This window comes from Taudactylus pleione, unplaced genomic scaffold, assembly GCF_031769625.1.
Source record: "Taudactylus pleione unplaced genomic scaffold, aTauple2 ptg001084l, whole genome shotgun sequence".
NCBI lineage: Eukaryota > Metazoa > Chordata > Amphibia > Anura > Myobatrachidae > Taudactylus > Taudactylus pleione.
In genome coordinates, this window is record NW_028285485.1 from 1,046,422 (window position 1) to 1,118,510 (window position 72,089).

Below are 72,089 nucleotides of genomic sequence, written 5' to 3' on the forward strand. Positions count from 1 at the left end.
CTAGTATCACAGATATCTCCTGCTTACCTTCCTCTCTAGGAATGGCACACTGTCCCCATACAGTAGTATCACAGATATCTCCTGCTTACCTTCCTCTCTCGGAATGGCCCTCTGTCCCCATACACTAGTATCACAGATATCTCCTACTTACCTTCCTCTCTCGGAATGGCCCGCTGTCCCCATACACTAGTATCAGATATATCTCCTGCTTACCTTCCTCTCACGGAATGGCCCGCTGTACCCATACAAAAGTATCACAGATATCTCCTGCTTACCTTCTTCTGGCGGAACGGCCCTCTGTCCCCAAACACTAGTATCACAGATATCTCCTGCTTACCTTCCTCTGGCGGAATGGCCCTCTGACCCCATACATTAGTATCACAGATATCTCCTGCTTACCTTTCTCTGGCGGAATGGCCTTCTGTCCTTATACACTAGTATCACAGATATCTCCTACTTATCTTCATCTGGCGGAATGGCCCTCTGTCCCCATACACTAGTATCACAGATATCTCCTGCTTAACCTCCTCTCTCGGAATGGTACGATGTCCCCATACACTAGTATCACAGATATCTCCTGCTTACCTTCCTCTCTCGGAATGGCCCACTGTCCCCATACACTAGTATCACAGATATCTCCTGCTTACCTTCCTCTCTCCTGGAATGGCCCGCTGTCCCCATACACAAGTATCACAGATATCTCCTGCTTACCTTCTTCTCCAAGAATGGCCCACTGTCCCCATACACTAGTATCACAGATATCTCCTACTTACCTTCATCTGGCGGAATGGACCTCTGTCCCCATTCACTAGTATTACAGATATCTCCTGCTTACCTTCCTCTCACGGAATGGCCCTCTGTCCCCATACACTAGTATAACAGATATCTCCTGCTTACCTTCCTCTGGCGGAATGGCCCTCTGTCCCCATACACTAGTATCACAGATATCTCCTGCTTACCTTCCTCTCTCGGAATGGCCCGCTGTCCCCATACACTAGTATCACAGATATCTCCAGCTTACCTTCCTCTCCCAGAATGGCCCACTGTCCCCATACACTAGTATCACAGATATCTCCTGCTTACCTTCCTCTAACGGAATGGCCGCTGTCCCCATACACTAGTATCACAGATATCTACTACTTACCTTCATCTGGCGGAAGGGCGCTCTGCCCCCATACACTAGTATTACAGATATCTCCTGCTTACCTTCCTCTCTCGGAATGGTCCGCTGTCCTCATACACTAGTATCACAGATATCTCCTGCTTACCTTTCTCTGGCGGAATGGCCCCCTGTCCCTATACACTAGTATAACAGATATCTCCTACTTACCTTCATCTGGCGGAATGGCCCTCTGTCCCCATACACTAGTATCACAGATATCTCCTGCTTACCTTCCTTTCTCGGAATGGTCCGCTGTCCCCATACACTAGTATCACAGATATCTCCTGCTTACCTACCTCTCTCGGAATGGCCCGCTGTCCCCATACACTAGTATCACAGATATCTCCTACTTACCTTCCTCTCTCGGAATGGCCCGCTGTCCCCATACACTAGTATCAGATATATCTCCTGCTTACCTTCCTGTCTCGGAATGGCCCGCTGTCCCCATACACTAGTATCACAGATATCTCCTGCTTACCTTCCTCTGGCGGAATGGCCCTCTGTCCTCATACACTAGTATCACAGATATCTCCTGCTTACCTTCCTCTCTCGGAATGGCCCGCTGTCCCCATACACTAGTATCACAGATATCTCCTGCTTACCTTCCTCTGGCGGAATGGCCCTCTGACCCCATACACTAGTATCACAGATATCTCCTGCTTACCTTTCTCTGGCGGAATGGCCCTCTGTCCCTATACACTAGTATCAGATATATCTCCTGCTTTCCTTCCTCTCTCCTGGAATGGCCCGCTGTCCCCATACACAAGTATCACAGATATGTCCTGCTTACCTTCTTCTCCCAGAATGGCCCACTGTCCCCATACACTAGTATCACAGATATCTCATGCTTACCTTCCTCTCTCGGAATGGCCTGCTGTCCCCATACACTAGTATCACAGATATCTCCTACTTACCTTCCTCTCTCGGAATGGCCCGCTGTCCCCATACACTAGTATCACAGATATCTCCTGCTTACCTTCCTCTCTCGGAATGGTCCGCTGTCCTCATACACTAGTATCACAGATATCTCCTGCTTACCTTCCTCTCTCCTGGAATGTCCCGCTGTCCCCATACTCAAGTATCACAGATATCTCCTACTTACCGTCCTCTCCCAGAATGGCCCACTGTCCCCATACACTAGTATCACAGATATCACCTGCTTACCTTCCTCTCTCGGAATAGCACACTGTCCCCATACACTAGTATCACAGATATCTCCTGCTTACCTTCCTCTTTCGGAATGGCCCTCTATCCCCATACACTAGTATCACAGATATCTCCTGCTTACCTTCCTTTGGCGGAATGGCCCCCTGTCCCTATACACTAGTATAACAGATATCTCCTACTTACCTTCATCTGGCGGAATGGCCCTCTGTCCCCATAAACTAGTATCACAGATATCTCCTGCTTACCTTCCTCTCTCGGAATGGTCCGCTGTCCTCATACACTAGTATCACAGATATCTCCTGCTTACCTTCCTCTCTCCTGGAATGTCCCGCTGTCCCCATACTCAAGTATCACAGATATCTCCTACTTACCATCCTCTCCCAGAATGGCCCACTGTCCCCATACACTAGTATCACAGATATCACCTGCTTACCTTCCTCTCTCAGTATAGCACACTGTCCCCATACACTTGTATCACAGATATCTCCTGCTTACCTTCCTCTTTCGGAAAGGCCCTCTATCCCCATACTCTAGTATAACAGATATCTCCTGCTTACCTTCCTTTGGCGGAATGGCCCCCTGTCCCTATACACTAGTATAACAGATATCTCCTACTTACCTTCATCTGGCGGAATGGCCCTCTGTCCCTATACACTAGTATCACAGATATCTCCTGCTTACCTTCCTCTCTCGGAATGGTCCGCTGTCCCCATACACTAGTATCACAGATATCTCCTGCTTACCTTCCTCTCTCCTGGAATGTCCCGCTGTCCCCATACACAAGTATCACAGATATCTCCTACTTACCGTCCTCTCCTATAATGGCCCACTGTCCCCATACACTAGTATCACAGATATCTCCTGCTTACCTTCCTCTCTCGGAATGGCACACTGTCCCCATACACTATTATCACAGATATCTCCTGCTTACCTTCCTCTCTCAGAATGGCCCTCTGTCCCCATACACTAGTATCACAGATATCTCCTACTTACCTTCCTCTCTCGGAATGGCACGCTGTCCTCATACACTAGTATCACAGATATCTCCTGCTTACCTTCCTCTCTCCTGGAATGGCCCTCTGTCCCCATACACTAGTATCACAGATATCTCCTACTTACCTTCCTCTCCCAGAATGGCACACTGTCCCCATACACTAGTATCACAGATATCTCCTGCTTACCTTCCTCTCTTGGAATGGACCGCTCTCCCCATACACTACTATCACAGATATCTCCTGCTTACCTACCTCTCTCGGAATGGCCCGCTGTCCCCATACACTAGTATCACAGATATCTCCTATATACCTTCATCTGGCGGAATGGCCCTCTATCCCCATACACTAGTATCACAGATATCTCCTACTTATCTTCCTCTCCCAGAATGGCCAACCGTCCCCATACACTAGTATCACAGATATCTCCTGCTTTCCTTCCTCTCTGGGAATGGACCACAGTCCCCATACACTAGTATCACAGATATCTCCTGCTTACCTTCTTCTGGCGGAATGGCCCTCTGACCCCATACACTAGTATCACAGATATCTCCTGCTTACCTTTCTCTGGCGGAATGGCCCCCTGTCCCTATACACTAGTATAATGGATATCTCCTACTTACCTTCATCTGGCGGAATGGCCCTCTGTCCCCATAAACTAGTATCACAGATATCTCCTGCTTACCTTCCTCTCTCGGAATGGTCCCCTGTCCTCATACACTAGTATCACAGATATCTCCTGCTTACCTTCCTCTCTCCTGGAATGTCCCGCTGTCACCATACTCAAGTATCACAGGTATCTCCTACTTACCGTCCTCTCCCAGAATGGCCCACTGTCCCCATACATTAGTATCACAGATATCACCTGCTTACCTTCCTCTCTCGGAATAGCACACTGTCCCCATACACTAGTATCACAGATATCTCCTGCTTACCTTCCTCTTTCGGAATGGCCCTCTATCCCCATACACTAGTATCACAGATATCTCCTGCTTACCTTCCTTTGGCGGAATGGCCCCCTGTCCCTATACACTAGTATAACAGATATCTCCTACTTACCTTCATCTGGCGGAATGGCCCTCTGTCCCCATAAACTAGTATCACAGATATCTCCTGCTTACCTTCCTCTCTCGGAATGGTCCGCTGTCCTCATACACTAGTATCACAGATATCTCCTGCTTACCTTCCTCTCTCCTGGAATGTCCCGCTGTCCCCATACTCAAGTATCACAGATATCTCCAACTTACCATCCTCTCCCAGAATGGCCCACTGTCCCCATACACTAGTATCACTGATATCACCTGCTTACCTTCCTCACTCGGAATGGCCTGCTGTCCCCATACACTAGTATCAGATATATTTCCTGCTTACCTTCCTGTCTCGGAATGGCCCGCTGTCCCCATACACTAGTATCACAGATATCTCCTACTTACCTTCCTCTCTCGGAATGGCACGCTGTCCCCATACACTAGTATCAGATATATCTCCTGCTTACCTTCCTGTCTCGGAATGGCCCGCTGTCCCCATACACTAGTATCACAGATATCTCCTGCTTACCTTCCTCTGGCGGAATGGCCCTCTGTCCTCATACACTAGTATCACAGATATCTCCTGCTTACCTTCCTCTCTCGGAATGGCCCGCTGTCCCCATACACTAGTATCACAGATATCTCCTGCTTACCTTCCTCTGGCGGAATGGCCCTCTGTCCCTATACACTAGTATCAGATATATCTCCTGCTTACCTTCCTCTCTCCTGGAATGGCCCGCTGTCACCATACACAAGTATCACAGATATGTCCTGCTTACCTTCTTCTCCCAGAATGGCCCACTGTCCCCATACACTAGTATCACAGATATCTCCTGCTTACCTTCCTCTCTCGGAATGGCCTGCTGTCCCCATACACTAGTATCACAGATATCTCCTACTTACCTTCCTCTCTCGGAATGGCCCGCTGTCCCCATACACTAGTATCACAGATATCTCCTACTTACCTTCCTCTCTCGGAATGGCCCGCTGTCCTCATACACTAGTATCACAGATATCTCCTGCTTACCTGCCTCTCTCTTGGAATGGCCCTCTGTCCCCATACACTAGTATCACAGATATCTCCTACTTACCTTCCTCTCTTGGAATGGACCGCTGTCCCCATACACTAGTATCACAGATATCTCCTGCTTACCTTTCTCTGGCGGAATGGCCCCCTGTCCCTATACACTAGTATAACAGATATCTCCTACTTACCTTCATCTGGCGGAATGGCCCTCTGTCCCCATACACTAGTATCACAGACATCTGCTGCTTACCTTCCTCTCTCCTGGAATGTCCCGCTGTCCCTAAACACAAGTATCACAGATATCTCCTACTTACCGTCCTCTCCCAGAATGGCCCACTGTCCCCATACACTAGTATCACAGATATCTCCTGCTTACCTTCCTCTCTCGGAATGGCCTGCTGTCCCCATACACTAGTATCAGATATATCTCCTGCTTACCTTCCTGTCTCGGAATGGCCCGCTGTCCCCTTACACTAGTATCACAGATATCTCCTACTTACCTTCCTCTCTCGGAATGGCCCACTGTCCCCATACACTAGTATCAGATATATCTCCTGCTTACCTTCCTGTCTCGGAATGGCCCGCTGTCCCCATACACTAGTATCACAGATATCTCCTGCTTACCTTCCTCTGGCGGAATGGCCCTCTGTCCTCATACACTAGTATCACAGATATCTCCTGCTTACCTTCCTCTCTCGGAATGGCCCGCTGTCCCCATACACTAGTATCACAGATATCTCCTGCTTACCTTCCTCTGGCGGAATGGCCCTCTGACCCCATACACTAGTATCACAGATATCTCCTGCTTACCTTTCTCTGGCGGAATGGCCCTCTGTCCCTATACACTAGTATCAGATATATCTCCTGCTTACCTTCCTCTCTCCTGGAATGGCCCGCTGTCCCCATACACAAGTATCACAGATATGTCCTGCTTACCTTCTTCTCCCAGAATGGCCCACTGTCTCCATACACTAGTATCACAGATATCTCCTGCTTACCTTCCTCTCTCGGAATGGCCTGCTGTCCCCATACAGTAGTATCACAGATATCTCCTACTTACCTTCCTCTCTCGGAATGGCCCGCTGTCCCCATACACTAGTATCACAGATATCTCCTACTTACCTTCCTCTCTCGGAATGGCACGCTGTCCTCATACACTAGTATCACAGATATCTCCTGCTTACCTTGCTCTCTCCTGGAATGGCCCTCTGTCCCCATACACTAGTATCACAGATATCTCCTGCTTACCTTCCTCTCTTGGAATGGACCGCTCTCCCCATACACTACTATCACAGATATCTCCTGCTTACCTACCTCTCTCGGAATGGCCCGCTGTCCCCATACACTAGTATCACAGATATCTCCTATATACCTTCATGTGGCGGAATGGCCCTCTATCCCCATACACTAGTATCACAGATATCTCCTACTTATCTTCCTCTCCCAGAATGGCCAACCGTCCCCATACACTAGTATCACAGATATCTCCTGCTTGCCTTCCTCTCTGGGAATGGACCACAGTCCCCATACACTAGTATCACAGATATCTCCTGCTTACCTTCTTCTGGCGGAATGGCCCTCTGACCCCATACACTAGTATCACAGATATCTCCTGCTTACCTTTCTCTGGCGGAATGGCCCCCTGTCCCTATACACTAGTATAACGGATATCTCCTACTTACCTTCATCTGGCGGAATGGCCCTCTGTCCCCATAAACTAGTATCACAGATATCTCCTGCTTACCTTCCTCTCTCGGAATGGTCCGCTGTCCTCATACATTAGTATCACAGATATCTCCTGCTTACCTTCCTCTCTCCTGGAATGTCCCGCTGTCCCCATACTCAAGTATCACAGATATCTCCTACTTACCGTCCTCTCCCAGAATGGCCCACTGTCGCCATACACTAGTATCACAGATATCACCTGCTTACCTTCCTCTCTCGGAATAGCACACTGTCCCCATACACTAGTATCACAGATATCTCCTGCTTACCTTCCTCTAAAGGAATGGCCGCTGTCCCCATACACTAGTATCACAGATATCTCCTACTTACCTTCATCTGGCGGAAGGGCGCTCTGCCCCCATACACTAGTATTACAGATATCTCCTGCTTACCTTCCTCTCTCGGAATGGTCCGCTGTCCCCATACACTAGTATCACAGATATCTCCTGCTTACCTTTCTCTGGCGGAATGGCCCCCTGTCCCTATACACTAGTATAACAGATATCTCCTACTTACCTTCATCTGGCGGAATGGCCCTCTGTCCCCATACACTAGTATCACAGATATCTCCTGCTTACCTTCCTTTCTCGGAATGGTCCGCTGTCCCCATACACTAGTATCACAGATATCTCCTGCTTACCTACCTCTCTCGGAAAGGCCCGCTGTCCCCATACACTAGTATCACAGACATCTGCTGCTTACCTTCCTCTCTCCTGGAATGTCCCGCTGTCCCTAAACACAAGTATCACAGATATCTCCTACTTACCGTCCTCTCCCAGAATGGCCCACTGTCCCCATACACTAGTATCACAGATATCTCCTGCTTACCTTCCTCTCTTGGAATGGCCTGCTGTCCCCATACACTAGTATCAGATATATCTCCTGCTTACCTTCCTGTCTCGGAATGGCCCGCTGTCCCCTTACACTAGTATCACAGATATCTCCTACTTAACTTCCTCTCTCGGAATGGCCCACTGTCCCCATACACTAGTATCAGATATATCTCCTGCTTACCTTCCTGTCTCGGAATGGCCCGCTGTCCCCATACACTAGTATCACAGATATCTCCTGCTTACCTTCCTCTGGCGGAATGGCCCTCTGTCCTCATACACTAGTATCACAGATATCTCCTGCTTACCTTCCTCTCTCGGAATGGCCCGCTGTCCCCATACACTAGTATCACAGATATCTCCTGCTTACCTTCCTCTGGCGGAATGGCCCTCTGACCCCATACACTAGTATCACAGATATCTCCTGCTTACCTTTCTCTGGCGGAATGGCCCTCTGTCCCTATACACTAGTATCAGATATATCTCCTGCTTACCTTCCTCTCTCCTGGAATGGCCCGCTGTCCCCATACACAAGTATCACAGATATGTCCTGCTTACCTTCTTCTCCCAGAATGGCCCTCTGTCTCCATACACTAGTATCACAGATATCTCCTGCTTACCTTCCTCTCTCGGAATGGCCTGCTGTCCCCATACACTAGTATCACAGATATCTCCTACTTACCTTCCTCTCTCGGAATGGCCCGCTGTCCCCATATACTAGTATCACAGATATCTCCTACTTACCTTCCTCTCTCGGAATGGCACGCTGTCCTCATACACTAGTATCACAGATATCTCCTGCTTACCTTCCTCTCTCCTGGAATGGCCCTCTGTCCCCATACACTAGTATCACAGATATCTCCTGCTTACCTTCCTCTCTTGGAATGGACCGCTCTCCCCATACACTACTATCACAGATATCTCCTGCTTACCTACCTCTCTCGGAATGGCCCGCTGTCCCCATACACTAGTATCACAGATATCTCCTATATACCTTCATGTGGCGGAATGGCCCTCTATCCCCATACACTAGTATCACAGATATCTCCTACTTATCTTCCTCTCCCAGAATGGCCAACCGTCCCCATACACTAGTATCACAGATATCTCCTGCTTGCCTTCCTCTCTGGGAATGGACCACAGTCCCCATACACTAGTATCACAGATATCTCCTGCTTACCTTCTTCTGGCGGAATGGCCCTCTGACCCCATACACTAGTATCACAGATATCTCCTGCTTACCTTTCTCTGGCGGAATGGCCCCCTGTCCCTATACACTAGTATAACGGATATCTCCTACTTACCTTCATCTGGCGGAATGGCCCTCTGTCCCCATAAACTAGTATCACAGATATCTCCTGCTTACCTTCCTCTCTCGGAATGGTCCGCTGTCCTCATACACTAGTATCACAGATATCTCCTGCTTACCTTCCTCTCTCCTGGAATGTCCCGCTGTCCCCATACTCAAGTATCACAGATATCTCCTACTTACCGTCCTCTCCCAGAATGGCCCACTGTCCCCATACACTAGTATCACAGATATCACCTGCTTACCTTCCTCTCTCGGAATAGCACACTGTCCCCATACACTAGTATCACAGATATCTCCTGCTTACCTTCCTCTTTCGGAATGGCCCTCTATCCCCATACACTAGTATCACAGATATCTCCTGCTTACCTTCCTTTGGCGGAATGGCCCCCTGTCCCTATACACTAGTATAACAGATATCTCCTACTTACCTTCATCTGGCGGAATGGCCCTCTGTCCCCATAAACTAGTATCACAGATATCTCCTGCTTACCTTCCTCTCTCGGAATGGTCCGCTGTCCTCATACACTAGTATCACAGATATCTCCTGCTTACCTTCCTCTCTCCTGGAATGTCCCGCTGTCCCCATACTCAAGTATCACAGATATCTCCTACTTACCATCCTCTCCCAGAATGGCCCACTGTCCCCATACACTAGTATCACAGATATCACCTGTTTACCTTCCTCTCTCAGAATAGCACACTGTCCCCATACACTTGTATCACAGATATCTCCTGCTTACCTTCCTCTTTCGGAATGGCCCTCTATCCCCATACTCTAGTATCACAGATATCTCCTGCTTACCTTCCTTTGGCGGAATGGCCCCCTGTCCCTATACACTAGTATAACAGATATCTCCTACTTACCTTCATCTGGCGGAATGGCCCTCTGTCCCCATACACTAGTATTACAGATATCTCCTGCTTACCTTCCTCTCTCGGAATGGTCCGCTGTCCCCATACACTAGTATCACAGATATCTCCTGCTTACCTTCATCTCTCCTGGAATGTCCCGCTGTCCCCATACACAAGTATCACAGATATCTCCTACTTACCGTCCTCTCCTAGAATGGCCCACTGTCCCCATACACTAGTATCACAGATATCTCCTGCTTACCTTCCTCTCTCGGAATGGACCACAGTCCCCATACACTAGTATCACAGATATCTCCTGCTTACCTTCTTCTGGCGGAATGGCCCTCTGACCCCATACACTAGTATCACAGATATCTCCTGCTTACCTTTCTCTGGCGGAATGGCCCCCTGTCCCTATACACTAGTATAACGGATATCTCCTACTTACCTTCATCTGGCGGAATGGCCCTCTGTCCCCATAAACTAGTATCACAGATATCTCCTGCTTACCTTCCTCTCTCGGAATGGTCCGCTGTCCTCATACATTAGTATCACAGATATCTCCTGCTTACCTTCCTCTCTCCTGGAATGTCCCGCTGTCCCCATACTCAAGTATCACAGATATCTCCTACTTACCGTCCTCTCCCAGAATGGCCCACTGTCCCCATACACTAGTATCACAGATATCACCTGCTTACCTTCCTCTCTCGGAATAGCACACTGTCCCCATACACTAGTATCACAGATATCTCCTGCTTACCTTCCTCTAAAGGAATGGCCGCTGTCCCCATACACTAGTATCACAGATATCTCCTACTTACCTTCATCTGGCGGAAGGGCGCTCTGCCCCCATACACTAGTATTACAGATATCTCCTGCTTACCTTCCTCTCTCGGAATGGTCCGCTGTCCCCATACACTAGTATCACAGATATCTCCTGCTTACCTTTCTCTGGCGGAATGGCCCCCTGTCCCTATACACTAGTATAACAGATATCTCCTACTTACCTTCATCTGGCGGAATGGCCCTCTGTCCCCATACACTAGTATCACAGATATCTCCTGCTTACCTTCCTTTCTCGGAATGGTCCGCTGTCCCCATACACTAGTATCACAGATATCTCCTGCTTACCTACCTCTCTCGGAAAGGCCCACTGTCCCCATACACTAGTATCAGATATATCTCCTGCTTACCTTCCTGTCTCGGAATGGCCCGCTGTCCCCATACACTAGTATCACAGATATCTCCTGCTTACCTTCCTCTGGCGGAATGGCCCTCTGTCCTCATACACTAGTATCACAGATATCTCCTGCTTACCTTCCTCTCTCGGAATGGCCCGCTGTCCCCATACACTAGTATCACAGATATCTCCTGCTTACCTTCCTCTGGCGGAATGGCCCTCTGACCCCATACACTAGTATCACAGATATCTCCTGCTTACCTTTCTCTGGCGGAATGGCCCTCTGTCCCTATACACTAGTATCAGATATATCTCCTGCTTACCTTCCTCTCTCCTGGAATGGCCCGCTGTCCCCATACACAAGTATCACAGATATGTCCTGCTTACCTTCTTCTCCCAGAATGGCCCTCTGTCTCCATACACTAGTATCACAGATATCTCCTGCTTACCTTCCTCTCTCGGAATGGCCTGCTGTCCCCATACACTAGTATCACAGATATCTCCTACTTACCTTCCTCTCTCGGAATGGCCCGCTGTCCCCATATACTAGTATCACAGATATCTCCTACTTACCTTCCTCTCTCGGAATGGCACGCTGTCCTCATACACTAGTATCACAGATATCTCCTGCTTACCTTCCTCTCTCCTGGAATGGCCCTCTGTCCCCATACACTAGTATCACAGATATCTCCTGCTTACCTTCCTCTCTTGGAATGGACCGCTCTCCCCATACACTACTATCACAGATATCTCCTGCTTACCTACCTCTCTCGGAATGGCCCGCTGTCCCCATACACTAGTATCACAGATATCTCCTATATACCTTCATGTGGCGGAATGGCCCTCTATCCCCATACACTAGTATCACAGATATCTCCTACTTATCTTCCTCTCCCAGAATGGCCAACCGTCCCCATACACTAGTATCACAGATATCTCCTGCTTGCCTTCCTCTCTGGGAATGGACCACAGTCCCCATACACTAGTATCACAGATATCTCCTGCTTACCTTCTTCTGGCGGAATGGCCCTCTGACCCCATACACTAGTATCACAGATATCTCCTGCTTACCTTTCTCTGGCGGAATGGCCCCCTGTCCCTATACACTAGTATAACGGATATCTCCTACTTACCTTCATCTGGCGGAATGGCCCTCTGTCCCCATAAACTAGTATCACAGATATCTCCTGCTTACCTTCCTCTCTCGGAATGGTCCGCTGTCCTCATACACTAGTATCACAGATATCTCCTGCTTACCTTCCTCTCTCCTGGAATGTCCCGCTGTCCCCATACTCAAGTATCACAGATATCTCCTACTTACCGTCCTCTCCCAGAATGGCCCACTGTCCCCATACACTAGTATCACAGATATCACCTGCTTACCTTCCTCTCTCGGAATAGCACACTGTCCCCATACACTAGTATCACAGATATCTCCTGCTTACCTTCCTCTTTCGGAATGGCCCTCTATCCCCATACACTAGTATCACAGATATCTCCTGCTTACCTTCCTTTGGCGGAATGGCCCCCTGTCCCTATACACTAGTATAACAGATATCTCCTACTTACCTTCATCTGGCGGAATGGCCCTCTGTCCCCATAAACTAGTATCACAGATATCTCCTGCTTACCTTCCTCTCTCGGAATGGTCCGCTGTCCTCATACACTAGTATCACAGATATCTCCTGCTTACCTTCCTCTCTCCTGGAATGTCCCGCTGTCCCCATACTCAAGTATCACAGATATCTCCTACTTACCATCCTCTCCCAGAATGGCCCACTGTCCCCATACACTAGTATCACAGATATCACCTGTTTACCTTCCTCTCTCAGAATAGCACACTGTCCCCATACACTTGTATCACAGATATCTCCTGCTTACCTTCCTCTTTCGGAATGGCCCTCTATCCCCATACTCTAGTATCACAGATATCTCCTGCTTACCTTCCTTTGGCGGAATGGCCCCCTGTCCCTATACACTAGTATAACAGATATCTCCTACTTACCTTCATCTGGCGGAATGGCCCTCTGTCCCCATACACTAGTATTACAGATATCTCCTGCTTACCTTCCTCTCTCGGAATGGTCCGCTGTCCCCATACACTAGTATCACAGATATCTCCTGCTTACCTTCATCTCTCCTGGAATGTCCCGCTGTCCCCATACACAAGTATCACAGATATCTCCTACTTACCGTCCTCTCCTAGAATGGCCCACTGTCCCCATACACTAGTATCACAGATATCTCCTGCTTACCTTCCTCTCTCGGAATGGACCACAGTCCCCATACACTAGTATCACAGATATCTCCTGCTTACCTTCTTCTGGCGGAATGGCCCTCTGACCCCATACACTAGTATCACAGATATCTCCTGCTTACCTTTCTCTGGCGGAATGGCCCCCTGTCCCTATACACTAGTATAACGGATATCTCCTACTTACCTTCATCTGGCGGAATGGCCCTCTGTCCCCATAAACTAGTATCACAGATATCTCCTGCTTACCTTCCTCTCTCGGAATGGTCCGCTGTCCTCATACATTAGTATCACAGATATCTCCTGCTTACCTTCCTCTCTCCTGGAATGTCCCGCTGTCCCCATACTCAAGTATCACAGATATCTCCTACTTACCGTCCTCTCCCAGAATGGCCCACTGTCCCCATACACTAGTATCACAGATATCACCTGCTTACCTTCCTCTCTCGGAATAGCACACTGTCCCCATACACTAGTATCACAGATATCTCCTGCTTACCTTCCTCTAAAGGAATGGCCGCTGTCCCCATACACTAGTATCACAGATATCTCCTACTTACCTTCATCTGGCGGAAGGGCGCTCTGCCCCCATACACTAGTATTACAGATATCTCCTGCTTACCTTCCTCTCTCGGAATGGTCCGCTGTCCCCATACACTAGTATCACAGATATCTCCTGCTTACCTTTCTCTGGCGGAATGGCCCCCTGTCCCTATACACTAGTATAACAGATATCTCCTACTTACCTTCATCTGGCGGAATGGCCCTCTGTCCCCATACACTAGTATCACAGATATCTCCTGCTTACCTTCCTTTCTCGGAATGGTCCGCTGTCCCCATACACTAGTATCACAGATATCTCCTGCTTACCTACCTCTCTCGGAAAGGCCCGCTGTCCCCATACACTAGTATCACAGACATCTGCTGCTTACCTTCCTCTCTCCTGGAATGTCCCGCTGTCCCTAAACACAAGTATCACAGATATCTCCTACTTACCGTCCTCTCCCAGAATGGCCCACTGTCCCCATACACTAGTATCACAGATATCTCCTGCTTACCTTCCTCTCTTGGAATGGCCTGCTGTCCCCATACACTAGTATCAGATATATCTCCTGCTTACCTTCCTGTCTCGGAATGGCCCGCTGTCCCCTTACACTAGTATCACAGATATCTCCTACTTACCTTCCTCTCTCGGAATGGCCCACTGTCCCCATACACTAGTATCAGATATATCTCCTGCTTACCTTCCTGTCTCGGAATGGCCCGCTGTCCCCATACACTAGTATCACAGATATCTCCTGCTTACCTTCCTCTGGCGGAATGGCCCTCTGTCCTCATACACTAGTATCACAGATATCTCCTGCTTACCTTCCTCTCTCGGAATGGCCCGCTGTCCCCATACACTAGTATCACAGATATCTCCTGCTTACCTTCCTCTGGCGGAATGGCCCTCTGACCCCATACACTAGTATCACAGATATCTCCTGCTTACCTTTCTCTGGCGGAATGGCCCTCTGTCCCTATACACTAGTATCAGATATATCTCCTGCTTACCTTCCTCTCTCCTGGAATGGCCCGCTGTCCCCATACACAAGTATCACAGATATGTCCTGCTTACCTTCTTCTCCCAGAATGGCCCTCTGTCTCCATACACTAGTATCACAGATATCTCCTGCTTACCTTCCTCTCTCGGAATGGCCTGCTGTCCCCATACACTAGTATCACAGATATCTCCTACTTACCTTCCTCTCTCGGAATGGCCCGCTGTCCCCATATACTAGTATCACAGATATCTCCTACTTACCTTCCTCTCTCGGAATGGCACGCTGTCCTCATACACTAGTATCACAGATATCTCCTGCTTACCTTCCTCTCTCCTGGAATGGCCCTCTGTCCCCATACACTAGTATCACAGATATCTCCTGCTTACCTTCCTCTCTTGGAATGGACCGCTCTCCCCATACACTACTATCACAGATATCTCCTGCTTACCTACCTCTCTCGGAATGGCCCGCTGTCCCCATACACTAGTATCACAGATATCTCCTATATACCTTCATGTGGCGGAATGGCCCTCTATCCCCATACACTAGTATCACAGATATCTCCTACTTATCTTCCTCTCCCAGAATGGCCAACCGTCCCCATACACTAGTATCACAGATATCTCCTGCTTGCCTTCCTCTCTGGGAATGGACCACAGTCCCCATACACTAGTATCACAGATATCTCCTGCTTACCTTCTTCTGGCGGAATGGCCCTCTGACCCCATACACTAGTATCACAGATATCTCCTGCTTACCTTTCTCTGGCGGAATGGCCCCCTGTCCCTATACACTAGTATAACGGATATCTCCTACTTACCTTCATCTGGCGGAATGGCCCTCTGTCCCCATAAACTAGTATCACAGATATCTCCTGCTTACCTTCCTCTCTCGGAATGGTCCGCTGTCCTCATACACTAGTATCACAGATATCTCCTGCTTACCTTCCTCTCTCCTGGAATGTCCCGCTGTCCCCATACTCAAGTATCACAGATATCTCCTACTTACCGTCCTCTCCCAGAATGGCCCACTGTCCCCATACACTAGTATCACAGATATCACCTGCTTACCTTCCTCTCTCGGAATAGCACACTGTCCCCATACACTAGTATCACAGATATCTCCTGCTTACCTTCCTCTTTCGGAATGGCCCTCTATCCCCATACACTAGTATCACAGATATCTCCTGCTTACCTTCCTTTGGCGGAATGGCCCCCTGTCCCTATACACTAGTATAACAGATATCTCCTACTTACCTTCATCTGGCGGAATGGCCCTCTGTCCCCATAAACTAGTATCACAGATATCTCCTGCTTACCTTCCTCTCTCGGAATGGTCCGCTGTCCTCATACACTAGTATCACAGATATCTCCTGCTTACCTTCCTCTCTCCTGGAATGTCCCGCTGTCCCCATACTCAAGTATCACAGATATCTCCTACTTACCATCCTCTCCCAGAATGGCCCACTGTCCCCATACACTAGTATCACAGATATCACCTGTTTACCTTCCTCTCTCAGAATAGCACACTGTCCCCATACACTTGTATCACAGATATCTCCTGCTTACCTTCCTCTTTCGGAATGGCCCTCTATCCCCATACTCTAGTATCACAGATATCTCCTGCTTACCTTCCTTTGGCGGAATGGCCCCCTGTCCCTATACACTAGTATAACAGATATCTCCTACTTACCTTCATCTGGCGGAATGGCCCTCTGTCCCCATACACTAGTATTACAGATATCTCCTGCTTACCTTCCTCTCTCGGAATGGTCCGCTGTCCCCATACACTAGTATCACAGATATCTCCTGCTTACCTTCATCTCTCCTGGAATGTCCCGCTGTCCCCATACACAAGTATCACAGATATCTCCTACTTACCGTCCTCTCCTAGAATGGCCCACTGTCCCCATACACTAGTATCACAGATATCTCCTGCTTACCTTCCTCTCTCGGAATGGCACACTGTCCCCATACACTAGTATCACAGATATCTCCTGCTTACCTTCCTCTCTCGGAATGGCCCTCTGTCCCCATACACTAGTATCACAGATATCTCCTACTTACCTTCCTCTCTCGGAATGGCACGCTGTCCTCATGCACTAGTATCACAGATATCTCCTGCTTACCTTCCTCTCTCCTGGAATGGCCCTCTGTCCCCATACACTAGTATCACAGATATCTCCTACTTACCTTCCTCTCCCAGAATGGCACACTGTCCCCATACACTAGTATCACAGATATCTCCTGCTTACCTTCCTCTCTTGGAATGGACCGCTCTCCCCATACACTACTATCACAGATATCTCCTGCTTACCTACCTCTCTCGGAATGGCCCGCTGTCCCCATACACTAGTATCACAGATATCTCCTATATACCTTCATCTGGCGGAATGGCCCTCTATCCCCATACACTAGTATCACAGATATCTCCTACTTATCTTCCTCTCCCAGAATGGCCAACCGTCCCCATACACTAGTATCACAGATATCTCCTGCTTGCCTTCCTCTCTGGGAATGGACCACAGTCCCCATACACTAGTATCACAGATATCTCCTGCTTACCTTCTTCTGGCGGAATGGCCCTCTGACTCCATACACTAGTATCACAGATATCTCCTGCTTACCTTTCTCTGGCGGAATGGCCCCCTGTCCCTATACACTAGTATAACGGATATCTCCTACTTACCTTCATCTGGCGGAATGGCCCTCTGTCCCCATAAACTAGTATCACAGATATCTCCTGCTTACCTTCCTCTCTCGGAATGGTCCGCTGTCCTCATACACTAGTATCACAGATATCTCCTGCTTACCTTCCTCTCTCCTGGAATGTCCCGCTGTCACCATACTCAAGTATCACAGGTATCTCCTACTTACCGTCCTCTCCCAGAATGGCCCACTGTCCCCATACACTAGTATCACAGATATCACCTGCTTACCTTCCTCTCTCGGAATAGCACACTGTCCCCATACACTAGTATCACAGATATCTCCTGCTTACCTTCCTCTTTCGGAATGGCCCTCAATCCCCATACACTAGTATCACAGATATCTCCTGCTTACCTTCCTTTGGCGGAATGGCCCCCTGTCCCTATACACTAGTATAACAGATATCTCCTACTTATCTTCATCTGGCGGAATGGCCCTCTGTCCCCATAAACTAGTATCACAGATATCTCCTGCTTACCTTCCTCTCTCGGAATGGTCCGCTGTCCTCATACACTAGTATCACAGATATCTCCTGCTTACCTTCCTCTCTCCTGGAATGTCCCGCTGTCCCCATACTCAAGTATCACAGATATCTCCTACTTACCATCCTCTCCCAGAATGGCCCACTGTCCCCATACACTAGTATCACTGATATCACCTGCTTACCTTCCTCTCTCAGAATAGCACACTGTCCCCATACACTTGTATCACAGATATCTCCTGCTTACCTTCCTCTTTCGGAATGGCCCTCTATCCCCATACTCTAGTATCACAGATATCTCCTGCTTACCTTCCTTTGGCGGAATGGCCCCCTGTCCCTATACACTAGTATAACAGATATCTCCTACTTACCTTCATCTGGCGGAATGGCCCTCTGTCCCCATACACTAGTATCACAGATATCTCCTGCTTACCTTCCTCTCTCGGAATAGTCCGCTGTCCCCATACACTAGTATCACAGATATCTCCTGCTTACCTTCCTCTCTCCTGGAATGTCCCGCTGTCCCCATACTCAAGTATCACAGATATCTCCTACTTACCGTCCTCTCCCAGAATGGCCCACTGTCCCCATACACTAGTATCACAGATATCACCTGCTTACCTTCCTCTCTCGGAATAGCACACTGTCCCCATACACTAGTATCACAGATATCTCCTGCTTACCTTCCTCTTTGGGAATGGCCCTCTATCCCCATACACTAGTATCACAGATATCTCCTGCTTACCTTCCTTTGGCGGAATGGCCCCCTGTGCCTATACACTAGTATAACAGATATCTCCTACTTACCTTCATCTGGCGGAATGGCCCTCTGTCCCCATAAACTAGTATCACAGATATCTCCTGCTTACCTTCCTCTCTCGGAATGGTCCGCTGTCCTCATACACTAGTATCACAGATATCTCCTGCTTACCTTCCTCTCTCCTGGAATGTCCCGCTGTCCCCATACTCAAGTATCACAGATATCTCCTACTTACCATCCTCTCCCAGAATGGCCCACTGTCCCCATACACTAGTATCACAGATATCACCTGCTTACCTTCCTCTCTCAGAATAGCACACTATCCCCATACACTTGTATCACAGATATCTCCTGCTTACCTTCCTCTTTCGGAATGGCCCTCTATCCCCATACTCTAGTATCACAGATATCTCCTGCTTACCTTCCTTTGGCGGAATGGCCCCCTGTCCCTATACACTAGTATAACAGATATCTCCTACTTACCTTCATCTGGCGGAATGGCCCTCTGTCCCCATACACTAGTATCACAGATATCTCCTGCTTACCTTCCTCTCTCGGAATGGTCTGCTGTCCCCATACACTAGTATCACAGATATCTCCTGCTTACCTTCCTCTCTCCTGGAATGTCCCGCTGTCCCCATACACAAGTATCACAGATATCTCCTACTTACCGTCCTCTCCTAGAATGGCTCACTGTCCCCATACACTAGTATCACAGATATCTCCTGCTTACCTTCCTCTCTCGGAATGGCACACTGTCCCCATACAGTAGTATCACAGATATCTCCTGCTTACCTTCCTCTCTCGGAATGGCCCTCTGTCCCCATACACTAGTATCACAGATATCTCCTACTTACCTTCCTCTCTCGGAATGGCCCGCTGTCCCCATACACTAGTATCAGATATATCTCCTGCTTACCTTCCTCTCACGGAATGGCCCGCTGTACCCATACAAAAGTATCACAGATATCTCCTGCTTACCTTCTTCTGGCGGAATGGCCCTCTGTCCCCAAACACTAGTATCACAGATATCTCCTGCTTACCTTCCTCTGGCGGAATGGCCCTCTGACCCCATACATTAGTATCACAGATATCTCCTGCTTACCTTTCTCTGGCGGAATGGCCTTCTGTCCTTATACACTAGTATCACAGATATCTCCTACTTATCTTCATCTGGCGGAATGGCCCTCTGTCCCCATACACTAGTATCACAGATATCTCCTGCTTAACCTCCTCTCTCGGAATGGTACGATGTCCCCATACACTAGTATCACAGATATCTCCTGCTTACCTTCCTCTCTCGGAATGGCCCACTGTCCCCATACACTAGTATCACAGATATCTCCTGCTTACCTTCCTCTCTCCTGGAATGGCCCGCTGTCCCCATACACAAGTATCACAGATATCTCCTGCTTACCTTCTTCTCCAAGAATGGCCCACTGTCCCCATACACTAGTATCACAGATATCTCCTACTTACCTTCATCTGGCGGAATGGACCTCTGTCCCCATTCACTAGTATTACAGATATCTCCTGCTTACCTTCCTCTCACGGAATGGCCCTCTGTCCCCATACACTAGTATAACAGATATCTCCTGCTTACCTTCCTCTGGCGGAATGGCCCTCTGTCCCCATACACTAGTATCACAGATATCTCCTGCTTACCTTCCTCTCTCGGAATGGCCCGCTGTCCCCATACACTAGTATCACAGATATCTCCAGCTTACCTTCCTCTCCCAGAATGGCCCACTGTACCCATACACTAGTATCACAGATATCTCCTGCTTACCTTCCTCTAACGGAATGGCCGCTGTCCCCATACACTAGTATCACAGATATCTCCTACTTACCTTCATCTGGCGGAAGGGCGCTCTGCCCCCATACACTAGTATTACAGATATCTCCTGCTTACCTTCCTCTCTCGGAATGGTCCGCTGTCCCCATACACTAGTATCACAGATATCTCCTGCTTACCTTTCTCTGGCGGAATGGCCCCCTGTCCCTATACACTAGTATAACAGATATCTCCTACTTACCTTCATCTGGCGGAATGGCCCTCTGTCCCCATACACTAGTATCACAGATATCTCCTGCTTACCTTCCTTTCTCGTAATGGTCCGCTGTCCCCATACACTAGTATCACAGATATCTCCTGCTTACCTACCTCTCTCGGAATGGCCCGCTGTCCCCATACACTAGTATCACAGATATCTCCTGCTTACCTTCCTCTCTCCTGGAATGTCCCGCTGTCCCTAAACACAAGTATCACAGATATCTCCTACTTACCGTCCTCTCCCAGAATGGCCCACTGTCCCCATACACTAGTATCACAGATATCTCCTGCTTACCTTCCTCTCTCGGAATGGCCTGCTGTCCCCATACACTAGTATCAGATATATCTCCTGCTTACCTTCCTGTCTCGGAATGGCCCGCTGTCCCCTTACACTAGTATCACAGATATCTCCTACTTACCTTCCTCTCTCGGAATGGCCCGCTGTCCCCATACACTAGTATCAGATATATCTCCTGCTTACCTTCCTGTCTCGGAATGGCCCGCTGTCCCCATACACTAGTATCACAGATATCTCCTGCTTACCTTCCTCTGGCGGAATGGCCCTCTGTCCTCATACACTAGTATCACAGATATCTCCTGCTTACCTTCCTCTCTCGGAATGGCCCGCTGTCCCCATACACTAGTATCACAGATATCTCCGGCTTACCTTCCTCTGGCGGAATGGCCCTCTGACCCCATACACTAGTATCACAGATATCTCCTGCTTACCTTTCTCTGGCGGAATGGCCCTCTGTCCCTATACACTAGTATCAGATATATCTCCTGCTTACCTTCCTCTCTCCTGGAATGGCCCGCTGTCCCCATACACAAGTATCACAGATATGTCCTGCTTACCTTCTTCTCCCAGAATGGCCCACTGTCCCCATACACTAGTATCACAGATATCTCATGCTTACCTTCCTCTCTCGGAATGGCCTGCTGTCCCCATACACTAGTATCACAGATATCTCCTACTTACCTTCCTCTCTCGGAATGGCCCCGCTGTCCCCATACTCAAGTATTACAGATATCTCCTACTTACCGTCCTCTCCCAGAATGGCCCACTGTCCCCATACACTAGTATCACAGATATCACCTGCTTACCTTCCTCTCTCGGAATAGCACACTGTCCCCATACACTAGTATCACAGATATCTCCTGCTTACCTTCCTCTTTCGGAATGGCCCTCTATCCCCATACACTAGTATCACAGATATCTCCTGCTTACCTTCCTTTGGCGGAATGGCCCCCTGTCCCTATACACTAGTATAACAGATATCTCCTACTTACCTTCATCTGGCGGAATGGCCCTCTGTCCCCATAAACTAGTATCACAGATATCTCCTGCTTACCTTCCTCTCTCGGAATGGTCCGCTGTCCTCATACACTAGTATCACAGATATCTCCTGCTTACCTTCCTCTCTCCTGGAATGTCCCGCTGTCCCCATACTCAAGTATCACAGATATCTCCTACTTACCATCCTCTCCCAGAATGGCCCACTGTCCCCATACACTAGTATCACAGATATCACCTGCTTACCTTCCTCTCTCAGAATAGCACACTGTCCCCATACACTTGTATCACAGATATCTCCTGCTTACCTTCCTCTTTCGGAATGGCCCTCTATCCCCATACTCTAGTATCACAGATATCTCCTGCTTACCTTCCTTTGGCGGAATGGCCCCCTGTCCCTATACACTAGTATAACAGATATCTCCTACTTACCTTCATCTGGCGGAATGGCCCTCTGTCCCCATACACTAGTATTACAGATATCTCCTGCTTACCTTCCTCTCTCGGAATGGTCCGCTGTCCCCATACACTAGTATCACAGATATCTCCTGCTTACCTTCATCTCTCCTGGAATGTCCCGCTGTCCCCATACACAAGTATCACAGATATCTCCTACTTACCGTCCTCTCCTAGAATGGCCCACTGTCCCCATACACTAGTATCACAGATATCTCCTGCTTACCTTCCTCTCTCGGAATGGCACACTGTCCCCATACACTAGTATCACAGATATCTCCTGCTTACCTTCCTCTCTCGGAATGGCCCTCTGTCCCCATACACTAGTATCACAGATATCTCCTACTTACCTTCCTCTCTCGGAATGGCACGCTGTCCTCATGCACTAGTATCACAGATATCTCCTGCTTACCTTCCTCTCTCCTGGAATGGCCCTCTGTCCCCATACACTAGTATCACAGATATCTCCTACTTACCTTCCTCTCCCAGAATGGCACACTGTCCCCATACACTAGTATCACAGATATCTCCTGCTTACCTTCCTCTCTTGGAATGGACCGCTCTCCCCATACACTACTATCACAGATATCTCCTGCTTACCTACCTCTCTCGGAATGGCCCGCTGTCCCCATACACTAGTATCACAGATATCTCCTATATACCTTCATCTGGCGGAATGGCCCTCTATCCCCATACACTAGTATCACAGATATCTCCTACTTATCTTCCTCTCCCAGAATGGCCAACCGTCCCCATACACTAGTATCACAGATATCTCCTGCTTGCCTTCCTCTCTGGGAATGGACCACAGTCCCCATACACTAGTATCACAGATATCTCCTGCTTACCTTTCTCTGGCGGAATGGCCCCCTGTCCCTATACACTAGTATAACGGATATCTCCTACTTACCTTCATCTGGCGGAATGGCCCTCTGTCCCCATAAACTAGTATCACAGATATCTCCTGCTTACCTTCCTCTCTCGGAATGGTCCGCTGTCCTCATACACTAGTATCACAGATATCTCCTGCTTACCTTCCTCTCTCCTGGAATGTCCCGCTGTCACCATACTCAAGTATCACAGGTATCTCCTACTTACCGTCCTCTCCCAGAATGGCCCACTGTCCCCATACACTAGTATCACAGATATCACCTGCTTACCTTCCTCTCTCGGAATAGCACACTGTCCCCATACACTAGTATCACAGATATCTCCTGCTTACCTTCCTCTTTCGGAATGGCCCTCTATCCCCATACACTAGTATCACAGATATCTCCTGCTTACCTTCCTTTGGCGGAATGGCCCCCTGTCCCTATACACTAGTATAACAGATATCTCCTACTTACCTTCATCTGGCGGAATGGCCCTCTGTCCCCATAAACTAGTATCACAGATATCTCCTGCTTACCTTCCTCTCTCGGAATGGTCCGCTGTCCTCATACACTAGTATCACAGATATCTCCTGCTTACCTTCCTCTCTCCTGGAATGTCCCGCTGTCCCCATACTCAAGTATCACAGATATCTCCTACTTACCATCCTCTCCCAGAATGGCCCACTGTCCCCATACACTAGTATCACTGATATCACCTGCTTACCTTCCTCTCTCAGAATAGCACACTGTCCCCATACACTTGTATCACAGATATCTCCTGCTTACCTTCCTCTTTCGGAATGGCCCTCTATCCCCATACTCTAGTATCACAGATATCTCCTGCTTACCTTCCTTTGGCGGAATGGCCCCCTGTCCCTATACACTAGTATAACAGATATCTCCTACTTACCTTCATCTGGCGGAATGGCCCTCTGTCCCCATACACTAGTATCACAGATATCTCCTGCTTACCTTCCTCTCTCGGAATAGTCCGCTGTCCCCATACACTAGTATCACAGATATCTCCTGCTTACCTTCCTCTCTCCTGGAATGTCCCGCTGTCCCCATACTCAAGTATCACAGATATCTCCTACTTACCGTCCTCTCCCAGAATGGCCCACTGTCCCCATACACTAGTATCACAGATATCACCTGCTTACCTTCCTCTCTCGGAATAGCACACTGTCCCCATACACTAGTATCACAGATATCTCCTGCTTACCTTCCTCTTTGGGAATGGCCCTCTATTCCCATACACTAGTATCACAGATATCTCCTGCTTACCTTCCTTTGGCGGAATGGCCCCCTGTGCCTATACACTAGTATAACAGATATCTCCTACTTACCTTCATCTGGCGGAATGGCCCTCTGTCCCCATAAACTAGTATCACAGATATCTCCTGCTTACCTTCCTCTCTCGGAATGGTCCGCTGTCCTCATACACTAGTATCACAGATATTTCCTGCTTACCTTCCTCTCTCCTGGAATGTTCCGCTGTCCCCATACTCAAGTATCACAGATATCTCCTACTTACCATCCTCTCCCAGAATGGCCCACTGTCCCCATACACTAGTATCACAGATATCACCTGCTTACCTTCCTCTCTCAGAATAGCACACTATCCCCATACACTTGTATCACAGATATCTCCTGCTTACCTTCCTCTTTCGGAATGGCCCTCTATCCCCATACTCTAGTATCACAGATATCTCCTGCTTACCTTCCTTTGGCGGAATGGCCCCCTGTCCCTATACACTAGTATAACAGATATCTCCTACTTACCTTCATCTGGCGGAATGACCCTCTGTCCCCATACACTAGTATCACAGATATCTCCTGCTTACCTTCCTCTCTCGGAATGGTCTGCTGTCCCCATACACTAGTATCACAGATATCTCCTGCTTACCTTCCTCTCTCCTGGAATGTCCCGCTGTCCCCATACACAAGTATCACAGATATCTCCTACTTACCGTCCTCTCCTAGAATGGCCCACTGTCCCCATACACTAGTATCACAGATATCTCCTGCTTACCTTCCTCTCTCGGAATGGCACACTGTCCCCATACAGTAGTATCACAGATATCTCCTGCTTACCTTCCTCTCTCGGAATGGCCCTCTGTCCCCATACACTAGTATCACAGATATCTCCTACTTACCTTCCTCTCTCGGAATGGCCCGCTGTCCCCATACACTAGTATCAGATATATCTCCTGCTTACCTTCCTCTCACGGAATGGCCCGCTGTACCCATACAAAAGTATCACAGATATCTCCTGCTTACCTTCTTCTGGCGGAACGGCCCTCTGTCCCCAAACACTAGTATCACAGATATCTCCTGCTTACCTTCCTCTGGCGGAATGGCCCTCTGACCCCATACATTAGTATCACAGATATCTCCTGCTTACCTTTCTCTGGCGGAATGGCCTTCTGTCCTTATACACTAGTATCACAGATATCTCCTACTTATCTTCATCTGGCGGAATGGCCCTCTGTCCCCATACACTAGTATCACAGATATCTCCTGCTTAACCTCCTCTCTCGGAATGGTACGATGTCCCCATACACTAGTATCACAGATATCTCCTGCTTACCTTCCTTTCTCGGAATGGCCCACTGTCCCCATACACTAGTATCACAGATATCTCCTGCTTACCTTCCTTTCCCCTGGAATGGCCCGCTGTCCCCATACACAAGTATCACAGATATCTCCTGCTTACCTTCTTCTCCAAGAATGGCCCACTGTCCCCATACACTAATATCACAGATATCTCCTACTTACCTTCATCTGGCGGAATGGACCTCTGTCCCCATTCACTAGTATTACAGATATCTCCTGCTTACCTTCCTCTCACGGAATGGCCCTCTGTCCCCATACACTAGTATAACAGATATCTCCTGCTTACCTTCCTCTGGCGGAATGGCCCTCTGTCCCCATACACTAGTATCACAGATATCTCCTGCTTACCTTCCTCTCTCGGAATGGCCCGCTGTCCCCATACACTAGTATCACAGATATCTCCTGCTTACCTTCCTCTAACGGAATGGCCGCTGTCCCCATACACTAGTATCACAGATATCTCCTACTTACCTTCATCTGGCGGAAGGGCGCTCTGCCCCCATACACTAGTATTACAGATATCTCCTGCTTACCTTCCTCTCTCGGAATGGTCCGCTGTCCCCATACACTAGTATCACAGATATCTCCTGCTTACCTTTCTCTGGCGGAATGGCCCCCTGTCCCTATACACTAGTATAACAGATATCTCCTACTTACCTTCATCTGGCGGAATGGCCCTCTGTCCCCATACACTAGTATCACAGATATCTCCTGCTTACCTTCCTTTCTCGGAATGGTCCGCTGTCCCCATACACTAGTATCACAGATATCTCCTGCTTACCTACCTCTCTCGGAATGGCCCGCTGTCCCCATACACTAGTATCACAGATATCTCCTGCTTACCTTCCTCTCTCCTGGAATGTCCCGCTGTCCCTAAACACAAGTATCACAGATATCTCCTACTTACCGTCCTCTCCCAGAATGGCCCACTGTCCCCATACACTAGTATCACAGATATCTCCTGCTTACCTTCCTCTCTCGGAATGGCCTGCTGTCCCCATACACTAGTATCAGATATATCTCCTGCTTACCTTCCTGTCTCGGAATGGCCCGCTGTCCCCTTACACTAGTATCACAGATATCTCCTACTTACCTTCCTCTCTCGGAATGGCCCGCTGTCCCCATACACTAGTATCAGATATATCTCCTGCTTACCTTCCTGTCTCGGAATGGCCCGCTGTCCCCATACACTAGTATCACAGATATCTCCTGCTTACCTTCCTCTGGCGGAATGGCCCTCTGTCCTCATACACTAGTATCACAGATATCTCCTGCTTACCTTCCTCTCTCGGAATGGCCCGCTGTCCCCATACACTAGTATCACAGATATCTCCTGCTTACCTTCCTCTGGCGGAATGGCCCTCTGACCCCATACACTAGTATCACAGATATCTCCTGCTTACCTTTCTCTGGCGGAATGGCCCTCTGTCCCTATACACTAGTATCAGATATATCTCCTGCTTTCCTTCCTCTCTCCTGGAATGGCCCGCTGTCCCCATACACAAGTATCACAGATATGTCCTGCTTACCTTCTTCTCCCAGAATGGCCCACTGTCCCCATACACTAGTATCACAGATATCTCATGCTTACCTTCCTCTCTCGGAATGGCCTGCTGTCCCCATACACTAGTATCACAGATATCTCCTACTTACCTTCCTCTCTCGGAATGGCCCGCTGTCCCCATACACTAGTATCACAGATATCTCCTGCTTACCTTCCTCTCTCGGAATGGTCCGCTGTCCTCATACACTAGTATCACAGATATCTCCTGCTTACCTTCCTCTCTCCTGGAATGTCCCGCTGTCCCCATACTCAAGTATCACAGATATCTCCTACTTACCGTCCTCTCCCAGAATGGCCCACTGTCCCCATACACTAGTATCACAGATATCACCTGCTTACCTTCCTCTCTCGGAATAGCACACTGTCCCCATACACTAGTATCACAGATATCTCCTGCTTACCTTCCTCTTTCGGAATGGCCCTCTATCCCCATACACTAGTATCACAGATATCTCCTGCTTACCTTCCTTTGGCGGAATGGCCCCCTGTCCCTATACACTAGTATAACAGATATCTCCTACTTACCTTCATCTGGCGGAATGGCCCTCTGTCCCCATAAACTAGTATCACAGATATCTCCTGCTTACCTTCCTCTCTCGGAATGGTCCGCTGTCCTCATACACTAGTATCACAGATATCTCCTGCTTACCTTCCTCTCTCCTGGAATGTCCCGCTGTCCCCATACTCAAGTATCACAAATATCTCCTACTTACCATCCTCTCCCAGAATGGCCCACTGTCCCCATACACTAGTATCACAGATATCACCTGCTTACCTTCCTCTCTCAGAATAGCACACTGTCCCCATACACTTGTATCACAGATATCTCCTGCTTACCTTCCTCTTTCGGAAAGGCCCTCTATCCCCATACTCTAGTATCACAGATATCTCCTGCTTACCTTCCTTTGGCGGAATGGCCCCCTGTCCCTATACACTAGTATAACAGATATCTCCTACTTACCTTCATCTGGCGGAATGGCCCTCTGTCCCTATACACTAGTATCACAGATATCTCCTGCTTACCTTCCTCTCTCGGAATGGTCCGCTGTCCCCATACACTAGTATCACAGATATCTCCTGCTTACCTTCCTCTCTCCTGGAATGTCCCGCTGTCCCCATACACAAGTATCACAGATATCTCCTACTTACCGTCCTCTCCTATAATGGCCCACTGTCCCCATACACTAGTATCACAGATATCTCCTGCTTACCTTCCTCTCTCGGAATGGCACACTGTCCCCATACACTATTATCACAGATATCTCCTGCTTACCTTCCTCTCTCAGAATGGCCCTCTGTCCCCATACACTAGTATCACAGATATCTCCCACTTACCTTCCTCTCTCGGAATGGCACGCTGTCCTCATACACTAGTATCACAGATATCTCCTGCTTACCTTCCTCTCTCCTGGAATGGCCCTCTGTCCCCATACACTAGTATCACAGATATCTCCTACTTACCTTCCTCTCCCAGAATGGCACACTGTCCCCATACACTAGTATCACAGATATCTCCTGCTTACCTTCCTCTCTTGGAATGGACCGCTCTCCCCATACACTACTATCACAGATATCTCCTGCTTACCTACCTCTCTCGGAATGGCCCGCTGTCCCCATACACTAGTATCACAGATATCTCCTATATACCTTCATCTGGCGGAATGGCCCTCTATCCCCATACACTAGTATCACAGATATCTCCTACTTATCTTCCTCTCCCAGAATGGCCAACCGTCCCCATACACTAGTATCACAGATATCTCCTGCTTTCCTTCCTCTCTGGGAATGGACCACAGTCCCCATACACTAGTATCACAGATATCTCCTGCTTACCTTCTTCTGGCGGAATGGCCCTCTGACCCCATACACTAGTATCACAGATATCTCCTGCTTACCTTTCTCTGGCGGAATGGCCCCCTGTCCCTATACACTAGTATAATGGATATCTCCTACTTACCTTCATCTGGCGGAATGGCCCTCTGTCCCCATAAACTAGTATCACAGATATCTCCTGCTTACCTTCCTCTCTCGGAATGGTCCGCTGTCCTCATACACTAGTATCACAGATATCTCCTGCTTACCTTCCTCTCTCCTGGAATGTCCCGCTGTCACCATACTCAAGTATCACAGGTATCTCCTACTTACCGTCCTCTCCCAGAATGGCCCACTGTCCCCATACATTAGTATCACAGATATCACCTGCTTACCTTCCTCTCTCGGAATAGCACACTGTCCCCATACACTAGTATCACAGATATCTCCTGCTTACATTCCTCTTTCGGAATGGCCCTCTATCCCCATACACTAGTATCACAGATATCTCCTGCTTACCTTCCTTTGGCGGAATGGCCCCCTGTCCCTATACACTAGTATAACAGATATCTCCTACTTACCTTCATCTGGCGGAATGGCCCTCTGTCCCCATAAACTAGTATCACAGATATCTCCTGCTTACCTTCCTCTCTCGGAATGGTCCGCTGTCCTCATACACTAGTATCACAGATATCTCCTGCTTACCTTCCTCTCTCCTGGAATGTCCCGCTGTCCCCATACTCAAGTATCACAGATATCTCCTACTTACCATCCTCTCCCAGAATGGCCCACTGTCCCCATACACTAGTATCACTGATATCACCTGCTTACCTTCCTCACTCGGAATGGCCTGCTGTCCCCATACACTAGTATCAGATATATCTCCTGCTTACCTTCCTGTCTCGGAATGGCCCGCTGTCCCCATACACTAGTATCACAGATATCTCCTACTTACCTTCCTCTCTCGGAATGGCACGCTGTCCCCATACACTAGTATCAGATATATCTCCTGCTTACCTTCCTGTCTCGGAATGGCCCGCTGTCCCCATACACTAGTATCACAGATATCTCCTGCTTACCTTCCTCTGGCGGAATGGCCCTCTGTCCTCATACACTAGTATCACAGATATCTCCTGCTTACCTTCCTCTCTCGGAATGGCCCGCTGTCCCCATACACTAGTATCACAGATATCTCCTGCTTACCTTCCTCTGGCGGAATGGCCCTCTGTCCCTATACACTAGTATCAGATATATCTCCTGCTTACCTTCCTCTCTCCTGGAATGGCCCGCTGTCACCATACACAAGTATCACAGATATGTCCTGCTTACCTTCTCCCAGAATGGCCCACTGTCCCCATACACTAGTATCACAGATATCTCCTGCTTACCTTCCTCTCTCGGAATGGCCTGCTGTCCCCATACACTAGTATCACAGATATCTCCTACTTACCTTCCTCTCTCGGAATGGCCCGCTGTCCCCATACACTAGTATCACAGATATCTCCTACTTACCTTCCTCTCTCGGAATGGCCCGCTGTCCTCATACACTAGTATCACAGATATCTCCTGCTTACCTTCCTCTCTCTTGGAATGGCCCTCTGTCCCCATACACTAGTATCACAGATATCTCCTACTTACCTTCCTCTCTTGGAATGGACCGCTGTCCCCATACACTAGTATCACAGATATCTCCTATATACCTTCATCTGGCGGAATGGCCCTCTATCCCCATACACTAGTATCACAGATATCTCCTACTTACCTTCCTCTCCCAGAATGGCCAACCGTCCCCATACACTAGTATCACAGATATCTCCTGCTTGCCTTCCTCTCTGGGAACGGCCCACTGTCCCCATACACTAGTATCACAGATATCTCCTGCTTACCTTCTTCTGGCGGAATGGCCCTTTGACCCCATACACTAGTATCACAGATATCTCCTGCTTACCTTTCTCTGGCGGAATGGCCCCCTGTCCCTATACACTAGTATAACGGATATCTCCTACTTACCTTCATCTGGCGGAATGGCCCTCTGTCCCCATAAACTAGTATCACAGATATCTCCTGCTTACCTTCCTCTCTCGGAATGGTCCACTGTCCTCATACACTAGTATCACAGGTATCTCCTGCTTACCTTCCTCTCTCCTGGAATGTCCCGCTGTCCCCATACTCAAGTATCACAGATATCTCCTACTTACCTTCCTCTCTCGGAATAGCACACTGTCCCCATACACTAGTATCACAGATATCTCCTGCTTACCTTCCTCTTTCGGAATGGCCCTCTATCCCCATACACTAGTATCACAGATATCTCCTGCTTACCTTCCTTTGGCGGAATGGCCCCCTGTCCCTATACACTAGTATAACAGATATCTCCTACTTACCTTTATCTGGCGGAATGGCCCTCTGTCCCCATACACTAGTATCACAGATATCTCCTGCTTACCTTCCTCTCTCGGAATGGTCCGCTGTCCCCATACACTAGTATCACAGATATCTCCTGCTTACCTTCCTCTCTCCTGGAATGTCCCTCTGTCCCCATACACAAGTATCACAGATATCTCCTACTTACCGTCCTCTCCTAGAATGGCCCACTGTCCCCATACACTAGTATCACAGATATCTCCTGCTTACCTTCCTCTCTCGGAATGGCACACTGTCCCCATACACTAGTATCACAGATATCTCCTGCTTACCTTCCTCTCTCGGAATGGCCCTCTGTCCCCATACACTAGTATCACAGATATCTCCTACTTACCTTCCTCTCTTGGAATGGCCCGCTGTCCCCATACACTAGTATCAGATATATCTCCTGCTTACCTTCCTCTCACGGAATGGCCCGCTGTACCCATACAAAAGTATCACAGATATCACCTGCTTACCTTCCTCTCTCGGAATAGCACACTGTCCCCATACACTAGTATCACAGATATCTCCTGCTTACCTTCCTCTTTCGGAATGGCCCTCTATCCCCATACACTAGTATCACAGATATCTCCTGCTTACCTTCCTCTCTCGGAATGGTCCGCTGTCCTCATACACTAGTATCACAGATATCTCCTGCTTACCTTCCTCTCTCCTGGAATGTCCCGCTGTCCCCATACTCAAGTATCACAGATATCTCCTACTTACCGTCCTCTCCCAGAATGGCCCACTGTCCCCATACACTAATATCACAGATATCACCTGCTTACCTTCCTCTCTCGGAATAGCACACTGTCCCCATACACTAGTATCACAGATATCTCCTGCTTACCTTCCTCTTTCGGAATGGCCCTCTATCCCCATACACTAGTATCACAGATATCTCATGCTTACCTTCCTTTGGCGGAATGGCCCCCTGTCCCTATACACTAGTATAACAGATATCTCCTACTTACCTTCATCTGGCGGAATGGCCCTCTGTCCCCATAAACTAGTATCACAGATATCTCCTATATACCTTCATCTGGCGGAATGGCCCTCTATCCCCATACACTAGTATCACAGATATCTCCTACTTACCTTCCTCTCCCAGAATGGCCAACCGTCCCCATACACTAGTATCACAGATATCTCCTGCTTGCCTTCCTCTCTTGGAACGGCCCACTGTCCCCATACACTAGTATCACAGATATCTCCTGCTTACCTTCTTCTGGCGGAATGGCCCTTTGACCCCATACACTAGTATCACAGATATCTCCTGCTTACCTTTCTCTGGCGGAATGGCCCCCTGTCCCTATACACTAGTATAATGGATATCTCCTACTTACCTTCATCTGGCGGAATGGCCCTCTGTCCCCATAAACTAGTATCACAGATATCTCCTGCTTACCTTCCTCTCTCGGAATGGTCCGCTGTCCTCATACACTAGTATCACAGGTATCTCCTGCTTACCTTCCTCTCTCCTGGAATGTCCCGCTGTCCCCATACTCAAGTATCACAGATATCTCCTACTTACCGTCCTCTCCCACAATGGCCCACTGTCCCCATACACTAGTATCACAGATATCACCTGCTTACCTTCCTCTCTCGGAATAGCACACTGTCCCCATACACTAGTATCACAGATATCTCCTGCTTACCTTCCTCTTTCGGAATGGCCCTCTATCCCCATACACTAGTATCACAGATATCTCCTGCTTACCTTCCTTTGGCGGAATGGCCCCCTGTCCCTATACACTAGTATAACAGATATCTCCTACTTACCTTTATCTGGCGGAATGGCCCTCTGTCCCCATACACTAGTATCACAGATATCTCCTGCTTACCTTCCTCTCTCGGAATGGTCCGCTGTCCCCATACACTAGTATCACAGATATCTCCTGCTTACCTTCCTCTCTCCTGGAATGTCCCGCTGTCCCCATACACAAGTATCACAGATATCTCCTACTTACCGTCCTCTCCTAGAATGGCCCCTGTCCCCATACACTAGTATCACAGATATCTCCTGCTTACCTTCCTCTCTCGGAATGGCACACTGTCCCCATACACTAGTATCACAGATATCTCCTGCTTACCTTCCTCTCTCGGAATGGCCCTCTGTCCCCATACACTAGTATCACAGATATCTCCTACTTACCTTCCTCTCTTGGAATGGCCCGCTGTCCCCATACACTAGTATCAGATATATCTCCTGCTTACCTTCCTCTCACGGAATGGCCCGCTGTACCCATACAAAAGTATCACAGATATCACCTGCTTACCTTCCTCTCTCGGAATAGCACACTGTCCCCATACACTAGTATCACAGATATCTCCTGCTTACCTTCCTCTTTCGGAATGGCCCTCTATCCCCATACACTAGTATCACAGATATCTCCTGCTTACCTTCCTCTCTCGGAATGGTCCGCTGTCCTCATACACTAGTATCACAGATATCTCCTGCTTACCTTCCTCTCTCCTGGAATGTCCAGCTGTCCCCATACTCAAGTATCACAGATATCTCCTACTTACCGTCCTCTCCCAGAATGGCCCACTGTCCCCATACACTAATATCACAGATATCACCTGCTTACCTTCCTCTCTCGGAATAGCACACTGTCCCCATACACTAGTATCACAGATATCTCCTGCTTACCTTCCTCTTTCGGAATGGCCCTCTATCCCCATACACTAGTATCACAGATATCTCATGCTTACCTTCCTTTGGCGGAATGGCCCCCTGTCCCTATACACTAGTATAACAGATATCTCCTACTTACCTTCATCTGGCGGAATGGCCCTCTGTCCCCATAAACTAGTATCACAGATATCTCCTGCTTACCTTCCTCTCTCGGAATGGTCCGCTGTCCTCATACACTAGTATCACAGATATCTCCTGCTTACCTTCCTCTCTCCTGGAATGTCCCGCTGTCCCCATACTCAAGTATCACAGATATCTCCTACTTACCATCCTCTCCCAGAATGGCCCACTGTCCCCATACACTAGTATCACAGATATCACCTGCTTACCTTCCTCTCTCAGAATAGCACACTGTCCCCATACACTTGTATCACAGATATCTCCTGCTTACCTTCCTCTTTCGGAATGGCCCTCTATCCCCATACTCTAGTATCACAGATATCTCCTGCTTACCTTCCTTTGGCGGAATGGCCCCCTGTCCCTATACACTAGTATAACAGATATCTCCTACTTACCTTCATCTGGCGGAATGGCCCTCTGTCCCCATACACTAGTATCACAGATATCTCCAGCTTACCTTCCTCTCTCGGAATGGTCCGCTGTCCCCATACACTAGTATCACAGATATCTCCTGCTTACCTTCCTCTCTCCTGGAATGTCCCGCTGTCCCCATACACAAGTATCACAGATATCTCCTACTTACCGTCCTCTCCTAGAATGGCCCACTGTCCCCATACACTAGTATCACAGATATCTCCTGCTTACCTTCCTCTCTCGGAATGGCACACTGTCCCCATACACTAGTATCACAGATATCTCCTGCTTACCTTCCTCTCTCGGAATGGCCCTCTGTACCCATACACTAGTATCACAGATATCTCCTACTTACCTTCCTCTCTCGGAATGGCCCGCTGTCCCCATACACTAGTATCAGATATATCTCCTGCTTACATTCCTCTCACGGAATGGCCCGCTGTACCCATACAAAAGTATCACAGATATCTCCTGCTTACCTTCCTCTGGCGGAATGGCCCTCTGTCCCCAAACACTAGTATCACAGATATCTCCTGCTTACCTTCCTCTGGCGGAATGGCCCTCTGACCCCATACATTAGTATCACAGATATCTCCTGCTTACCTTTCTCTGGCGGAATGGCCTTCTGTCCTTATACACTAGTATCACAGATATCTCCTACTTATCTTCATCTGGCGGAATGGCCCTCTGACCCCATACACTAGTATCACAGATATCTCCTGCTTAAACTCCTCTCTCGGAATGGTACGATGTCCCCATACACTAGTATCACAGATATCTCCTGCTTACCTTCCTCTCTCGGAATGGCCCACTGTCCCCATACACTAGTATCACAGATATCTCCTGCTTACCTTCCTCTCTCCTGGAATGGCCCGCTGTCCCCATACACAAGTATCACAGATATCTCCTGCTTACCTTCTTCTCCAAGAATGGCCCACTGTCCCCATACACTAGTATCACAGATATCTCCAACTTACCGTCCTCTCCCAGAATGGACCGCTCTCCCCATACACTAGTATCACAGATATCTCCTGCTTACCTACCTCTCTCGGAATGGCCCGCTGTCCCCATACACTAGTATCACAGATATCTCCTATATACCTTCATCTGGCGGAATGGCCCTCTATCCCCATACACTAGTATCACAGATATCTCCTACTTACCTTCCTCTCCCAGAATGGCCAACCGTCCCCATACACTAGTATCACAGATATCTCCTGCTTGCCTTCCTCTCTGGGAATGGCCCACTGTCCCCATACACTAGTATCACAGATATCTCCTGCTTACCTTCTTCTGGCGGAATGGCCCTCTGACCCCATACACTAGTATCACAGACATCTCCTGCTTACCTTTCTCTGGCGGAATGGCCCCCTGTCCCTATACACTAGTATAACAGATATCTCCTACTTACCTTCCTCTCCCAGAATGGCCCACTGTCCCCCTACACTAGTATCACAAATATCTCCTGCTTACCTTCCTCTCTCGGAATGGCACACTGTCCCCATACACTAGTATCACAGATATCTCCTACTTACCTTCCTCTCTCGGAATGGCCCGCTGTCCCCATACACTAGTATCAGATATATCTCCTGCTTACCTTCCTCTCACGGAATGGCCCGCTGTACCCATACAAAAGTATCACAGATATCTCCTGCTTACCTTCCTCTGGCGGAATGGCCCTCTGTCCCCATACACTAGTATCACAGATATCTCCTGCTTACCTTCCTCTGGCTGAATGGCCCTCTGACCCCATACATTAGTATCACAGATATCTCCTCCTTACCTTTCTCTGGCGGAATGGCCTTCTGTCCCTATACACTAGTATCACAGATATCTCCTACTTATCTTCATCTGGCGGAATGGCCCTCTGTCCCCATACACTAGTATCACAGATATATCCTGCTTAACTTCCTCTCTCGGAATGGCCCGCTGTCCCCATACACTAGTATCACAGATATATCCTGCTTACCTTCCTCTCTCGGAATGGCCCGCTGTCCCCATACACTAGTATCACAGATATCTCCTGCTGACCTTCCTCTCTCGGAATGGCCCGCTGTCCCCATACACTAGTATCACAGATATCTCCTGCTTACCTTCCTCTCTCGGAATGGCCCGCTATCCCCATACACTAGTATCTCAGATATCTCCTGCTTACCTTCCTCTCTCGGAATGCCCTGCTGTCCCCATACACTAGTATCACAGAAATCTCCTGCTTACCTTCCTCTCGGAATGGCCCTCTGTCCCCATACACTACTATCACAGATATCTCCAGCTTACCTTCCTCTCCCGGAATGGCCGCTGTCCCCATACACTAGTATCACAGATATCTCCTGCTTACCTTCCTCTGGCGGAATGGCCCTCTGACCCCATACATTAGTATCACAGATATCTCCTGCTTACCTTTCTCTGGCGGAATGGCCTTCTGTCCTTATACACTAGTATCACAGATATCTCCTACTTATCTTCATCTGGCGGAATGGCCCTCTGTCCCCATACACTAGTATCACAGATATCTCCTGCTTAACCTCCTCTCTCGGAATGGTACGATGTCCCCATACACTAGTATCACAGATATATCCTGCTTACCTTCCTCTCTCGGAATGGCCCACTGTCCCCATACACTAGTATCACAGATATCTCCTGCTTACCTTCCTCTCTCCTGGAATGGCCCGCTGTCCCCATACACAAGTATCACAGATATCTCCTGCTTACCTTCTTCTCCAAGAATGGCCCACTGTCCCCATACACTAGTATCACAGATATCTCCAACTTACCGTCCTCTCCCAGAATGGACCGCTCTCCCCATACACTAGTATCACAGATATCTCCTGCTTACCTACCTCTCTCGGAATGGCCCGCTGTCCCCATACACTAGTATCACAGATATCTCCTATATACCTTCATCTGCCGGAATGGCCCTCTATCCCCATACACTAGTATCACAGATATCTCCTACTTACCTTCCTCTCCCAGAATGGCCAACCGTCCCCATACACTAGTATCACAGATATCTCCTGCTTGCCTTCCTCTCTGGGAATGGCCCACTGTCCCCATACACTAGTATCACAGATATCTCCTGCTTACCTTCTTCTGGCAGAATGGCCCTCTGACCCCATACACTAGTATCACAGACATCTCCTGCTTACCTTTCTCTGGCGGAATGGCCCCCTGTCCCTATACACTAGTATAACAGATATCTCCTACTTACCTTCCTCTCCCAGAATGCCCCACTGTCCCCCTACACTAGTATCACAAATATCTCCTGCTTACCTTCCTCTCTCGGAATGGCACACTGTCCCCATACACTAGTATCACAGATATCTCCAGCTTACCTTCCTCTCCCAGAATGGCCCACTGTCCCCATACACTAGTATCACCGATATCTCCTGCTTACCTTCCTGTAACGGAATGGCCGCTGTCCCCATACACTAGTATCACAGATATCTCCTACTTACCTTCATCTGGCGGAATGGCGCTCTGTCCCCATACACTAGTATTACAGATATCTCCTGCTTACCTTCCTCTCTCGGAATGGTCCGCTGTCCCCATATACTAGTATCACAGATATCTCCTGCTTACCTTTCTCTGGCGGAATGGCCCCCTGTCCCTATACACTAGTATAACAGATATCTCCTACTTACCTTCATCTGGCGGAATAGCCCTCTGTCCCCATACACTAGTATCACAGATATCTCCTGCTTACCTTCCTCTCCCAGAATGCCCCACTGTCCCCCTACACTAGTATCACAAATATCTCCTGCTTACCTGCCTCTCTCGGAATGGCACACTGTCCCCATACACTAGTATCACAGATATCTCCAGCTTACCTTCCTCTCCCAGAATGGCCCACTGTCCCCATACACTAGTATCACAGATATCTCCTGCTTACCTTCCTGTAACGGAATGGCCGCTGTCCCCATACACTAGTATCACAGATATCTCCTACTTACCTTCATCTGGCGGAATGGCGCTCTGTCCCCATACACTAGTATTACAGATATCTCCTGCTTACCTTCCTCTCTCGGAATGGTCCGCTGTCCCCATATACTAGTATCACAGATATCTCCTGCTTACCTTTCTCTGGCGGAATGGCCCCCTGTCCCTATACACTAGTATAACAGATATCTCCTACTTACCTTCATCTGGCGGAATAGCCCTCTGTCCCCATACACTAGTATCACAGATATCTCCTGCTTACCTTCCTTTCTCGGAATGGTCCGCTGTCCCCATACACTAGTATCACAGATATCTCCTGCTTACCTACCTCTCTCGGAATGGCCTGCTGTCCCCATACACTAGTATCACAGACATCTGCTGCTTACCTTCCTCTCTCCTGGAATGTAACGCTGTCCCCATACACAAGTATCACAGATATCTCCTACTTACCGTCCTCTCCCAGAATGGCCTGCTGTCCCCATACACTAGTATCACAGATATCTCCTGCTTACCTTCCTCACTCGGAATGGCCTGCTGTCCCCATACACTAGTATCAGATATATCTCCTGCTTACCTTCCTGTCTCGGAATGGCCCGCTGTCCCCATACACTAGTATCACAGATATCTCCTACTTACCTTCCTCTCTCGGAATGGCACGCTGTCCCCATACACTAGTATCAGATATATCTCCTGCTTACCTTCCTGTCTCGGAATGGCCCGCTGTCCCCATACACTAGTATCACAGATATCTCCTGCTTACCTTCCTCTGGCGGAATGGCCCTCTGTCCTCATACACTAGTATCACAGATATCTCCTGCTTACCTTCCTCTCTCGGAATGGCCCGCTGTCCCCATACACTAGTATCACAGATATCTCCTGCTTACCTTCCTCTGGCGGAATGGCCCTCTGTCCCTATACACTAGTATCAGATATATCTCCTGCTTACCTTCCTCTCTCGGAATGGCCCGCTGTCCCCATACACTAGTATCACAGATATCTCCTACTTACCTTCCTCTCTCGGAATGGCCCGCTGTCCTCATACACTAGTATCACAGATATCTCCTGCTTACCTTCCTCTCTCCTGGAATGGCCCTCTGTCCCCATACACTAGTATCACAGATATCTCCTACTTACTTCCTCTCCCAGAATGGCACACTGTCCTCATACACTAGTATCACAGATATCTCCTGCTTACCTTCCTCTCTTGGAATGGACCGCTGTCCCCATACACTAGTATCACAGATATCTCCTATATACCTTCATCTGGCGGAATTGCCCTCTATCCCCATACACTAGTATCACAGATATCTCCTACTTACCTTCCTCTCCCAGAATGGCCAACCGTCCCCATACACTAGTATCACAGATATCTCCTGCTTGCCTTTCTCTCTGGGAATGGCCCACTGTCCCCATACACTAGTATCACAGATATCTCCTGCTTACCTTCTTCTGGCGGAATGGCCCTCTGACCCAAAACACTAGTATCACAGATATCTCCTGCTTATCTTTCTCTGGCGGAATGGCCCCCTGTCCCTATACACTAGTATAACGGATATCTCCTACTTACCTTCATCTGGCGGAATGGCCCTCTGTCCCCATAAACTAGTATCACAGATATCTCCTGCTTACCTTCCTCTCTCGGAATGGTCCGCTGTCCTCATACACTAGTATCACAGGTATCTCCTGCTTACCTTCCTCTCTCCTGGAATGTCCCGCTGTCCCCATACTCAAGTATCACAGATATCTCCTACTTACCGTCCTCTCCCACAATGGCCCACTGTCCCCATACACTAGTATCACAGATATCACCTGCTTACCTTCCTCTCTCGGAATAGCACACTGTCCCCATACACTAGTATCACAGATATCTCCTGCTTACCTTCCTCTTTCGGAATGGCCCTCTATCCCCATACACTAGTATCACAGATATCTCCTGCTTACCTTCCTTTGGCGGAATGGCCCCCTGTCCCTATACACTAGTATAACAGATATCTCCTACTTACCTTTATCTGGCGGAATGGCCCTCTGTCCCCATACACTAGTATCACAGATATCTCCTGCTTACCTTCCTCTCTCGGAATGGTCCGCTGTCCCCATACACTAGTATCACAGATATCTCCTGCTTACCTTCCTCTCTCCTGGAATGTCCCGCTGTCCCCATACACAAGTATCACAGATATCTCCTACTTACCATCCTCTCCTAGAATGGCCCACTGTCCCCATACACTAGTATCACAGATATCTCCTGCTTACCTTCCTCTCTCGGAATGGCACACTGTCCCCATACACTAGTATCACAGATATCTCCTGCTTACCTTCCTCTCTCGGAATGGCCCTCTGTCCCCATACACTAGTATCACAGATACCTCCTACTTACCTTCCTCTCTCGGAATGGCCCGCTGTCCCCATACACTAGTATCAGATATATCTCCTGCTTACCTTCCTCTCACGGAATGGCCCGCTGTACCCATACAAAAGTATCACAGATATCACCTGCTTACCTTCCTCTCTCGGAATAGCATACTGTCCACATACACTAGTATCACAGATATCTCCTGCTTACCTTAGTCTTTCGGAATGGCCCTCTATCCCCATACACTAGTATCACAGATATCTCCTGCTTACCTTCCTCTCTCGGAATGGTCCGCTGTCCTCATACACTAGTATCACAGATATCTCCTGCTTACCTTCCTCTCTCCTGGAATGTCCCGCTGTCCCCATACTCAAGTATCACAGATATCTCCTACTTACCATCCTCTCCCAGAATGGCCCACTGTCCCCATACACTAGTATCACAGATATCACCTGCTTACCTTCCTCTCTCAGAATAGCACACTGTCCCCATACACTTGTATCACAGATATCTCCTGCTTACCTTCCTCTTTCGGAATGGCCCTCTATCCCCATACTCTAGTATCACAGATATCTCCTGCTTACCTACCTTTGGCGGAATGGCCCCCTGTCCCTATACACTAGTATAACAGATATCTCCTACTTACCTTCATCTGGCGGAATGGCCCTCTGTCCCCATACACTAGTATCACAGATATCTCCTGCTTACCTTCCTCTATCGGAATGGTCCGCTGTCCCCATACACTAGTATCACAGATATCTCCTGCTTACCTTCCTCTCTCCTGGAATGTCCCGCTGTCCCCATACTCAAGTATCACAGATATCTCCTACTTACCGTCCTCTCCCAGAATGGCCCACTGTCCCCATACACTAATATCACAGATATCACCTGCTTACCTTCCTCTCTCGGAATAGCACACTGTCCCCATACACTAGTATCACAGATATCTCCTGCTTACCTTCCTCTTTCGGAATGGCCCTCTATCCCCATACACTAGTATCACAGATATCTCCTGCTTACCTTCCTTTGGCGGAATGGCCCCCTGTCCCTATACACTAGTATAACAGATATCTCCTACTTACCTTCATCTGGCGGAATGGCCCTCTGTCCCCATAAACTAGTATCACAGATATCTCCTGCTTACCTTCCTCTCTCGGAATGGTCCGCTGTCCTCATACACTAGTATCACAGATATCTCCTGCTTACCATCCTCTCTCCTGGAATGTCCCGCTGTCCCCATACTCAAGTATCACAGATATCTCCTACTTACCATCCTCTCCCAGAATGGCCCACTGTCCCCATACACTAGTATCACAGATATCACCTGCTTACCTTCCTCTCTCAGAATAGCACACTGTCCCCATACACTTGTATCACAGATATCTCCTGCTTACCTTCCTCTTTCGGAATGGCCCTCTATCCCCATACTCTAGTATCACAGATATCTCCTGCTTACCTTTCTTTGGCGGAATGGCCCCCTGTCCCTATACACTAGTATAACAGATATCTCCTACTTACCTTCATCTGGCGGAATGGCCCTCTGTCCCCATACACTAGTATCACAGATATCTCCTGCTTACCTTCCTCTCTCGGAATGGTCCGCTGTCCCCATACACTAGTATCACAGATATCTCCTGCTTACCTTCCTCTCTCCTGGAATGTCCCGCTGTCCCCATACACAAGTATCACAGATATCTCCTACTTACCGTCCTCTCCTAGAATGGCCCACTGTCCCCATACACTAGTATCACAGATATCTCCTGCTTACCTTCCTCTCTCGGAATGGCACACTGTCCCCACACACTAGTATCACAGATATCTCCTGCTTACCTTCCTCTCTCGGAATGGCCCTCTGTCCCCATACACTAGTATCACAGATATCTCCTACTTACCTTCCTCTCTCGGAATGGCCCGCTGTCCCCATACACTAGTATCAGATATATCTCCTGCTTACCTTCCTCTCACGGAATGGCCCGCTGTACCCATACAAAAGTATCACAGATATCTCCTGCTTACCTTCCTCTGGCGGAATGGCCCTCTGTCCCCAAACACTAGTATCACAGATATCTCCTGCTTACCTTCCTCTGGCGGAATGGCCCTCTGACCCCATACATTAGTATCACAGATATCTCCTGCTTACCTTTCTCTGGCGGAATGGACTTCTGTCCTTATACACTAGTATCACAGATATCTCCTACTTATCTTCATCTGGCGGAATGGCCCTCTGACCCCATACACTAATATCACAGATATCTCCTGCTTAACCTCCTCTCTCGGAATGGTACGATGTCCCCATACACTAGTATCACAGATATCTCCTGCTTACCTTCCTCTCTCGGAATGGCCCACTGTCCCCATACACTAGTATCACAGATATCTCCTGCTTACCTTCCTCTCTCCTGGAATGGCCCGCTGTCCCCATACACAAGTATCACAGATATCTCCTGCTTACCTTCTTCTCCAAGAATGGCCCACTGTCCCCATACACTAGTATCACAGATATCTCCAACTTACCGTCCTCTCCCAGAATGGACCGCTCTCCCCATACACTAGTATCACAGATATCTCCTGCTTACCTACCTCTCTCGGAATGGCCCGCTGTCCTCATACACTAGTATCACAGATATCTCCTATATACCTTCATCTGGCGGAATGGCCCTCTATCCCCATACACTAGTATCACAGATATCTCCTACTTACCTTCCTCTCCCAGAATGGCCAACTGTCCCCATACACTAGTATCACAGATATCTCCTGCTTGCCTTCCTCTCTGGGAATGGCCCACTGTCCCCATACACTAGTATCACAGATATCTCCTGCTTACCTTCTTCTGGCTGAATGGCCCTCTGACCCCATACACTAGTATCACAGACATCTCCTGCTTACCTTTCTCTGGCGGAATGGCCCCCTGTCCCTATACACTAGTATAACAGATATCTCCTACTTACCTTCCTCTCCCAGAATGGCCCACTGTCCCCCTACACTAGTATCACAAATATCTCCTGCTTACCTTCCTCTCTCGGAATGGCACACTGTCCCCATACACTAGTATCACAGATATCTCCTACTTACCTTCCTCTCTCGGAATGGCCCGCTGTCCCCATACACTAGTATCAGATATATCTCCTGCTTACCTATCTCTCACGGAATGGCCCGCTGTACCCATACAAAAGTATCACAGATATCTCCTGCTTACCTTCTTCTGGCGGAATGGCCCTCTGACCCAAAACACTAGTATCACAGATATCTCCTGCTTATCTTTCTCTGGCGGAATGGCCCCCTGTCCCTATACACTAGTATAACGGATATCTCCTACTTACCTTCATCTGGCGGAATGGCCCTCTGTCCCCATAAACTAGTATCACAGATATCTCCTGCTTACCTTCCTCTCTCGGAATGGTCCGCTGTCCTCATACACTAGTATCACAGGTATCTCCTGCTTACCTTCCTCTCTCCTGGAATGTCCCGCTGTCCCCATACTCAAGTATCACAGATATCTCCTACTTACCGTCCTCTCCCACAATGGCCCACTGTCCCCATACACTAGTATCACAGATATCACCTGCTTACCTTCCTCTCTCGGAATAGCACACTGTCCCCATACACTAGTATCACAGATATCTCCTGCTTACCTTCCTCTTTCGGAATGGCCCTCTATCCCCATACACTAGTATCACAGATATCTCCTGCTTACCTTCCTTTGGCGGAATGGCCCCCTGTCCCTATACACTAGTATAACAGATATCTCCTACTTACCTTTATCTGGCGGAATGGCCCTCTGTCCCCATACACTAGTATCACAGATATCTCCTGCTTACCTTCCTCTCTCGGAATGGTCCGCTGTCCCCATACACTAGTATCACAGATATCTCCTGCTTACCTTCCTCTCTCCTGGAATGTCCCGCTGTCCCCATACACAAGTATCACAGATATCTCCTACTTACCATCCTCTCCTAGAATGGCCCACTGTCCCCATACACTAGTATCACAGATATCTCCTGCTTACCTTCCTCTCTCGGAATGGCACACTGTCCCCATACACTAGTATCACAGATATCTCCTGCTTACCTTCCTCTCTCGGAATGGCCCTCTGTCCCCATACACTAGTATCACAGATACCTCCTACTTACCTTCCTCTCTCGGAATGGCCCGCTGTCCCCATACACTAGTATCAGATATATCTCCTGCTTACCTTCCTCTCACGGAATGGCCCGCTGTACCCATACAAAAGTATCACAGATATCACCTGCTTACCTTCCTCTCTCGGAATAGCATACTGTCCACATACACTAGTATCACAGATATCTCCTGCTTACCTTAGTCTTTCGGAATGGCCCTCTATCCCCATACACTAGTATCACAGATATCTCCTGCTTACCTTCCTCTCTCGGAATGGTCCGCTGTCCTCATACACTAGTATCACAGATATCTCCTGCTTACCTTCCTCTCTCCTGGAATGTCCCGCTGTCCCCATACTCAAGTATCACAGATATCTCCTACTTACCATCCTCTCCCAGAATGGCCCACTGTCCCCATACACTAGTATCACAGATATCACCTGCTTACCTTCCTCTCTCAGAATAGCACACTGTCCCCATACACTTGTATCACAGATATCTCCTGCTTACCTTCCTCTTTCGGAATGGCCCTCTATCCCCATACTCTAGTATCACAGATATCTCCTGCTTACCTACCTTTGGCGGAATGGCCCCCTGTCCCTATACACTAGTATAACAGATATCTCCTACTTACCTTCATCTGGCGGAATGGCCCTCTGTCCCCATACACTAGTATCACAGATATCTCCTGCTTACCTTCCTCTATCGGAATGGTCCGCTGTCCCCATACACTAGTATCACAGATATCTCCTGCTTACCTTCCTCTCTCCTGGAATGTCCCGCTGTCCCCATACTCAAGTATCACAGATATCTCCTACTTACCGTCCTCTCCCAGAATGGCCCACTGTCCCCATACACTAATATCACAGATATCACCTGCTTACCTTCCTCTCTCGGAATAGCACACTGTCCCCATACACTAGTATCACAGATATCTCCTGCTTACCTTCCTCTTTCGGAATGGCCCTCTATCCCCATACACTAGTATCACAGATATCTCCTGCTTACCTTCCTTTGGCGGAATGGCCCCCTGTCCCTATACACTAGTATAACAGATATCTCCTACTTACCTTCATCTGGCGGAATGGCCCTCTGTCCCCATAAACTAGTATCACAGATATCTCCTGCTTACCTTCCTCTCTCGGAATGGTCCGCTGTCCTCATACACTAGTATCACAGATATCTCCTGCTTACCATCCTCTCTCCTGGAATGTCCCGCTGTCCCCATACTCAAGTATCACAGATATCTCCTACTTACCATCCTCTCCCAGAATGGCCCACTGTCCCCATACACTAGTATCACAGATATCACCTGCTTACCTTCCTCTCTCAGAATAGCACACTGTCCCCATACACTTGTATCACAGATATCTCCTGCTTACCTTCCTCTTTCGGAATGGCCCTCTATCCCCATACTCTAGTATCACAGATATCTCCTGCTTACCTTTCTTTGGCGGAATGGCCCCCTGTCCCTATACACTAGTATAACAGATATCTCCTACTTACCTTCATCTGGCGGAATGGCCCTCTGTCCCCATACACTAGTATCACAGATATCTCCTGCTTACCTTCCTCTCTCGGAATGGTCCGCTGTCCCCATACACTAGTATCACAGATATCTCCTGCTTACCTTCCTCTCTCCTGGAATGTCCCGCTGTCCCCATACACAAGTATCACAGATATCTCCTACTTACCGTCCTCTCCTAGAATGGCCCACTGTCCCCATACACTAGTATCACAGATATCTCCTGCTTACCTTCCTCTCTCGGAATGGCACACTGTCCCCACACACTAGTATCACAGATATCTCCTGCTTACCTTCCTCTCTCGGAATGGCCCTCTGTCCCCATACACTAGTATCACAGATATCTCCTACTTACCTTCCTCTCTCGGAATGGCCCGCTGTCCCCATACACTAGTATCAGATATATCTCCTGCTTACCTTCCTCTCACGGAATGGCCCGCTGTACCCATACAAAAGTATCACAGATATCTCCTGCTTACCTTCCTCTGGCGGAATGGCCCTCTGTCCCCAAACACTAGTATCACAGATATCTCCTGCTTACCTTCCTCTGGCGGAATGGCCCTCTGACCCCATACATTAGTATCACAGATATCTCCTGCTTACCTTTCTCTGGCGGAATGGACTTCTGTCCTTATACACTAGTATCACAGATATCTCCTACTTATCTTCATCTGGCGGAATGGCCCTCTGACCCCATACACTAATATCACAGATATCTCCTGCTTAACCTCCTCTCTCGGAATGGTACGATGTCCCCATACACTAGTATCACAGATATCTCCTGCTTACCTTCCTCTCTCGGAATGGCCCACTGTCCCCATACACTAGTATCACAGATATCTCCTGCTTACCTTCCTCTCTCCTGGAATGGCCCGCTGTCCCCATACACAAGTATCACAGATATCTCCTGCTTACCTTCTTCTCCAAGAATGGCCCACTGTCCCCATACACTAGTATCACAGATATCTCCAACTTACCGTCCTCTCCCAGAATGGACCGCTCTCCCCATACACTAGTATCACAGATATCTCCTGCTTACCTACCTCTCTCGGAATGGCCCGCTGTCCTCATACACTAGTATCACAGATATCTCCTATATACCTTCATCTGGCGGAATGGCCCTCTATCCCCATACACTAGTATCACAGATATCTCCTACTTACCTTCCTCTCCCAGAATGGCCAACTGTCCCCATACACTAGTATCACAGATATCTCCTGCTTGCCTTCCTCTCTGGGAATGGCCCACTGTCCCCATACACTAGTATCACAGATATCTCCTGCTTACCTTCTTCTGGCTGAATGGCCCTCTGACCCCATACACTAGTATCACAGACATCTCCTGCTTACCTTTCTCTGGCGGAATGGCCCCCTGTCCCTATACACTAGTATAACAGATATCTCCTACTTACCTTCCTCTCCCAGAATGGCCCACTGTCCCCCTACACTAGTATCACAAATATCTCCTGCTTACCTTCCTCTCTCGGAATGGCACACTGTCCCCATACACTAGTATCACAGATATCTCCTACTTACCTTCCTCTCTCGGAATGGCCCGCTGTCCCCATACACTAGTATCAGATATATCTCCTGCTTACCTATCTCTCACGGAATGGCCCGCTGTACCCATACAAAAGTATCACAGATATCTCCTGCTTACCTTCCTCTGGCGGAATGGCCCTCTGTCCCCATACACTAGTATCACAGATATCTCCTGCTTACCTTCCTCTGGCTGAATGGCCCTCTGACCCCATACATTAGTATCACAGATATCTCCTCCTTACCTTTCTCTGGCGGAATGGCCTTCTGTCCCTATACACTAGTATCACAGATATCTCCTACTTATCTTCATCTGGCGGAATGGCCCTCTGTCCCCATACACTAGTATCACAGATATATCCTGCTTACCTTCCTCTCTCGGAATGGCCCGCTGTCCCCATACACTAGTATCACAGATATATCCTGCTTACCTTCCTCTCTCGGAATGGCCCGCTGTCCCCATACACTAGTATCACAGATATCTCCTGCTGACCTTCCTCTCTCGGAATGGCCCGCTGTCCCCATACACTAGTATCACAGATATCTCCTACTTACCTTCCTCTCTCGGAATGGCCCGCTATCCCCATACACTAGTATCTCAGATATCTCCTGCTTACCTTCCTCTCTCGGAATGCCCTGCTGTCCCCATACACTAGTATCACAGATATCTCCTGCTTACCTTCCTCTCGGAATGGCCCTCTGTCCCCATACACTACTATCACAGATATCTCCAGCTTACCTTCCTGTCCCGGAATGGCCCACTGTCCCCATACACTAGTATCACAGATATCTCCTGCTTACCTACCTCTCTCGGAATGGCCCGCTGTCCCCATACACTAGTATCACAGATATCTCCTATATACCTTCATCTGGCGGAATGGCCCTCTATCCCCATACACTAGTATCACAGATATCTCCTACTTACCTTCCTCTCCCAGAATGGCCAACTGTCCCCATACACTAGTATCACAGATATCTCCTGCTTGCCTTCCTCTCTGGGAATGGCCCACTGTCCCCATACACTAGTATCACAGATATCTCCTGCTTACCTTCTTCTGGCGGAATGGCGCTCAGTCCCCATACACTAGTATTACAGATATCTCCTGCTTACCTTCCTCTCTCGGAATGGTCCGCTGTCCCCATATACTAGTATCACAGATATCTCCTGCTTACCTTTCTCTGGCGGAATGGCCCCCTGTCCCTATACACTAGTATAACAGATATCTCCTACTTACCTTCATCTGGCGGAATAGCCCTCTGTCCCCATACACTAGTATCACAGATATCTCCTGCTTACTTTCCTCTCTCGGAATGGCCCGCTGTCCCCATACACTAGTATCACAGATATCTCCTATTTACCTTCCTCTCTCGGAATGGCCCGCTGTCCTCATACACTAGTATCACAGATATCTCCTGCTTACCTTCCTCTCTCCTGGAATGGCCCTCTGTCCCCATACACTAGTATCACAGATATCTCCTACTTACCTTCCTCTCCCAGAATGGCACACTGTCCCCATACACTAGTATCACAGATATCTCCTGCTTACCTTCCTCTCTTGGAATGGACCGCTGTCCCCATACACTAGTATCACAGATATCTCCTATATACCTTCATCTGGCGGAATGGCCCTCTATCCCCATACACTAGTATCACAGATATCTCCTACTTACCTTCCTCTCCCAGAATGGCCAACCGTCCCCATACACTAGTATCACAGATATCTCCTGCTTGCCTTCCTCTCTGGGAATGGCCCACTGTCCCCATACACTAGTATCACAGATATCTCCTGCTTACCTTCTTCTGGCGGAATGGCCCTCTGACCCCATACACTAGTATCACAGATATCTCCTGCTTACCTTTCTCTGGCGGAATGGCCCCCTGTCCCTATACACTAGTATAACGGATATCTCCTACTTAGCTTCATCTGGCGGAATGGCCCTCTGTCCCCATAAACTAGTATCACAGATATCTCCTGCTTACCTTCCTCTCTCGGAATGGTCCGCTGTCCTCATACACTAGTATCACAGGTATCTCCTGCTTACCTTCCTCTCTCCTGGAATGTCCTGCTGTCCCCATACTCAAGTATCACAGATATCTCCTACTTACCGTCCTCTCCCACAATGGCCCACTGTCCCCATACACTAGTATCACAGATATCACCTGCTTACCTTCCTCTCTCGGAATAGCACACTGTCCCCATACACTGGTATCACAGATATCTCCTGCTTACCTTCCTCTTTCGGAATGGCCCTCTATCCCCATACACTAGTATCACAGATATCTCCTGCTTACCTTCCTTTAACGGAATGGCCCCCTGTCCCTATACACTAGTATAACAGATATCTCCTACTTACCTTTATCTGGCGGAATGGCCTTCTGTCCCCATACACTAGTATCACAGATATCTCCTGCTTACCTTCCTCTCTCGGAATGGTCCGCTGTCCCCATACACTAGTATCACAGATATCTCCTGCTTACCTTCCTCTCTACTGGAATGTCCCGCTGTCCCCATACACAAGTATCACAGATATCTCCTACTTACCGTCCTCTCCTAGAATGGCCCACTGTCCCCATACACTAGTATCACAGATATCTCCTGCTTACCTTCCTCTCTCGGAATGGCACACTGTCCCCATACACTAGTATCACAGATATCTCCTGCTTACCTTCCTCTCTCGGAATGGCCCTCTGTCCCCATACACTAGTATCACAGATATCTCCTACTTACCTTCCTCTCTCGGAATGGCCCGCTGTCCCCATACACTAGTATCAGATATATCTCCTGCTTACCTTAATCTCACGGAATGGCCCGCTGTACCCATACAAAAGTATCACAGATATCTCCTGCTTACCTTCCTCTGGCAGAATGGCCCTCTGTCCCCATACACTAGTATCACAGATATTTCCTGCTTACCTTCCTCTGGCGGAATGGCCCTCTGACCCCATACATTAGTATCACAGATATCTCCTGCTTACCTTTCTCTGGCTGAATGGCCTTCTGTCCTTATACACTAGTATCACAGATATCTCCTACTTATCTTCATCTGGCGGAATGGCCCTCTGTCCCCATACACTAGTATCACAGATATCTCCTGCTTAACTTCCTCTCTCGGAATGGTACGATGTCCCCATACACTAGTATCACAGATATCTCCTGCTTACCTTCCTCTCTCGGAATGGCCCACTGTCCCCATACACTAGTATCACAGATATCTCCTGCTTACTTTCCTCTCTCCTGGAATGGCCCGCTGTCCCCATACACAAGTATCACAGATATCTCCTGCTTACCTTCTTCTCCAAGAATAGCCCACTGTCCCCATACACTAGTATCACAGATATATCCTGCTTACCTTCCTCTCTCGGAATGGCCCGCTGTCCCCATACACTAGTATCACAGATAGCTCCTGCTGACCTTCCTCTCTCGGAATGGCCCGCTGTCCCCATACACTAGTATCACAGATATCTCCTACTTACCTTCCTCTCTCGGAATGGCTCACTATCCCCATACACTAGTATCACAGATATCTCCTGCTTACCTTCCTCTCTCGGAATGGCCCGCTGTCCCCATACACTAGTATCACAGATATCTCCTCCTTATCTTCCTCTCCCAGAATGGCCCACTGTCCCCATACACTAGTATCACAGATATCTCCTGCTTACCTTCCTCTCTCGGAATGGCCCGCTGTCCCCACACACTAGTATCTCAGATATCTCCTGCTTACCTTCCTCTCTCGGAATGCCCTGCTGTCCCCATACACTAGTATCACAGATATCTCCTGCTTACCTTCCTCTCGGAATGGCCCTCTGTCCCCATACACTACTATCATAGATATCTCCAGCTTACCTTCCTCTCCCGGAATGGCCGCTGTCCCCATACACTAATATCACAGATATCTCCTACTTACCTTCATCTGGCGGAATGGCCCTCTGTCCCCATACACTAGTAATACAGATATCTCCTGCTTACCTACCTCTCACGGAATGGCCCTCTTTCCCCATACACTAGTATCACAGATATCTCCTGCTTACCTTCCTCTCACGGAATGGCCGCTGTCCCCATACACTAGGATCACAGATATCTCCTGCTCACCTTCCTCTGGCGGAATGGCCCTCTGTCCCCATACACTAGTATCACAGATATCTCCTGCTTACCTTCCTCTCTCGGAATGGCCCGCTATCCCCATACACTAGGATCACAGATATCTCCTGCTCACCTTCCTCTGGCGGAATGGCCCTCTGTCCCCATACACTAGTATTACAGATATCTCCTGCTTACCTTCCTCTCTCGGAATGGTCCGCTGTCCCCATATACTAGTATCACAGATATTTCCTGCTTACCTTTCTCTGGCGGAATGGCCCCCTGTCCCTATACACTAGTATAACAGATATCTCCTACTTACCTTCATCTGGTGGAATGGCCCTCTGTCCCCATACACTAGTATCATAGATATCTCCTGCTTACCTTCCTTTCTCGGAATGGTCCGCTGTCCCCATACACTAGTATCACAGATATCTCCTGCTTACCTACCTCTCTCGGAATGGCCCGCTGTCCCCATACACTAGTATCACAGACATCTGCTGCTTACCTTCCTCTCTCCTGGAATGTAACGCTGTCCCCATACACAAGTATCACAGATATCTCCTACTTACCGTCCTCTCCCAGAATGGCCTGCTGTCCCAATACACTAGTATCACAGATATCTCCTGCTTACCTTCCTCACTCGGAATGGCCTGCTGTCCCCATACACTAGTATCAGATATATCTCCTGCTTACCTTCCTGTCTCGGAATGGCCCGCTGTCCCCATACACTAGTATCACAGATATCTCCTACTTACCTTCCTCTCTCGGAATGGCACGCTGTCCCCATACACTAGTATCAGATATATCTCCTGCTTACCTTCCTGTCTCGGAATGGCCCGCTGTCCCCATACACTAGTATCACAGATATCTCCTACTTACCTTCCTCTGGTGGAATGGCCCTCTGTCCTCATACACTAGTATCACAGATATCTCCTGCTTACCTTCCTCTCTCGGAGTGGCCCGCTGTCCCCATACACTAGTATCACAGATATCTCCTGCTTACCTTCCTCTGGCGGAATGGCCCTCTGACCCCATACACTAGTATCACAGATATCTCCTGCTTACCTTCCTCTCTCCTGGAATGGCCCGCTGTCCCCATACACAAGTATCACAGATATGTCCTGCTTACCTTCTTCTCCCAGAATGGCCCACTGTCCCCATACACTAGTATCACAGATATCTCCTGCTTACCTTCCTCTCTCGGAATGGCCTGCTGTCCCCATACAATAGTATCACAGATATCTCCTTCTTACCTTCCTCTCTCGGAATGGCCCGCTGTCCCCATACACTAGTATCACAGATATCTCCTACTTACCTTCCTCTCTCGGAATGGCCCGCTGTCCTCATACACTAGTATCACAGATATCTCCTGCTTACCTTCCTCTCTCCTGGAATGGCCCTCTGTCCCCATACACTAGTATCACAGATATCTCCTACTTACCTTCCTCTCCCAGAATGGCACACTGTCCCCATACACTAGTATCACAGATATCTCCTGCTTACCTTCCTCTCTTGGAATGGACCGCTCTCCCCATACACTAGTATCACAGATATCTCCTGCTTACCTACCTCTCTCGGAATGGCCCGCTGTCCCCATACACTAGTATCACAGATATCTCCTATATACCTTCATCTTGCGGAATGGCCCTCTATCCCCATACACTAGTATCACAGATATCTCCTACTTACCTTCCTCTCCCATAATGGCCAACCGTCCCCATACACTAGTATCACAGATATCTCCTGCTTGCCTTCCTCTCTGGGAATGGCCCACTGTCCCCAAACACTATTATCACAGATATCTCCTGCTTACCTTCTTCTGGCGGAATGGCCCTCTGACCCCATACACTAGTATCACAGATACCTCCTGCTTACCTTTCTCTGGCGGAATGGCCCCCTGTCCCTATACACTAGTATAACGGATATCTCCTACTTACCTTCATCTGGCGGAATGGCCCTCTGTCCCCATAAACTAGTATCACAGATATCTCCTGCTTACCTTCCTCTCTCGGAATGGTCCGCTGTCCTCATACACTAGTATCACAGGTATCTCCTGCTTACCTTCCTCTCTCCTGGAATGTCCCGCTGTCCCCATACTCAAGTATCACAGATATCTCCTACTTACCGTCCTCTCCCACAATGGCCCACTGTCCCCATACACTAGTATCACAGATATCACCTGCTTACTTTCCTCTCTCGGAATAGCACACTGTCCCCATACACTAGTATCACAGATATCTCCTGCTTACCTTCCTCTTTTGGAATGGCCCTCTATCCCCATACACTAGTATCACAGATATCTCCTGCTTAACTTCCTTTGGCGGAATGGCCCCCTGTCCCTATACACTAGTATAACAGATATCTCCTACTTACCTTTATCTGGCGGAATGGCCCTCTGTCCCCATACACTAGTATCACGGATATCTCCTGCTTACCTTCCTCTCTCGGAATGGTCCGCTGTCCCCATACACTAGTATCACAGATATCTCCTGCTTACCTTCCTCTCTCCTGGAATGTCCCGCTGTCCCCATACACAAGTATCACAGATTTCTCGTACTTACCGTCCTCTCCTAGAATGGCCCACTGTCCCTATACACTAGTATCACAGATATCTCCTGCTTACCTTCCTCTCTCGGAATGGCACACTGTCCCCATACACTAGTATCACAGATATCCCCTGCTTACCTTCCTCTCTCGGAATGGGCCTCTGTCCCCATACACTAGTATCACAGATATCTCCTACTTACCTTCCTCTCTCGGAATGGCCCGCTGTCCCCATACACTAGTATCAGATATATCTCCTGCTTACCTTCCTCTCACGGAATGGCCCGCTGTACCCATACAAAAGTATCACAGATATCTCATGCTTACCTTCCTCTGGCAGAATGGCCCTCTGTCCCCATACACTAGTATCACAGATATTTCCTGCTTACCTTCCTCTGGCGGAATGGCCCTCTGACCCCATACATTAGTATCACAGATATCTCCTGCTTACCTTTCTCTGGCGGAATGGCCTTCTGTCCTTATACACTAGTATCACAGATATCTCCTACTTATCTTCATCTGGCGGAATGGCCCTCTGTCCCCATACACTAGTATCACAGTTATCTCCTGCTTAACTTCCTCTCTCGGAATGGTACGATGTCCCCATACACTAGTATCACAGATATCTCCTGCTTACCTTCCTCTCTCGGAATGGCCCACTGTCCCCATACACTAGTATCACAGATATCTCCTGCTTACCTAACTCTCTCCTGGAATGGCCCGCTGTCCCCATACACAAGTATCACAGATATCTCCTGCTTACCTTCTTCTCCAAGAATGGCCCACTGTCCCCATACACTAGTATCACAGATATATCCTGCTTACCTTCCTCTCTCGGAATGGCCCGCTGTCCCCATACACTAGTATCACAGATATCTCCTGCTGACCTTCCTCTCTCGGAATGGCCCGCTGTCCCCATACACTAGTATCACAGATATCTCCTACTTACCTTCCTCTCTCGGAATGGCTCACTATCCCCATACACTAGTATCACAGATATCTCCTGCTTACCTTCCTCTCTCGGAATGGCCCGCTGTCCCCATACACTAGTATCACAGATATCTCCTCCTTATCTTCCTCTCCCAGAATGGCCCACTGTCCCCATACACTAGTATCACAGATATCTCCTGCTTACCTTCCTCTCTCGGAATGGCCCGCTGTCCCCATACACTAGTATCTCAGATATCTCCTGCTTACCTTCCTCTCTCGGAATGCCCTGCTGTCCCCATACACTAGTATCACAGATATCTCCTGCTTACCTTCCTCTCGGAATGGCCCTCTGTCCCCATACACTACTATCATAGATATCTCCAGCTTACCTTCCTCTCCCGGAATGGCCGCTGTCCCCATACACTAATATCACAGATATCTCCTACTTACCTTCATCTGGCGGAATGGCCCTCTGTCCCCATACACTAGTAATACAGATATCTCCTGCTTACCTTCCTCTCACGGAATGGCCCTCTTTCCCCATACACTAGTATCACAGATATCTCCTGCTTACCTTCCTCTCACGGAATGGCCGCTGTCCCCATACACTAGTATCACAGATATCTCCTGCTTACCTTCCTCTCTCGGAATAGCCCGCTGTCCCCATACACTAGTATCTCAGATATCTCCTGCTTACCTTCCTCTCTCGGAATGCCCTGCTGTCCCCATACACTAGTATCACAGATATCTCCTGCTTACCTTCCTCTCGGAATGGCCCTCTGTCCCCATACACTACTATCACAGATATCTCCAGCTTACCTTCCTCTCCCGGAATGGCCGCTGTCCCCATACACTAGTATCACAGATATCTCCTACTTACCTTCATCTGGCGGAATGGACCTCTGTCCCCATTCACTAGTATTACAGATATCTCCTGCTTACCTTCCTCTCACGGAATGGCCCTCTGTCCCCATACACTAGTATAACAGATATCTCCTGCTTACCTTCCTCTGGCGGAATGGCCCTCTGTCCCCATACACTAGTATCACAGATATCTCCTGCTTACCTTCCTCTCTCGGAATGGCCCGCTGTCCCCATACACTAGTATCACAGATATCTCCAGCTTACCTTCTTCTCCCAGAATGGCCCACTGTCCCCATACACTAGTATCACAGATATCTCCTGCTTACCTTCCTCTAACGGAATGGCCGCTGTCCCCATACACTAGTATCACAGATATCTCCTACTTACCTTCATCTGGCGGAAGGGCGCTCTGCCCCCATACACTAGTATTACAGATATCTCCTGCTTACCTTCCTGTCTCGGAATGGTCCGCTGTCCCCATACACTAGTATCACAGATATCTCCTGCTTATCTTCCTCTGGTGGAATGGCCCTCTGACCCCATACATTAGTATCACAGATATCTCCTGCTTACCTTTCTCTGGCGGAATGGCCTTCTGTCCCTATACACTAGTATCACAGATATCTCCTACTTATCTTCATCTGGCGGAATGGCCCTCTGTCTCCATACACTAGTATCACAGATATCTCCTGCTTAACTTCCTCTCTCGAAATGGTACGCTGTCCCCATACACTAGTATCACAGATATCTCCTGCTTACCTTCCTCTCTCGGAATGGCCCACTGTCCCCATACACTAGTATCACAGATATCTCCTGCTTACCTTCTTCTCCAAGAATGGCCCACTGTCCCCATACACTAGTATCACAGATATATCCTGCTTACCTTCCTCTCTCGGAATGGCCCGCTGTCCCCATACACTAGTATCACAGATATCTCCTGCTGACCTTCCTCTCTCGGAATGGCCCGCTGTCCCCATACACTAGTATCACAGATATCTCCTACTTACCTTCCTCTCTCGGAATGGCCCGCTATCCCCATACACTAGTATCACAGATATCTCCTGCTTACCTTCCTCTCTCGGAATGGCCCGCTGTCCCCATACACTAGTATCACAGATATCTCCTGCTTATCTTCCTCTCCCAGAATGGCCCACTGTCCCCATACACTAGTATCACAGATATCTCCTGGTTACCTTCCTCTCTCGGAATGGCCCGCTGTCCCCAAACACTAGTATCTCAGATATCTCCTGCTTACCTTCCTCTCTCGGAATGCCCTGCTGTCCCCATACACTAGTATCAAAGATATCTCCTGCTTACCTTCCTCTCGGAATGGCCCTCTGTCCCCATACACTACTATCACAGATATCTCCAGCTTACCTTCCTCTCCCGGAATGGCCGCTGTCCCCATACACTAGTATCACAGATATCTCCTACTTACCTTCATCTGGCGGAATGGCCCTCTGTCCCCATACACTAGTATTACAGATATCTCCTGCTTACCTTCCTCTCACGGAATGGCCCTCTGTCCCCATACACTAGTATAACAGATATCTCCTGCTTACCTTCCTCTGGCGGAATGGCCCTCTGTCCCCATACACTAGTATCACAGATATCTCCTGCTTACCTTCCTCTCTCGGAATGGCCCGCTGTCCCCATACACTAGTATCACAGATATCTCCTGCTTACCTTCCTCTCCCAGAATGGCCAACTGTCCCCATACACTAGTATCACAGATATCTCCTGCTTACCTTCCTCTAACGGAATGGCCGCTGTCCCCATACACTAGTATCACAGATATCTCCTACTTACCTTCATCTGGCGGAATGGCGCTCTGTCCCCATACACTAGTATTACAGATATCTCCGGCTTACCTTCCTCTCTCGGAATGGTCCGCTGTCCCCATACACTAGTATCACAGATATCTCCTGCTTACCTACCTCTCTCGGAATGGCCCGCTGTCCCCATACACTAGTATCACAGATATCTGCTGCTTACCTTCCTCTCTCCTGGAATGTCCCGCTGTCCCCATACACAAGTATCACAGATATGTCCTACTTACCGTCCTCTCCCAGAATGGCCCACTGTCCCCATACACTAGTATCACAGATATCTCCTGCTTACCTTCCTCTCTCGGAATGGCCTGCTGTCCCCATACACTAGTATCACAGATATCTCCTACTTACCTTCCTCTCTCGGAATGGCCCGCTGTCCCCATACACTAGTATCAGATATATCTCCTGCTTACCTTCCTGTCTCGGAATGGCCCGCTGTACCCATACACTAGTATCACAGATATCTCCTGCTTACCTTCCTCTGGCGGAATGGCCCTCTGTCCTCATACACTAGTATCACAGATATCTCCTGCTTACCTTCCTCTCTCGGAATGGCCCGCTGTCCCCATACACTAGTATCACAGATATCTCCTGCTTACCTTCCTCTGGCGGAATAGCCCTCTGACCCCATACACTAGTATCACAGATATCTCCTGCTTACCTTTCTCTGGCGGAATGGCCCTCTGTCCCTATACACTAGTATCAGATATATCTCCTGCTTACCTTCCTCTCTCCTGGAATGGCCCGCTGTCACCATACACAAGTATCACAGATATGTCCTGCTTACCTTCTTCTCCCAGAATGGCCCACTGTCCCCATACACTAGTATCACAGATATCTCCTGCTTACCTTCCTCTCTCGGAATGGCCTGCTGTCCCCATACACTAGTATCATAGATATCTCCTGCTTACCTTGCTCTCTCGGAAAGGCCCGCTGTCCCCATACACTAGTATCACAGATATCTCCTGCTTACCTTCCTCTTTCGGAATGGCCCTCTGTCCCCATACACTAGTATCACAGATATCTCCTGCTTACATTCCTCTCTCGGAATGGCCCGCTGTCCCCATACACTAGTATCACAGAAATCTCCTACTTACCTTCCTCTCCCGGAATGGCCGCTGGCCCCATACACTAGTATCACAGATATCTCCTAATTAACTTCCTCTCCCAGAATGGCCCACTGTCCCCATACACTAGTATAACAGATATCTCCTGCTTACCTTCCTCTCTTGGAATGGACCGCTCTCCCCATACACTAGTATCACAGATATCTCCTATATACCTTCATCTGGCGGAATGGCCCTCTATCCCCATACACTAGTATCACAGATATCTCCTACTTACCTTCCTCTCCCAGAATGGCCAACCGTCCCCATACACTAGTATCACAGATATCTCCTGCTTGCCTTCCTCTCTGGGAATGGCCCACTGTCCCCATACACTAGTATCACAGATATCTCCTGCTTACCTTCTTCTGGCGGAATGGCCCTCTGACCCCATACACTAGTATCACAGATATCTCCTGCTTACCTTTCTCTGGCGGAATGGCCCCCTGTCCCTATACACTAGTATAACAGATATCTCCTACTTACCTTCATCTGGCGGAATGGCCCTCTGTCACCATAAACTAGTATCACAGATATCTCCTGCTTACCTTCCTCTCTCGGAATGGTCCGCTGTCCTCATACACTAGTATCACAGATATCTCCTGCTTACCTTCCTCTGGCGGAATGGCCCTCTGTCCCCATACACTAGTATCACAGATATCTCCTGCTTACCTTCCTCTGGCGGAATTGCCCTCTGACCCCATACATTAGTATCACAGATATCTCCTGCTTAACTTCCTCTCTCGGAATGGAACGCTGTCCCCATACACTAGTATCACAGATATCTCCTGCTTACCTTCCTCTCTCGGAATGGCCCACTGTCCCCATACACTAGTATCACAGATATCTCCTGCTTACCTTCCTCTCTCCTGGAATGGCCCGCTGTCCCCATACACAAGTATCACAGATATCTCCTGCTTACCTTCTTCTCCAACAATGGCCCACTGTCCCCATACACTAGTATCACAGATATATCCTGCTTACATTCCTCTCTCGGAATGGCCCGCTGTCCCCATACACTAGTATCACAGATATCTCCTGCTGACCTTCCTCTCTCGGAATGGCCCGCTGTCCCCATACACTAGTATCACAGATATCTCCTACTTACCTTCCTCTCTCGGAATGGGCCCGCTATCCCCATACACTAGTATCACAGATATCTCCTGCTTACCTTCCTCTCTCAGAATGGCCCGCTGTCCCCATACACTAGTATCACAGATATCTCCTGCTTACCTTCCTCTCCCAGAATGGCCCACTGTCCCCATACACTAGTATCACAGATATCTCCTGCTTACCTTCCTCTCTCGGAATAGCCCGCTGTCCCCATACACTAGTATCTCAGATATCTCCTGCTTACCTTCCTCTCTCGGAATGCCCTGCTGTCCCCATACACTAGTATCACAGATATCTCCTGCTTACCTTCCTCTCGGAATGGCCCTCTGTCCCCATACACTACTATCACAGATATCTCCAGCTTACCTTCCTCTCCCGGAATGGCCGCTGTCCCCATACACTAGTATCACAGATATCTCCTACTTACCTTCATCTGGCGGAATGGACCTCTGTCCCCATTCACTAGTATTACAGATATCTCCTGCTTACCTTCCTCTCACGGAATGGCCCTCTGTCCCCATACACTAGTATAACAGATATCTCCTGCTTACCTTCCTCTGGCGGAATGGCCCTCTGTCCCCATACACTAGTATCACAGATATCTCCTGCTTACCTTCCTCTCTCGGAATGGCCCGCTGTCCCCATACACTAGTATCACAGATATCTCCAGCTTACCTTCCTCTCCCAGAATGGCCCACTGTCCCCATACACTAGTATCACAGATATCTCCTGCTTACCTTCCTCTAACGGAATGGCCGCTGTCCCCATACACTAGTATCACAGATATCTCCTACTTACCTTCATCTGGCGGAAGGGCGCTCTGCCCCCATACACTAGTATTACAGATATCTCCTGCTTACCTTCCTCTCTCGGAATGGTCCGCTGTCCCCATACACTAGTATCACAGATATCTCCTGCTTACCTTTCTCTGGCGGAATGGCCCCCTGTCCCTATACACTAGTATAACAGATATCTCCTACTTACCTTCATCTGGCGGAATGGCCCTCTGTCCCCATACACTAGTATCACAGATATCTCCTGCTTACCTTCCTTTCTCGGAATGGTCCGCTGTCCCCATACACTAGTATCACAGATATCTCCTGCTTACCTACCTCTCTCGGAAAGGCCCGTTGTCCCCATACACTAGTATCACAGACATCTGCTGCTTACCTTCCTCTCTCCTGGAATGTCCCGCTGTCCCTAAACACAAGTATCACAGATATCTCCTACTTACCGTCCTCTCCCAGAATGGCCCACTGTCCCCATACACTAGTATCACAGATATCTCCTGCTTACCTTCCTCTCTCGGAATGGCCTGCTGTCCCCATACACTAGTATCAGATATATCTCCTGCTTACCTTCCTGTCTCGGAATGGCCCGCTGTCCCCTTACACTAGTATCACAGATATCTCCTACTTACCTTCCTCTCTCGGAATGGCCCGCTGTCCCCATACACTAGTATCAGATATATCTCCTGCTTACCTTCCTGTCTCGGAATGGCCCGCTGTCCCCATACACTAGTATCACAGATATCTCCTGCTTACCTTCCTCTGGCGGAATGGCCCTCTGTCCTCATACACTAGTATCACAGATATCTCCTGCTTACCTTCCTCTCTCGGAATGGCCCGCTGTCCCCATACACTAGTATCACAGATATCTCCTGCTTACCTTCCTCTGGCGGAATGGCCCTCTGACCCCATACACTAGTATCACAGATATCTCCTGCTTACCTTTCTCTGGCGGAATGGCCCTCTGTCCCTATACACTAGTATCAGATATATCTCCTGCTTACCTTCCTCTCTCCTGGAATGGCCCGCTGTCCCCATACACAAGTATCACAGATATGTCCTGCTTACCTTCTTCTCCCAGAATGGCCCACTGTCTCCATACACTAGTATCACAGATATCTCCTGCTTACCTTCCTCTCTCGGAATGGCCTGCTGTCCCCATACACTAGTATCACAGATATCTCCTACTTACCTTCCTCTCTCGGAATGGCCCGCTGTCCCCATACACTAGTATCACAGATATCTCCTACTTACCTTCCTCTCTCGGAATGGCACGCTGTCCTCATACACTAGTATCACAGATATCTCCTGCTTACCTTCCTCTCTCCTGGAATGGCCCTCTGTCCCCATACACTAGTATCACAGATATCTCCTGCTTACCTTCCTCTCTTGGAATGGACCGCTCTCCCCATACACTACTATCACAGATATCTCCTGCTTACCTACCTCTCTCGGAATGGCCCGCTGTCCCCATACACTAGTATCACAGATATCTCCTATATACCTTCATGTGGCGGAATGGCCCTCTATCCCCATACACTAGTATCACAGATATCTCCTACTTATCTTCCTCTCCCAGAATGGCCAACCGTCCCCATACACTAGTATCACAGATATCTCCTGCTTGCCTTCCTCTCTGGGAATGGACCACAGTCCCCATACACTAGTATCACAGATATCTCCTGCTTACCTTCTTCTGGCGGAATGGCCCTCTGACCCCATACACTAGTATCACAGATATCTCCTGCTTACCTTTCTCTGGCGGAATGGCCCCCTGTCCCTATACACTAGTATAACGGATATCTCCTACTTACCTTCATCTGGCGGAATGGCCCTCTGTCCCCATAAACTAGTATCACAGATATCTCCTGCTTACCTTCCTCTCTCAGAATGGCCCACTGTCCCCATACACTAGTATCACAGATATCTCCTGCTTACCTTCCTCTAACGGAATGGCCGCTGTCCCCATACACTAGTATCACAGATATCTCCTACTTACCTTCATCTGGCGGAAGGGCGCTCTGCCCCCATACACTAGTATTACAGATATCTCCTGCTTACCTTCCTCTCTCGGAATGGTCCGCTGTCCCCATACACTAGTATCACAGATATCTCCTGCTTACCTTTCTCTGGCGGAATGGCCCCCTGTCCCTATACACTAGTATAACAGATATCTCCTACTTACCTTCATCTGGCGGAATGGCCCTCTGTCCCCATACACTAGTATCACAGATATCTCCTGCTTACCTTCCTTTCTCGGAATGGTCCGCTGTCCCCATACACTAGTATCACAGATATCTCCTGCTTACCTACCTCTCTCGGAAAGGCCCGTTGTCTCCATACACTAGTATCACAGACATCTGCTGCTTACCTTCCTCTCTCCTGGAATGTCCCGCTGTCCCTAAACACAAGTATCACAGATATCTCCTACTTACCGTCCTCTCCCAGAATGGCCCACTGTCCCCATACACTAGTATCACAGATATCTCCTGCTTACCTTCCTCTCTCGGAATGGCCTGCTGTCCCCATACACTAGTATCAGATATATCTCCTGCTTACCTTCCTGTCTCGGAATGGCCCGCTGTCCCCTTACACTAGTATCACAGATATCTCCTACTTACCTTCCTCTCTCGGAATGGCCCGCTGTCCCCATACACTAGTATCAGATATATCTCCTGCTTACCTTCCTGTCTCGGAATGGCCCGCTGTCCCCATACACTAGTATCACAGATATCTCCTGCTTACCTTCCTCTGGCGGAATGGCCCTCTGTCCTCATACACTAGTATCACAGATATCTCCTGCTTACCTTCCTCTCTCGGAATGGCCCGCTGTCCCCATACACTAGTATCACAGATATCTCCTGCTTACCTTCCTCTGGCGGAATGGCCCTCTGACCCCATACACTAGTATCACAGATATCTCCTGCTTACCTTTCTCTGGCGGAATGGCCCTCTGTCCCTATACACTAGTATCAGATATATCTCCTGCTTACCTTCCTCTCTCCTGGAATGGCCCGCTGTCCCCATACACAAGTATCACAGATATGTCCTGCTTACCTTCTTCTCCCAGAATGGCCCACTGTCTCCATACACTAGTATCACAGATATCTCCTGCTTACCTTCCTCTCTCGGAATGGCCTGCTGTCCCCATACACTAGTATCACAGATATCTCCTACTTACCTTCCTCTCTCGGAATGGCCCGCTGTCCCCATACACTAGTATCACAGATATCTCCTACTTACCTTCCTCTCTCGGAATGGCACGCTGTCCTCATACACTAGTATCACAGATATCTCCTGCTTACCTTCCTCTCTCCTGGAATGGCCCTCTGTCCCCATACACTAGTATCACAGATATCTCCTGCTTACCTTCCTCTCTTGGAATGGACCGCTCTCCCCATACACTACTATCACAGATATCTCCTGCTTACCTACCTCTCTCGGAATGGCCCGCTGTCCCCATACACTAGTATCACAGATATCTCCTATATACCTTCATGTGGCGGAATGGCCCTCTATCCCCATACACTAGTATCACAGATATCTCCTACTTATCTTCCTCTCCCAGAATGGCCAACCGTCCCCATACACTAGTATCACAGATATCTCCTGCTTGCCTTCCTCTCTGGGAATGGACCACAGTCCCCATACACTAGTATCACAGATATCTCCTGCTTACCTTCTTCTGGCGGAATGGCCCTCTGACCCCATACACTAGTATCACAGATATCTCCTGCTTACCTTTCTCTGGCGGAATGGCCCCCTGTCCCTATACACTAGTATAACGGATATCTCCTACTTACCTTCATCTGGCGGAATGGCCCTCTGTCCCCATAAACTAGTATCACAGATATCTCCTGCTTACCTTCCTCTCTCGGAATGGTCTGCTGTCCTCATACACTAGTATCACAGATATCTCCTGCTTACCTTCCTCTCTCCTGGAATGTCCCGCTGTCCCCATACTCAAGTATCACAGATATCTCCTACTTACCGTCCTCTCCCAGAATGGCCCACTGTCCCCATACACTAGTATCACAGATATCACCTGCTTACCTTCCTCTCTCGGAATAGCACACTGTCCCCATACACTAGTATCACAGATATCTCCTGCTTACCTTCCTCTTTCGGAATGGCCCTCTATCCCCATACACTAGTATCACAGATATCTCCTGCTTACCTTCCTTTGGCGGAATGGCCCCCTGTCCCTATACACTAGTATAACAGATATCTCCTACTTACCTTCATCTGGCGGAATGGCCCTCTGTCCCCATAAACTAGTATCACAGATATCTCCTGCTTACCTTCCTCTCTCGGAATGGTCCGCTGTCCTCATACACTAGTATCACAGATATCTCCTGCTTACCTTCCTCTCTCCTGGAATGTCCCGCTGTCCCCATACTCAAGTATCACAGATATCTCCTACTTACCATCCTCTCCCACAATGGCCCACTGTCCCCATACACTAGTATCACAGATATCACCTGCTTACCTTCCTCTCTCAGAATAGCACACTGTCCCCATACACTTGTATCACAGATATCTCCTGCTTACCTTCCTCTTTCGGAATGGACCTCTATCCCCATACTCTAGTATCACAGATATCTCCTGCTTACCTTCCTTTGGCGGAATGGCCCCCTGTCCCTATACACTAGTATAACAGATATCTCCTACTTACCTTCATCTGGCGGAATGGCCCTCTGTCCCCATACACTAGTATCACAGATATCTCCTGCTTACCTTCCTCTCTCGGAATGGTCCGCTGTCCCCATACACTAGTATCACAGATATCTCCTGCTTACCTTCATCTCTCCTGGAATGTCCCGCTGTCCCCATACACAAGTATCACAGATATCTCCTACTTACCGTCCTCTCCTAGAATGGCCCACTGTCCCCATACACTAGTATCACAGATATCTCCTGCTTACCTTCCTCTCTCGGAATGGCACACTGTCCCCATACACTAGTATCACAGATATCTCCTACTTACCTTCCTCTCTCGGAATGGCACGCTGTCCTCATACACTAGTATCACAGATATCTCCTGCTTACCTTCCTCTCTCCTGGAATGGCCCTCTGTCCCCATACACTAGTATCACAGATATCTCCTGCTTACCTTCCTCTCTTGGAATGGACCGCTCTCCCCATACACTACTATCACAGATATCTCCTGCTTACCTACCTCTCTCGGAATGGCCCGCTGTCCCCATACACTAGTATCACAGATATCTCCTATATACCTTCATGTGGCGGAATGGCCCTCTATCCCCATACACTAGTATCACAGATATCTCCTACTTATCTTCCTCTCCCAGAATGGCCAACCGTCCCCATACACTAGTATCACAGATATCTCCTGCTTGCCTTCCTCTCTGGGAATGGACCACAGTCCCCATACACTAGTATCACAGATATCTCCTGCTTACCTTCTTCTGGCGGAATGGCCCTCTGACCCCATACACTAGTATCACAGATATCTCCTGCTTACCTTTCTCTGGCGGAATGGCCCCCTGTCCCTATACACTAGTATAACGGATATCTCCTACTTACCTTCATCTGGCGGAATGGCCCTCTGTCCCCATAAACTAGTATCACAGATATCTCCTGCTTACCTTCCTCTCTCAGAATGGCCCACTGTCCCCATACACTAGTATCACAGATATCTCCTGCTTACCTTCCTCTAACGGAATGGCCGCTGTCCCCATACACTAGTATCACAGATATCTCCTACTTACCTTCATCTGGCGGAAGGGCGCTCTGCCCCCATACACTAGTATTACAGATATCTCCTGCTTACCTTCCTCTCTCGGAATGGTCCGCTGTCCCCATACACTAGTATCACAGATATCTCCTGCTTACCTTTCTCTGGCGGAATGGCCCCCTGTCCCTATACACTAGTATAACAGATATCTCCTACTTACCTTCATCTGGCGGAATGGCCCTCTGTCCCCATACACTAGTATCACAGATATCTCCTGCTTACCTTCCTTTCTCGGAATGGTCCGCTGTCCCCATACACTAGTATCACAGATATCTCCTGCTTACCTACCTCTCTCGGAAAGGCCCGTTGTCTCCATACACTAGTATCACAGACATCTGCTGCTTACCTTCCTCTCTCCTGGAATGTCCCGCTGTCCCTAAACACAAGTATCACAGATATCTCCTACTTACCGTCCTCTCCCAGAATGGCCCACTGTCCCCATACACTAGTATCACAGATATCTCCTGCTTACCTTCCTCTCTCGGAATGGCCTGCTGTCCCCATACACTAGTATCAGATATATCTCCTGCTTACCTTCCTGTCTCGGAATGGCCCGCTGTCCCCTTACACTAGTATCACAGATATCTCCTACTTACCTTCCTCTCTCGGAATGGCCCGCTGTCCCCATACACTAGTATCAGATATATCTCCTGCTTACCTTCCTGTCTCGGAATGGCCCGCTGTCCCCATACACTAGTATCACAGATATCTCCTGCTTACCTTCCTCTGGCGGAATGGCCCTCTGTCCTCATACACTAGTATCACAGATATCTCCTGCTTACCTTCCTCTCTCGGAATGGCCCGCTGTCCCCATACACTAGTATCACAGATATCTCCTGCTTACCTTCCTCTGGCGGAATGGCCCTCTGACCCCATACACTAGTATCACAGATATCTCCTGCTTACCTTTCTCTGGCGGAATGGCCCTCTGTCCCTATACACTAGTATCAGATATATCTCCTGCTTACCTTCCTCTCTCCTGGAATGGCCCGCTGTCCCCATACACAAGTATCACAGATATGTCCTGCTTACCTTCTTCTCCCAGAATGGCCCACTGTCTCCATACACTAGTATCACAGATATCTCCTGCTTACCTTCCTCTCTCGGAATGGCCTGCTGTCCCCATACACTAGTATCACAGATATCTCCTACTTACCTTCCTCTCTCGGAATGGCCCGCTGTCCCCATACACTAGTATCACAGATATCTCCTACTTACCTTCCTCTCTCGGAATGGCACGCTGTCCTCATACACTAGTATCACAGATATCTCCTGCTTACCTTCCTCTCTCCTGGAATGGCCCTCTGTCCCCATACACTAGTATCACAGATATCTCCTGCTTACCTTCCTCTCTTGGAATGGACCGCTCTCCCCATACACTACTATCACAGATATCTCCTGCTTACCTACCTCTCTCGGAATGGCCCGCTGTCCCCATACACTAGTATCACAGATATCTCCTATATACCTTCATGTGGCGGAATGGCCCTCTATCCCCATACACTAGTATCACAGATATCTCCTACTTATCTTCCTCTCCCAGAATGGCCAACCGTCCCCATACACTAGTATCACAGATATCTCCTGCTTGCCTTCCTCTCTGGGAATGGACCACAGTCCCCATACACTAGTATCACAGATATCTCCTGCTTACCTTCTTCTGGCGGAATGGCCCTCTGACCCCATACACTAGTATCACAGATATCTCCTGCTTACCTTTCTCTGGCGGAATGGCCCCCTGTCCCTATACACTAGTATAACGGATATCTCCTACTTACCTTCATCTGGCGGAATGGCCCTCTGTCCCCATAAACTAGTATCACAGATATCTCCTGCTTACCTTCCTCTCTCGGAATGGTCTGCTGTCCTCATACACTAGTATCACAGATATCTCCTGCTTACCTTCCTCTCTCCTGGAATGTCCCGCTGTCCCCATACTCAAGTATCACAGATATCTCCTACTTACCGTCCTCTCCCAGAATGGCCCACTGTCCCCATACACTAGTATCACAGATATCACCTGCTTACCTTCCTCTCTCGGAATAGCACACTGTCCCCATACACTAGTATCACAGATATCTCCTGCTTACCTTCCTCTTTCGGAATGGCCCTCTATCCCCATACACTAGTATCACAGATATCTCCTGCTTACCTTCCTTTGGCGGAATGGCCCCCTGTCCCTATACACTAGTATAACAGATATCTCCTACTTACCTTCATCTGGCGGAATGGCCCTCTGTCCCCATAAACTAGTATCACAGATATCTCCTGCTTACCTTCCTCTCTCGGAATGGTCCGCTGTCCTCATACACTAGTATCACAGATATCTCCTGCTTACCTTCCTCTCTCCTGGAATGTCCCGCTGTCCCCATACTCAAGTATCACAGATATCTCCTACTTACCATCCTCTCCCACAATGGCCCACTGTCCCCATACACTAGTATCACAGATATCACCTGCTTACCTTCCTCTCTCAGAATAGCACACTGTCCCCATACACTTGTATCACAGATATCTCCTGCTTACCTTCCTCTTTCGGAATGGACCTCTATCCCCATACTCTAGTATCACAGATATCTCCTGCTTACCTTCCTTTGGCGGAATGGCCCCCTGTCCCTATACACTAGTATAACAGATATCTCCTACTTACCTTCATCTGGCGGAATGGCCCTCTGTCCCCATACACTAGTATCACAGATATCTCCTGCTTACCTTCCTCTCTCGGAATGGTCCGCTGTCCCCATACACTAGTATCACAGATATCTCCTGCTTACCTTCATCTCTCCTGGAATGTCCCGCTGTCCCCATACACAAGTATCACAGATATCTCCTACTTACCGTCCTCTCCTAGAATGGCCCACTGTCCCCATACACTAGTATCACAGATATCTCCTGCTTACCTTCCTCTCTCGGAATGGCACACTGTCCCCATACACTAGTATCACAGATATCTCCTGCTTACCTTCCTCTCTCGGAATGGCCCTCTGTCCCCATACACTAGTATCACAGATATCTCCTACTTACCTTCCTCTCTCGGAATGGCACGCTGTCCTCATACACTAGTATCACAGATATCTCCTGCTTACCTTCCTCTCTCCTGGAATGGCCCTCTGTCCCCATACACTAGTATCACAGATATCTCCTACTTACCTTCCTCTCCCAGAATGGCACACTGTCCCCATACACTAGTATCACAGATATCTCCTGCTTACCTTCGTCTCTTGGAATGGACCGCTCTCCCCATACACTACTATCACAGATATCTCCTGCTTACCTACCTCTCTCGGAATGGCCCGCTGTCCCCATACACTAGTATCACAGATATCTCCTATATACCTTCATCTGGCGGAATGGCCCTCTATCCCCATACACTAGTATCACAGATATCTCCTACTTATCTTCCTCTCCCAGAATGGCCAACCGTCCCCATACACTAGTATCACAGATATCTCCTGCTTGCCTTCCTCTCTGGGAATGGACCACAGTTCCAATACACTAGTATCACAGATATCTCCTGCTTACCTTCTTCTGGCGGAATGGCCCTCTGACCCCATACACTAGTATCACAGATATCTCCTACTTACCTTCCTCTCTCGGAATGGCCCGCTGTCCCCATACACTAGTATCAGATATATCTCCTGCTTACCTTCCTGTCTCGGAATGGCCCGCTGTACCCATACACTAGTATCACAGATATCTCCTGCTTACCTTCCTCTGGCGGAATGGCCCTCTGTCCTCATACACTAGTATCACAGATATCTCCTGCTTACCTTCCTCTCTCGGAATGGCCCGCTGTCCCCATACACTAGTATCACAGATATCTCCTGCTTACCTTCCTCTGGCGGAATAGCCCTCTGACCCCATACACTAGTATCACAGATATCTCCTGCTTACCTTTCTCTGGCGGAATGGCCCTCTGTCCCTATACACTAGTATCAGATATATCTCCTGCTTACCTTCCTCTCTCCTGGAATGGCCCGCTGTCACCATACACTAGTATCATAGATATCTCCTGCTTACCTTGCTCTCTCGGAAAGGCTCGCTGTCCCCATACACTAGTATCACAGATATCTCCTGCTTACCTTCCTCTCTCGGAATGCCCTGCTGTCCCCATACACTAGTATCACAGATATCTCCTGCTTACCTTCCTCTCGGAATGGCCCTCTGTCCCCATACACTACTATCACAGATATCTCCAGCTTACCTTCCTCTCCCGGAATGGCCGCTGTCCCCATACACTAGTATCACAGATATCTCCTACTTACCTTCATCTGG